General features: G+C 46.4%; 2 protein-coding genes across 2 annotated transcripts; both read left to right on the top strand.

Moving 5' to 3' along the window:
* Positions 1-7,211: 7,211 nt before the first annotated feature.
* On the top strand, positions 7,212-12,524 carry REEP4 (receptor accessory protein 4). The gene is made up of 8 exons (XM_043983914.1): positions 7,212-7,574; positions 8,541-8,613; positions 9,223-9,299; positions 9,398-9,518; positions 10,132-10,245; positions 10,772-10,904; positions 11,520-11,674; positions 11,780-12,524. The coding sequence occupies exons 1-8, from the start codon at positions 7,543-7,545 to the stop codon at positions 11,843-11,845; spliced, it is 771 nt and encodes a 256-aa protein (XP_043839849.1). The 5' UTR covers positions 7,212-7,542; the 3' UTR covers positions 11,846-12,524.
* Positions 12,525-20,881: 8,357 nt separating this feature from the next.
* Positions 20,882-40,258, top strand: HR (HR lysine demethylase and nuclear receptor corepressor). The gene is given in 29 exon segments (XM_043983915.1): positions 20,882-20,976; positions 22,803-22,851; positions 23,446-24,090; positions 24,447-25,242; positions 26,417-26,567; positions 26,801-26,991; positions 30,759-30,923; positions 31,199-31,288; positions 31,524-31,564; positions 31,566-31,595; positions 31,597-31,637; positions 31,975-32,041; positions 32,043-32,061; positions 32,383-32,537; positions 32,785-33,003; positions 33,236-33,311; positions 33,314-33,400; positions 34,198-34,267; positions 34,467-34,500; positions 34,503-34,599; positions 34,899-34,930; positions 34,932-35,019; positions 35,129-35,244; positions 38,627-38,687; positions 38,690-38,745; positions 38,747-38,791; positions 39,556-39,654; positions 39,656-39,685; positions 39,851-40,258. Coding segments are annotated over 28 exon segments (3,567 nt in total). The 5' UTR covers positions 20,882-20,976; positions 22,803-22,848; the 3' UTR covers positions 39,914-40,258.
* Positions 40,259-60,948: the final 20,690 nt, after the last annotated feature.

Below are 60,948 nucleotides of genomic sequence, written 5' to 3'. Positions count from 1 at the left end.
TGACAAGATAATTTGGGATCCTGACTGTCACCCAACCTGCTAGTTATCTCTCCTAGGTGTTATCTACAAGGTTGATAAATGTAGTCCTTGCCTTTGGGGCAGCTAGGTGGTCCACTAGATAGAGATAAGTATTCCTGAGTTCAAATTTGGCCTCAGATACTTACTAGCTGTGTGACCCTGGGCAAGTCATTTCACCCTGTTTGCCTCAGTTCCTCATCAGTTAATTGGGCTAGAGAAAAAATTACAAACCATTCCAGTAACTTTGCCAAGAAAACCTGAAATGAGGTCACAAAGAGTTGGACACAAATGAAAGAACTTAACAACAACAACAAAATTCTATGCCTTTATTTAAGGCATTAACTTTTTAAAAAAAGTTAAATAGCACATAGTCAAGCACAGATTCTCCTAGGCATCCTGCCAAGGAAAGTTCATGGTTAAGATGACATTGAGCTAACTTTACTTAAAAAAAACTCTTCTGGGGAGGCAATCGGAGTTAAGTGACTCGCCCAGGGTCACACAGCTACTAAGTATATAAGGCCAGAGTTGAACTCAGGTCCTCCCGACTCCAGGGCTGGTGCTTTATCTTTACTTCCCCTTGAACCAACTTGAATGACTACTCTTTGGACTTGGCTACTTAACCGGATCTAAATCTACCATATTGCTTCCTCTTGTGCACAAGAATAGTGTGAGAGACTTTATCAAATGTTTATCTAAAATCTTGGCAAACTATATCTATTTCATACCCACCTCAAAAAAAAGGGAAACAGTTTTTCTGGATTGACCTGAATGGAGCCAGGCTGTCTCTCCATCGTCTCCTTTTCTAAATGTTCCCTAGATATCCCTTTTACAAGCTATTCTAGAATTTTTCCAGAAACAGAAGAAGTCAGACTCTCTGGCCAATAGTTTGCAAGCTGAATTCTCTACTCTTTTTTTTAGAAAATTGGGACATTTGCCCTGCCCAGTCTTGCAGCATCTCCTTCATTGTTCACAGTCTTCACAAAGGTCATTGATGCTGGGTCAGCAATCACATCTGTTGGCTCATTCAGTACTTTGGAATGTAGTTCATCTGGGCCAGATGACTTGAACTCATCAAGGGCAAACAAGTGTGCTTATTATCTTCGTACTTATCTTGGGTTTCCACTCCCTATTTTGTCATTTTTGTACTGTTCCTTCCTAGGCAAAGCCTTTGGCACAGAACTGATGTTGCTGTTGTTCGGTTATTTTTCACTCGTGTCTGACTCTATGTGACCCCCTGTTGGGGTTTTCTTGGCAGAGATACTGGAGTGTTTTGCCATTTTCTTCTCCAGCTCATTTGACAGATGAAGAAACTGAGGCAAACATGGTGAAGTGACTTGCCCCGGGGTCATGCAGCTGGTGAGTGTCTAAGGCCAGATCTGAATTCAGGAAGATTAGTCTTCCTGACTCCAGGTCCAGCACTACATTTGTTGGGATGCTTAACTGTCCCTACAGAACCAATCTTACCCCCCTAAACCCATCCCTCCCTTTGATTTTCCTGTTTTCATGCAAGACACCATCTCAGAATTAACCTCAAGATTTCACTCTCCCTTCCCTTCTCCCTTAGCTAAGCAGTTGTTCAAGTCCTTTCAATTTTGTCTCCATAATACCTCTGTGCTCTTAAGTAACTTTGTGGAATGCTTGCTTAAGGCCCAGTTCTGGATCCTCTGTTTCTGGGTACCATTCAATTTAATTACAAAAAATTATTATTTGCCTAATATGTGCAAAGCGCTTTTCTGGGAACTGAAGATACAAAGAATGAAAAAGCCCCTCCCGGTAAGGAGATTACATTTAGCTAGGGGTCTACCACTTGTACACAGGGAAGTACAAGGTACAAGATAAAGAAGAGAGTATTGATTACCAGGGGAATAAAGAAAGGCCTTATTTAGGTTACCTGAGCTGTGTTTTAAAGGTATTCTGCTTCAGGAGAGGTGAGGAGAGAGTGCATTCCAGGCATGGGAGAGAAGCTTGTACAAAATCCCAGAGGAAGGACATGTTCTGTTGTGCCCAGGGAGCAGGAATTTTGGAAAAGAAGGTACAGGAAGGAAAGCAATATGAAATAAGGCTAGGATAGAAGGTGGGGTTCCAGGATTTAAATGGGAGACTAAGGATTATTTGATTATTTGTCATCCTAGAGACAACCCAGGAGCAACTAAAGGTTTTTGAGTAGGGAAGTGGCATGTTCAGATCTGTGTTTTAAAGAGATCAATTTGAGGGGAGAGCGGCAGGCAAAGGAGACCTTTTAGGAGGTAGAATAGACAAAATTTGGCAACTGATTGAATTTTTGAGAGGGTAGGAAGATGAGAAGAGCCAGGAATTAATAGGATGCTTGGAACCTGGGGTACTGGAAGGGTGGTAACTTCCTGAACAGAATAAGAGAAGCTTAGAGAAAAGAGATACGGGGGTGGGGGGGTGGGGGGGATAATGAGTTTCATTTTGGACATTCTGAGATTGAGATGTCCAACAAGCAGTTTCAGAAATTCAAGACTGGAGCTAAGGAGCAAGATGAGAACACCAAAGGAAGGGTGTGGAGAGAGAAAAATAAGAAGGCCTAGAACCAAGAGCTGGAGCCAGCTCAAATCTGCTCCAAAGAGTTGATTGTTAAATTTTCAATGTGCCTATTTACACCTTAAAAATCAACAAAAAATTCTACAAATCAAGACTTGAGGTTTTTTTTTGTTTTATAGACTTAAGAAAGTGGTGGAGAAAAATATTAATAATACATATTAAACTTAGAGATATGCCATGTGTACATTTTTTACATTTTGTTTTTAGGAGAGCCAGTTGTTAAACATTTATCAGCACACCACTACCTAGCACCAATCTTTCTTTCTTTCTTCTTCTTTTTTTTTTTTTTGTGAGACAATTGGAGTTAAATGGAGTCAAATGGGCTGAAGGAGAACCAAAAGAGTTTAGTACTATAGAATCTTGCAGGGGAGGAGAGTCTGTCAAAAGTGACAAAGACAAGTATGATAAGGTCCCATGCTCTTTTGGGAGATGCTTTGGCTCGGAATCTCCCTCCATACAATTTCTAGGCGCCAATTTCTCCAGTGAGGGATGCCCTGAAACCCTGAAGAGAATACCTGCAGTTTCATCCACTGATAAAGTTGCACAACAATATTTGCCTAGGAGGTTTAGTGTGAGATACCTCCTGAGGGCAGAGGTCCATTGACAAAGCTCCGAGGTATGAGTTAGGGAATGTCATGTTTGGGGGATTTCTCCAGTTCCCTAAGCTCTTGGGTAAACTCATGGGTGATAAAAAAGAGATGATTTCATCAGCATGTGTTAAAAAAGAAGACAGACTCACTACACTTCATTTCTCTGACCCTCACTTTCTTCATCTGTAAAACAGAGATAATAATACATCCCCTACCTACATCTGTGACTAGCATATGATCATGTGAGATCACAGAATCTCAGTCTTGAAAGGATCTCCTAGGCCACCTGGCCCAAACCCATAGCTAAATAAATAAATGTCCCCCTTACAACATCACCCCAAGGGGATACACCAGAAACCCCTAACCAAGGGAGAATGAATGTAAACATTCTTTAAAGTGCTATATAGATAGGAAGCGTTTTTTAAATTCAGGGCAGTTAGGTGACACAGTGAATAGGTCAAATCCAGCCTCTGACACTTACTAGCCGTGTGACCCTGGGCAAGTCACTCAGTTTCTTCATCTGTAAAACGGGCTGGAGAAGGAAATACTTCACCCCAAATGGGGTTATGAAATGTTGAACATGACTGAACAATGACAAAAACAATTCATTTTAAAAATCATTGCACAGGGGGCAGCTAGGTGGCGCAGTGGATAAAGCGCCGGCCCTTGATTCAGTAGTACCTGAGTTTAAATCCAACCTTGGACACTTGACACTTACTAGCTGTGTGACCCTGGGTAAGTCACTAAACCCCCCAATGCCCCACGGGGGGAAAAAAAAATCATTGCACAATGACCACCTACTCCCCTGCTGTCAAGCAAGACAAAAACCCATCTCCCTTCCCTTTCTTAGCGCTCCCCTGCACTCAGAGCACTGCCTTTTGTTTCATTTAGTCTCCTTCACTATTATCCTTTACATTCATTCTAGCCCTTTTTTTACCTGGAAGATTCTGTTAAAGAAAGTAAGAAGTAATAATGTGATTTGTTCTGGGGAAATACACAGCACCTTCGGATAACCCAGGAACTGGGGTTTATCTTTTTTCCCCCCTGATGTTTTGCTCAGAATAATGTTCTTAAATGCACAAAATAAGATGTGTAAGATTACAAAGGAAACCAGAGGTTCAGAAAATAAAGATCATCATTTTTTTTCCCCTATTCAAGTCTATGGACCCCGCCCAGGAATCTGTCCACAGTCTCCTGCACTGCACCCAAAGTCCTCAGGAAGAGTAATCTGGTCCTGGGCAATGGTCAGTTTCTCTTGTCATGTACACTGGCTCAACTGGGTAAGGGAGGGGTGGTCTTTGAGGAGGTTTTCTCTGGCAGGTTTCATGGCCAGTTCTCACACCCAGTGGTACCTATAAAATTGATGATGATAATTAATAATGGCATAATGTTTATCTTCTGTCCCGAGAAGCTTCCCTTTTCCCAAAAGCCTTTCACCAAGTGTTCCATTAGCTCCTCCATCCCCCAGGGGAGGTAGGTGGGAGTTAAATATTACTTTTAATAAATAATAATCACCCCTCCCTTTCCCTCAGGAGTCCTGTGTAGCCATGATGTCACTCATCCCTTCCTCCTTTTGTGGGAGAAGGGGGAAGATAGATGTTCTCTTCATTTTTCAGAGGGAGGCAATAAGAGAGAATTTAGACCAAGGCCTCAGAGTTAGTTATTCAACAAGCATTTATTAAGAGATTGTTATGCTCCAGGCACTTTTTTAGAGGTACAAATATGAAAGGGGAAAAAAAAAGATAGCCCCTTGACTTCAAGAAGCTTACAATCAATTTGTTGTGGTTGTGTCCCACTCTGTGTGACCCCATTTTGGGAGGGTTTTCTTCATTTCGGTTTCCTTCTCCAGCTTATTTTACAGATGAGGAAACTGAAGCAAATGGATTAAGTGACTTGCTCAGGGACACACTGCTAGTGTTAATGTCTGAGGCTGGATTTGAACTCCAGTCTTCCTGACTCCTGGGGGCAGCTGAGAGGAGGTAGTGAAAAGAGCACAGGGCCGGAAGTCAGGAAGACCTGAGGTCTTCTGTTTGGCTCAATCATGAAGAGTCGGACATGACTAAAATGACTGAACAACAACAAAACAATTTCCTGACTCCAGGCTCAGCACCCTGTCCACCATGCTACCTAGCTGCCCCTTACAATCTAATAGTGGAAGATGATTCATAAAAGAAAGCTAAAAAATGGGGGGATAGGGACAGCTAGGTGGTGCAGTGGATAGAGTACTGGCCCTGGATTCAGGAGGACCTGAGTTCAAATCCGGCCTCAGACATTTAACACTTACTAGCTGTGTGACCCTGGGCAAGTCACTTAACCCCAATTGCCTCACCAAAAAAAAAAATGGGGGGAGGGGTGTGTGATGGGGGAGAAGATGGGGGTGGCAAGCAAGAGAAAGTACCAGGCACCAGGGGTATGGTGGGAAAGTCAAAGAAGGAAGGGAGTGTAGCCAGTGAGAAATAAGAAGATATCTAAGGAACCAATCTATATCAGGTCCTCGGACCCTGGGGCATATTTTGGCAAAAGGTGTTTATTTGTTTTAGGTCAGCTCCTACTTTCCCTATCAAAGGACCTCTCTCGTCTGATCTCATCAGGCCTCATCCTCTACCCCAAAGGTATTTTGTGTTCTATTTGTGGCTGGGCAGGACTAAGAACTGTGAACCTGAGGCTGATGTGGGGAGAGGCCTAGAAATCCTGTAGAACGGAAGCGAAAGCAAATATTTGTTGTGTCTGCTGCCTGATGGAAGAATGGGCTGACCTTTAGAGTCAAGAAGACAAAGGTCCCCATCCTCTCATTCTGTCACAGATGACAAGTTACTAAACCTCTTCCAGCTCCTGGCCCCTCTCAGGGACAATACAGTACAAAAGAGTTGCATGTCTACAGTCACCCCCAAAGTTCCCCACACTAATGAAATCATAAGTGCAGACCCTCAGCCCCCCCTTCCCTCCCCAAAAGTGTAAGGATGGCATTTTGGTGGGTGCTGGGGATTCAGAGATGAAATAAGACACCAGGGCCTGCCTTCAAGGCAGCTAGGGGGTGCAGGGAACAGAATGCCGGCCCTGAAGTTGAGTTCAAATCCAACCTCAGACACTTACTGGCTGGGCAAGTCACTCAACCCAGTTTGCCTCAGTTTCCTTGTCTGTTAAAGTGAGATGGAGAAGGAAACAACAAACTGCTCCAGTTTCTTTACCAAGAAAATCCCAAATGGGGTCATGACTGAACAACAGCCAAGCCTGCCTTCAAGGAGTTTACAATTAGACACTGGCAGAATCCTGGTGCAGATTTTTTTGTGGGTCTGTCAGCCTCAAGTCTCTCTTCTATCCAGTTCATCCTCCACTAAGCTGCCAAAGCCATCTTCCGATGGCACAGGTGTGATCTGTCACTCCCTACACCTTATTACTTCCAGGATCAGATAGAAAATCTTCTGTTATAAATTTTTAAAAGTTGGGGGCAGCTAGGTGGCACAGTGCATAGAGCACCGGCCCTGGAGTCAGGAGGACCTGAGTTCAAATCCGACCTCAGACACTTAACACTGGCTGTGTGACCCTGGGCAAGTCACTTAACCCCAATTGCCTCACCAAAAGAAAAAAATTCAAAAAAAAAAGTTAAGCGTAAGAAGGAATACATTTCCATATGGCACAGCGGAAACAGGGTATCTGGCGTTTGGAGAACGTGGGTTCGAATTCTACAACTTCCCATGTAGGAGACTCCATTGTCCTGGGCTTCAATTTCCTCATTGGAAAAATGAGGCAGGCTGGATCAGAAGGCTTTTCGTATCCTTTCCACCTCTAGATCGGTGGTCGTAGGCTCGATAAGATTTCTCCCGGAGTGAAAATCCCACAGACCCTTTCCCCCACCCCCCTGCTCTCCCTAGCGGCCCTGTAGGTTCCCTACAGTCTGAGAGCCGGACCAGGCCACCGCCCCTTTAAGGCTTCGCTTCCTTGCCTCCGCTCAGTCTCGGCCTTCCGGGCTGCGGGACCCGCACTGCGCCTGCGCCAGCTCGGGCCTCGGGGATTGGACCGAAGTTAGGTCAGTGCAACTTTCAAGTCAGTTGCAAACTCCGCCTCGGGGCCCGACGGGGCGGCAGCAGCGGCCGGGCCGGGGCAGCTGCAGAGCGGTGAGGCGGCAAGAGCAGCACTGCGAGCGGCCGAGCCCGAGCACCCGCGTCTACGTCTCCTCTTTTCCTGCTCTGCCGGCCTTCTGCTCCCCAGCTGGCGAGGGGCAGCGTCCGGGCGTCCGCCACCCGGGGCACCGGAGCGCCCCTTCCCCACTCCAGCCACCCCCCCCCCCCGCCCAGCCCCCTCGGAGCCTCCTCCCTGCCTCGACTTCCCCTGAGCACCGCACCCCCTCCCAACCCCCGCAGCTGGCAGGATGGTGTCCTGGGTGATCTCCCGATTGGTGGTGTAAGTATTGGACGGGAGGGTGAGGAAGGGGCGGCCTGGGCCCTTGGACAGCCGGCCCCTGACACTTGTCCCCATAGCCTCCGGGCGTTGCTTCCCTCTACGTGTGCTGTGGAGCCAAGCCAGACCCCCCACCCCTCACCCCAGCAAAAAAACAAAACAAAACAAAAACAAAAACAAAATACCTAGATCCTGCTTGTGGGTTAGGGGACGGGAAGTAGGGGGCATTCCCTAGCTGATGGTGGTTGGTAGGGAGAGGGATTCATCATGGGTTGAGAATCTAGGTGCCTGCTTCCTGCCTGAATAAGCACGTGACTCACCCCCCAGGTTTCTAGGTAATTCAACCTATGGTTGTGGGAGCCTAGAGGACAAATAGTCTCCTTACACACACACATACATAACACACGTACGCAGGGCAACCCTCCAGGAAAGTGCCCATCGCCTTTTCCCAGGTCCTCTGTTTCTGCCCCTGGAGATCTGGGCCAAACTGGGTGCCCATGGGTGTTAGAAGGGACAGAGGGTTGGGAAAAAGAAAGTGCCCCGGGTTCTTCCAGGACTTTGCTAGTTTTGCTTCCCACCCTGCACCGTTCTCTCCACCCTCTCTGAGTGTGGCAGATTGTCTTGTGCCCTCACCCAGTGGGAGGCCACTGCAGGCCTGGGCAGGCTTGGGTAATGTTTGTAGGCAGTGGCATGGGGAGGGGGCCTTCAGGGCACTAACTCAGGCATCAGGAACACTGAATGTGCAAGTCAGAAACAAAGGTACTATCCATATGTGGGAGGGGGGAACAAGGGAGCAGAGGGTCTAAGCATAGATTGGGAGTTGAAAAGATGTCCTTTCAAACCCCAGCTCCTTGGGCACGTGATTTCCCTTCTGGGAGCTTCGGTTGTCTCCTCAGTAAAATAAAGGAGTTGGGCTATAGGAGCCTTTCTGAGCCTTTCCCTTGGGTTTGCTCCTTTCCCTTCATCCAGCCTGGTGTTTGGAATGCTGTACCCTGCCTACGCCTCCTATAAAGCTGTGAAGACTAAGAATATCCGGGAATATGTGAGTGTAGACCTCTTTGTGATGGGGGCAGTATGTATGCACAGCAGATGGCATAGCTAGTATAGAACAGCAGCCTGGTAGGGGGCTGTTTGGCCTATTTGTGGGAGTGTGACCATTATGGGAGAAGATTGAAGCAGGAACAGACTACCATAGTGGAAAGAATACTGAACTTGGGAGTCGGAACCCTGAGTTTGACTCTGTTTGTTACTTAACCAGCTGGCTGTGAGCAAGTTGCTTCATTTGGGCCCAACCTTGGTTTCCTTATCTGTGCAATGAAGGAAATAATTCTGGTACTACCCGTGACATATGGGATAACTTGTAGCCCCGTTTAACCACAACCGCATATAAATGTCAGCCACAATCACAAGTGGGTGGTAGGGGATGGCAAAGACAGCTGATGGGGTCCTCCAGAGGAAAGGTGCCCTGGATGATGTCCATGGAGTGGGAGGGAAGGAAGCAGCGCTGGTTCGAGTGAGGATGAGTCTCTGTTGAGGGAATGCCGCTGGACCAGCTTCTCTGTGGAATGCCTCTGCCAGACTGGGGCTAGTGGGGAAGGGATTAGGAGAGGCCTCGGCCTGACCCCGTGACCCTTGCCTTCACTCCAATCAGGTCCGATGGATGATGTACTGGATTGTTTTCGCCTTCTTTATGACAGTAGAGACCTTCACCGACATCTTCATTTCCTGGTATGGGGATGGTGGGTGGCTAGGGGCTAGGACCGGGCAGGGCTGCCTTCCTTCCCCCACCTCCTCATTCCCTTCCTGCCTTTGACCCTCTCTAACAGGTTCCCTTTCTATTATGAGATCAAGATGGCCTTTGTGGTGTGGCTCCTCTCCCCTTATACCAAGGGCGCCAGCCTGCTTTACAGGAAGTTTATCCATCCGGCCCTTTCCTACCGGGAGAAGGTAGGTAGGAGAGGAGACTGAATACTATGGGGAAAGCATTGACTGAGTGAGGCCTAACCTTAGTTCTCCCACTAACTTGATGTTTTGACTTTGGGGCATATCTGTGCCTCGATTTACTCATCTGTAAAATGGGAGCCACTATCTCTGTCCTTCCTACCTCCCAAGATTGTCGGTGAGGATCCAGTGAGTATAGGAGGGTGCCCAGCACCCCAGAACACATTGCTCTAGCTGGGAAGGGGGGGATCTTTCATAGGGAGCACAGAATATAAACTCCTTGAAGACAGCTCTGTATCATGTATCTGTAAACAGTCCTGAGGCCCCAGACGGCCCCTGAGGGCAGGAGGGAGGTGCTGTGGATTGGGAACTAGAGCTGGCTTCCCTTTTTCCTAGGGTCTCATACCAGGTATATTCATGTAAAGATACATACCTGAGGTTTTTTTTTTTTCTCCCAAAAATGTAAATTGCTCCCTGAAGAGAGAACTTGACTTGTTTTTGCCTTGGTATCACCAGTGTCTGGGACATGGCCTCTTGAATGAGTGCTTGTTGAATGAAGGCATGATGTGACTCCTGGACGCCTCTTCTTCCCTCACCCTTGACTTCCCTGTGTCTCTAGGAGATTGACTCGTACATTGTGCAGGCGAAAGAACGGAGCTATGAGACAGTGCTGACCTTTGGAAAGCGAGGTCTAAACATCGCTGCCACCGCCGCGGTGCAGGCGGCTGCCAAGGTGCCACCCCAGCTATTCACCCTTCACATGCTGGTCACTTGGTCTGGGTGCCAGGAGGTGCCCCACCTTCCTGACATGAAGGGAAAGGATTCTCGGGAAGACATTTTTGCGACCTGGAATACAGATCTGAGTTCTAGTTCTTAGCTTCACTCATTCATTAAGTCCCTGGGTCTCAGTTTCCTCACCTGTCACATGAGGACTTTGGATTAGAGATCCCCAAGGTCTTTGCCAGCTCTAAACCTGTGCTACTATAATTGTGGTATAATACTCTCAGGGCTCAGAAGATCCTGCTTTGCATCCTCTTTCTGCCAATAACTAGCTGCATGAATGTGGGCAAGTAAATATAGGTCTGAGACCAGTACTCCATGAATACCCCAGGCTCATTCCATGAGCAGCCTCCTCAGGAGCTCTGAACCTCTTCCTGACTCCTCCCATTATCCTCCGTGGCTCACTGTAGGCCCTCCCCATAGTGAGGAGCTTGTCCCCCTGCAGTGTCCCCAGTGACCATCTTCTCTTTTCCCTACAGAGTCAGGGTGCCCTCGCTGGTAGGCTTCGGAGCTTCTCCATGCAGGACCTGAGCTCCATCCCTGACAATTCTGCCCCCTATCAGGATCCCCTCTACCTGGAGAACCAGGAATTGCATCGGAGACCACCCATCAGTAAGAGGGGCAGGGGAAGTGGGGATTAGATGGACTGTGGTCAGGTAGGGGATGCCCGGAGCTGTGGCTGGGAGAACAAGACACTTCTAAATGGATAGAGATGCCCAAATGACTTCCAAGTGGATAGACTTGCTGAGTAGAGTCAGGAAAATGTAGGTTCAGATCCTGCTCTTGGCATTTAATAGATATGTGACCACAGGCAAGTCACTTAATTTCTGCAACCCTCTATCTCTTTATCTGTAAAATGTGAATACTACTACTACTTTAGAATGGTTCTCCCAGGATTATTCTGAGGCTTGGGTGAGGTATTAGATGTAAAATGCTTTGTAAACCTTCAAGCACTATAGGAATGTCAGCTGTTTCGAGTTACTCTTAGCCTGCTTTACTGACATGCCTTGAGAACAGGTCTTGCTGGGCCTGGGGAGAAATGATGGGGCTGAGGAGAATGATATTAGGGACCTATACCTAGGTTTGGGGAAGTCCTGGGAAATGCCTCTTATCTCAGAATCAGTGCCTTCTGCATCCTCAGTCAGTTGGCAAAATCTTGAGAAAAGAAAAAAAAACACAGCTGCTTATGGGAACCCTCTGTGTTCCTTCTCTCTCTACTTCTGCCAGGATACTGTCCTGGGGGCCTACAGGACAGTGACACTGAAGACGAGTGTTGGTCTGATTCCCAGACAAAGGCCCACACCCTTCCCCGTCCCAGGGAGAAGCCCTTGGTACGGAGTCAGAGCCTAAGAATTGGCAAGAGGAAGCCACTGGTGAGAGATGTAAGTGATGGCCAGTGCAGACCCACTGGGCTACACAGCTAAACTGCCTGAGGACACGGGTCTTTGAGGAGGACCTATTTCTCACCCTTCTCTCCCCCGCTACAGGGCACCTCACGCTCTCTGAAGGCTCGAACCCGGAAGAAGGCAGCCCCGTCCGACCTGGACAGCTAGTGCCAGACATTTCCCATTCTGCTCTACCTCCAGCGACCTGGACCCTTCTCCTCTAAAACCCCACTTTCTCTCAGTGTGGAGGGGAAGTGGGAGGAGAGGGGGTTAGGTCCGTGGACACTGGAAAAGGCAGCAACGCCCCCTTTCTTGTGATGGTTTTCATCTATTTCTGTCTCCTTGCCCCAATGCCCCCTCCCTCACTAACATTCTCTGCCCAGCAAAGTGCCTATGGACTGAGAGGGTCTTGGTCCTCTGACCTGCCAGCATGGACCCAGCCCTGACCAGCACCTCCTGGTTCTGGGGTGTGGGGGTGAGGCCAGGTGTTCTTAGATCAAGTTACTCAAGGTATCACCAGTTGGCATTGCCCAAGTTCTGTGTTTTTGACATGCCAAAGCAATCCCTCCTTCATGCCTTGACCTGAGGGTTATTTATTGCCCATCTTTTTCTTGGCATCGTTCTTCACCCCTAACCCTTAATGGTTAGGAGGTAGGGGGAGCCTCGATTCCCCTTCCCTAGCTCTTTTACCCTCCGTCCCAGGCCCAGCTTTGATCATTCCATCCCCTTCCCCATGTTACTTGACAAGCCTCTTCTGGGGTTCATATGTATGCGTATGTGTGTTTGTATTTGTGTATATGTGTGTTGGTGTATGGCCAAGTTTGTAATGGTTTTGATAAATAAATACATGGACTTTTCTCTGGTTTTGTCTTTTTTTCCCCCCAAAGCCTCAAGTTTGGCTTCTCCCCATCTTCCCGAGCAGCTCCTCTTTTTTTGTTTTTGTTTTTGTTTTTGTTTTTTTTGAGGGGCAATGAGGGTTAAGTGACTTGCCCCAGGGTCACACAGCTAGTGTCAAGCGTCTGAGGCTGAATTTGAACTCAGGTCCTCCTGAATCCAGGGCCAGTGCTTTATCCACTGCACCACCTAGCTGCCCCAGGTCCTCTTTTTAAAATGTTTATTTAAAAGATCTTGATTATCTCCCTCCTGGGCTTTCTCTATACTTTAAGATACTAGTGTTTTCATCTTTAAAAGGAACCCCAGGCCTGAGGAGGAAGGAAGAGACTGGCACTCGGTCTCACGCTCTTTCTTCTGGACTCTGGTGGAGAGCGGAGCTAGAAATGTGCTCTTCCTTTAATAGATAGGGATCTAGGCCTTTCTCTCTTTACCAAATTCTTATTCTCCTTAATAAACGCTTAAAATTCTAAAAAAAAAAAAAAAAGGAACCCCAAGCCTGTGGCGCCTACTTTTTCCAAGGGAGTAGAAAATATTGAAGGCCCAGCATGGCCTCATACTCAAGTTAAAAATCTTGCCCCTACTCAGAAGATGAAGAATTAGCTCAACCCAAAGAGCATTGCACTTTTCGAGAGAGGCCACAGGATGGCAGCCGCAGCAACCGATTTTCCAGGGCTTGGGCTGACTCGTGGCCACTCCCCCAAGACTGATGCCTGATGGGGAGATTTCAGTGCAGGGAAGCCGCCTGGGTAGTCTGGGGATTGGCTCTTGTTGCCGGTGCCCAGCTAGCACCGGATGGATGCTTTCTGAAAGGAGGAAGCGCCTTTTGTGGATGTCCCATCATTGGCAGTGATCCTCACTGTGCTCAGCCGGGACAAGGTCATCCTGGCCTTGGGCTGCCTCTGCTCCATTCTGTCCTGTTAGCTTATGGTGGGGAGGCCTCCTCAACCAATCAGATATCGACTGATAACTAGGCTGCTTCCTCTCTGCCTTCAGTTCTGACTAATCTGTCTGGACCAATTTTGTGCACTGCCCTTCAGTTCTCATTTCTAGCCTCTTTCTTGTCTGCTTAGCTCCAACCCCTAGTGGCCTTAGGCATAGCACTCCTTCCCTACCCAGTTTTATGGCCCTAGGCACAAGTAGGAGCTGGATGAGAAGTGTTGGTCAAAGGATCCCTAACTAAGGGAGGAATGAGTAGAGGGGAGAACTGGCTGAGTCCAGTTTAACACTCAGTTCAAAGATCAATTGTGTCTTGGTGATTTAGAGAGAACTAGACCAGGCTTGGGGTATGCTCTCCCTGGCTGACTGGGCATCGAGCAGGATCTTGGGGTGCTCCTAGCCCTGTCATTTTGGGGTGGGAAAGAATCAAGGACCTAGGGAGCTACCTCAGGGCCTCCCTGACTGCCCTCCTTTGACCTTCCTCGGAAACATGAAATTCTGACTTTTAAGGCTTGGCCCAGGGAGGGTAGCAATTCCAAGCAAAACTAATGCCTGCCCACTGCTCTCAGTAATTAATGCCTGGGAGTCACCCCCTCTTTTCACGGGCAAAAGTCCATGATTTTTTCTTTCTGCTTTGCCTCAAAGCGCAAAACTGGCACCAGTGCATAGACGGACATTACAGAAAGGCAAAGTTTGGCTCAATTTAAGGAAGAACTTACTAAATAGAGATGTCCCAAAGTGGACCGGCCTGGCTAGAGAAAGAGTTCCCCATCACTGGAGGTGTTCAATGGATGATTGGATAACCAATTGTCAGGTATATAGAGATTCCTATTCAGGAGCTGAATTAGAAGTCTTGAGGTCTCTTCCAGCTTTTAAAACTCTTACATTGTTAAGTATTCAGGTTTTGTCTACTATTAAAACAAAACAATACACATTTGGATGGACCCAACATTGCTCTGGAAAGACAGAAGGGGGCCTCGCTGTGGATTGGAGGACTTCCTGGAGGAAGTGAGAGCAATCTGGCCACCATCTATAAGACGGTGTGATACTGACGTCACCTGGACCTCTGTCTCTCTGTAAGAAGAAGGTAAGAACACCTTGTTCCTAACATTTAAGACCTGGCCTGAACTTCCCTCTCCAATTTCTCTCCACTATTCCCCTATGGAAACCATCCAGTCCTGCCTTCCTCCTTACTATGCTAGTTTCCCATCCCATCCAGCTATCCACTCAGGCCATTTCACCTTCTGATGAGCTGCTCCTCCACACTAGAGTTGAGACTTAACAACAGATTCCCAGGGAGCTCCATTCTTTGAAGCCCTGAACCTAGGACTCAACCCAGTGGATTGGTAACTGAGTGTATAGATACTAGCTCTTCTGCTCACTCTACCTACAGGCTGGCTTCAGACCTCTGCTTTTTTTTTCTTTTTCTTTTTCTTTCTTTCTTTTTTTTTTTGCGGGGAAAATGAGGGTTAAGTGACTTGCCCAGGGTCACACAGCTAGTAAGTGTCAAGTGCCTGAGGCTGGATTTGAACTCAGGTCCTCCTGAATCCAGGGCCAGGGCTTTATCCACTGTGCCACCTAGCTGCTCCCCCTCTGCTCATTCTTGACCTTCATCTCTCATCCAGCCATCTACCCAGGTCATCTCACCACTTGCCTACTGCCATGGGCATATCCCTAAGCTTTCTCTCCCTTCCCTGGTCACCACTCTTCTGGATGTCATATCTTCCTCTATTAGAATGTAAGTTCCTTGAGGGCAGGAAGTGTTGCTTTAAAAAAATATTTGTATTTCCTACGCTTGGCACCTGGCACATATATATGCTTCATTCATTCATTCTTGTTCCCTGAAGAAAAAAAAAAGGTTCAATTTCCTCTTCTTTGCCTTTACTAAAGCTTTCTTCTCCAAAGTTCTCCTTCCTTTCTCCCTGTGCCTGAATTCTGCAAGGACTAGCCCAAGACTTACCTTTTCAGATAGCCTTCCCTAACTACCCCAATCACCAGTGATCTATCTCTCCTTCCTCTGAAATCTAATGGTAATTACTTGTGGTACTACTAAACTTGGCACTAAACCTAAGAATTGACCCAATATAAGATATAAACATGTTGTTGTACTCTTCCCTCCACTAGATTTGAGGGCAGGGAACTTGTTCTCATCTTTTAGAGTGGCTGGGCAATTAGGTGGCACTAGGACTCCTCTCCCTGAGTTAAAATCTGGCCTCAGACACTTAAGAGCTGTTTGACCCTGAGCAAGTCACTTCACCCTGTTTGCCTCAGTTTCCTCATCTGTAAAATGAGCTAGAGAAGGAAATGGTGAACCACTCCAGTCTCTTTGCCAAAGAAAACCCCAAATGGGGTCATGAAGAGTTGGACACAACTAAAATGACTGAACAACAATGGTGTTGGGAACTTGGGTTATTCTCCCAGTCTCTACCACACCCCTATGGAACCAGAATAAAAGAAAAGACAAAATTTCCAAGCCTCAGAGCATCCTTTTAACTGTGGGTCAGATTGGACCTGATTTGGAGCATCTGCTACTTTTGATTTGGCTGTTCCTCTGAGGATGGAGGGCTTCTCTCTGTTTATATTCTAATCAGACCATTGGTTAAGCCTTAATCCTCTCTGTCTAGAGCTGATACCCTCTCCAGCTTGGTCCCAATGGGATGGGTTTGCCATGTTAAGATAATGAGTTTCTTGTCACTTCTTGAAGTATTTAAGTAGAAGTTGGGCACTTGTCAGGAGCATATTAGAGGGGATTTCTGGACTGGGAGGGAGTTTGGGCTAACTAAGCTCTGTGGTTTCTCAAAGACCTCGAAATCTAAGATTCTATCTCTATGTGAGGGACACAACCTTGATTTTATGTCCCTCCCCTTGCCGTATTCGGCCTGGCCTCTGGGCTGGGATTAAGAGGGTCATGCAGGATTTTCTGGGCAGACAAGTACACAAGGGAAACTCAACCTGTCCAAAGGACTCAAGGCCTTATGTAGGGCCACACTGTGTGCTCCCACATCCTTAAGTGACCACTCAGTCCAGCTCACAGAATGACAGGATTCTGGAGCTAGAAGAAAGCTCAGATGCCATCTAGTAGAATCCATACAGGAACATCTCAGCACTGTCCGCTGCAAGTGGTCACCTCACCTTTTGACAGAAAACATCTAGCAAAAGGGAAGTCACTCCTTCCTAAGACAGCACATTCCACCCGCTCTTGGATAGATCTTAATTGTTAGGAAGCTTTTCCTTAAAGCAAGCCTAGATCTGCCTCTCTGAAACTACCCCCCACCCCCACCCCCTCCACACACACACAACTGTTTTTTATTGTGTCCTCTGGGGCCAAGCAGGAACACGTCTAATCAGCCTTCTGCATTACGTCCCTTCCTTGGTCATGTCCATCCCTGACACAGGCTGGATCCCAGTGACCGTAGCTGGGCCTCTGGCTCCGTTTCAGTCCTCCCAAGAGCAGTCGTTCTTTCCTGCCCACCCCACGTACCTTCTTTTCTCAATCCACCCCTTCTGACCCGGAAGGCCACCTTACCTTCCTTCTCCCTTGGGCCCCTTTTACATCACTTCTTTTCTTCTATTTTGTCTCTTGCTCTTCTTCCTCTGGTTCTTCCTTTCTGATGTTTCTTCTCCTCTGTCTCTCCATCACTCCTTTCCCTACCCCTGACACCTCCTGCCAGCTTCCTATGTCGGTCTTTTTCTTCCATCTCAATCACTGCTTTCCCTTCTAAGTCTCAGTTTCCCCTCTCTCCCGCTCCCACTCCCCCCACCCCGCTGTCTCTCTCCTCCATGTGCACAGCACACACATGGCCCTGTTGCTGTATTTTTAGATGCCAGTTTCAGCAACGTAATTAGCCTCTTGTTTCAACACAGTCTTGGCCCTGGCCAGAGCCAGGTTGTCCTGGCTGGCACTGCCCCACCCTGGGTGGGGAGAGGGGGGGGAAGGAAAGGGGAGGAGATGATAATTCAGTCCCTTCCCCCTACTCAACCCCTAGGGTCAGAGCTTCCAACAGCTGACCACAAATGACAGGGCCCCAGAGTGCAGCCACAGAGATGCCCACTGCTAGGGGTGTGGTTGGTGAGAGGTGTGGGGGGAGAGACTGGTCCGGAGGTTCTTCTTTTGCTTGACTCAAGGAGAGTGCGGGTACTCAGTGTGGTTGGTTAGTACAGGGTGAAGCAGCCCTGAATTGAGGGCATCCTAGAGGCAGCTCCCTCTGCCTCAAGTCAACAGACATTTATGAAGTGATTTTCTATCTGAGGGTGGTTAGAGTTTTTGTTTAGGTGGAGAGAGGGGTGTGATTAGGAAGAGGAAGCAAAATCATGTTAGGGAGGTGGGTGAGTGGGAGAGAGAGGACAGTTGTCTGCCGCAGAGCTTTTCTTCAGCATTAAACTCATCATCCCACAAACCCCTCCCCTCCCTATGACCCATTTCTTCTTCCCCCCACCCCCCACCCAGGTCCTTAGGGGCTCCGATGGTATTAACCCCCAACACTCCCCACCACAGGGGAGGCAGCCAGCCTCAGCTATCTGTGGGATGGAGGGGCTGGGGAAGTAGGGCTAGGTGCCCAGACAGCCACATGTGTAGGAGGGGATGTCCTCGTTTGCCCTCCACCCGGCAGTCCCAGCTCTGACGTGGGTGCCCCCCCCCTTCCCTGCCCAGATTAGTGGCAGCTTGGCCTGGCTGTCCGGGGCTGCCCTCCCCCGGTCTGGGGGCTGCTCCAGTGGAGGGAGGCCTGGCTGGCCTGCCCAGGTAAGGGACTCTGGGGGAAGGGGAGAAGGTGGGTGGAGCTCCCAAGTGCCCGTATGTTTGTTTGTATTTGTGCTTGTCTGCGTGGGGGTTGGTTCAGGTCTGTGTCTGGGCACGCCTATGTTTTGGGTATTGGTAGGCTTGCTTTTGTATGTGTGTCCATTTGTGTATCACTTTTTCCTGCATGTATTTGCGGCCTTTGTGTGTATTCCCACAGTGCTGTTCCATTCTTGGGCCAAGAGGGGCCGACTGAAAGGCCTTGGGCTGTGGGGTTGGCCCAGCAGAGCCAGCCTGGAAGCCAGGATGCGGCTGGGGTGGGGCTGTGGAGGGGGCTCTCACGGCACCCCATCGACCCTGCGTCCCAGCTTCTCTGAGAGCCTTATGCTGGGAATGGTGTCCAAGAGCAGTCGGGGTAAAGATGAGTCATAGACCTTGGGGGAAAATACCTGGCCTGTCACCCGAGGGGGCCTGTCCTCACCCACAGACAGACTCGGAGAAGTGGGGCTTCCCAAGGGTCCTTAGTCTTCTAAGGCTTAAGCCATATGCCGTTTCCACTGGCATTCCTGCCAGCTGCTGGATGGGCCACAACAAGAGAAGAGAAACTACAATCCTGCCTGTACCACTGGCCAGAGAGTGCCACCCTCCTGCACTCCCTGAAGCTAATCTCGGGACACTGATGGGGGGGGGGCAGGGGGGGGCAGGAATACAGATTCTGTTCTCTCCCATCTTCCAGACAGGCCAGGCCCAAGCCAATCTGGAAGGAGAGGCTGTTACCCCCAACATGAAGGCTATAATACTGGATGAGAACCTATGTTAATATACCACAGGTTCTGAATGGTCCCAGCTCCCTCTGGAATTCTCTCAGCCCAATCCCCACTCGGCATCCCTTAACCCTCCACCTTTTTCCCTCATCTGCCTCTCACAAGTCCTTATTAGGTTGCCTTCTTTCTGACTTAGATCTCCACTGATGGTAGCACGTCTCAGGGGTCCGGAGGAGGAACCCTGCTCCCCTTCTTCCCCTTCCCTCCCACCGGAATCCTCCCATCTGATAACAGTAGCTAGCTTTGTGGGTCCTGACACTGTCTTGGTCTCAGACTAGATAGAGGGCGGCTTTCTCCAGATCCAGACTTAAGGGAGTAAGGGATGGGTGATGGGTTACCCAGGTGAAGGGAAACGCCTATAGAGCTCGAGTATGTGTGTGAATCTGTCTGGCTGTCTGTGAACCTGGTTGTGCTTCTTGAACCACCCCCACGGAGGAACCTTGATGCTTCCTTGGGTTGAATGGTACCTCACTTTCCCATTTCCTCTCCTACTCTTGGGTCCCTCCCTCTCAGCCACTCCCATCCACTGCTGTCCTGTATGAGACGAGAAGCCCTGGGAACACTAGGTAGGAGGCTAAAACCATAGGATACCACAGCTTGGAAAGGACCTCAGAGACCAGCTTCTCTAACTCCATCATTTTGCAAATGAGCAAACTGAGATTCAGGGAGAGACTATATGGTGCTTCAAGTAGTTAATAGAAAGGTCTGCTTAAGGGAGTGAGTGCTAGGGAGGAAGGGGGTGGGGGGTTAAGATGGAAAGGTATTCTTAGTCGCAAAGGGGGAAAAGGGGAAAGGGATAGGTGTGGGATAGACCCAATCCCCGCCATGACATAGAACAGATGTTTCACATCGTTGACCCCATGAGAACCTGACTGCTACTGCCAGCAATGACACTGCCCCTTCCTTTCATGCCCTACCCTTGGGGGGGGGAGCCCCACCCCACGAATCCTGCCCAGCCCCTCCCGCCCTTTGCTCCAGTTCCCCAGCTTGGCACCTACTAGCGGGGTGCTGCCCGCCTGCCAGGCTCCGGGCCGGCCCACGGGAGGGTGGGGCCGCTGGGAAGCTGGCACGTTGCCCTGGGGGAGCCTCTCTCAGCAGGCGCCCGGGTGCCGCTGATGTGGGGGGAAGGGGGGAAACAAAGGACTCATTCTCTGGGTGCGCAGCCGGTGGCATCGCAGGGGCGTTGGCGGAAGCCCCCGGGGGCCAGGAGGGGGCAGGCCTAGGCGGGGCTGAGGAATCACGGGCTCCTGTTCCCCGCAGGGTGCAGGAGGAGTAAACCCGCGGAGCAGCTTTTCGGCTCCCCAGTTGCGCGTCCGGCGATGGCGATAGGAGGTCCTGCTGCGCTCTCCGTGCCGCTCGGTCTACACTAGCCGCGCAGCGCTGCGCTCACTTGGTGCCACCTCCCAGGGCACCCCGATCGTCCCCCCCAACGACCCCTTCCCCTGGCCCCTTGGCCGCGGCCCCCCCCACTCTACCTTTTGCAATCCGGGGCGCCTTCTTCCCCCGGTACAGCTTACTCTCCCTTCGGGGAGCCCGTTCCCCACAGCCCAGCTTACTATCCCTCCGGGGGCGCCCGCTCCCCCCGGCCCAGCTCCCTCTATCCCCGGGGCACCCGCTCCCCAACCCCGGCCCGGCCCGGACCACCCAGAGGCGCAGCACGGAGTCTCCGCGGCCCATGGCGCAGCCCACAACCTCAGCCCAGAAGCTGGTGCGGCCCATCCGCGCAGTGTGCCGCATCCTGCAGATCCCGGAGTCTGACCCCTCTAACCTGCGGCCCTAGAGTGCCCCCGAGGCCCGGGGGAGAGAGGGGGTGAGAGGAGCCCGCAGGCCCCAGAGGTGGCTCATGGGGAGGGCGCGTCCGGCACTAGCCAGGACCCCCGCTGCCCTCGCGCCAGGCCCCAGCAGCACAGGTGAGTACTCCCAGCGGGACCGAGAAGAGAACACGAGCATCCGGGGCTCCGGGAGAGCACTGAACTCAGCCGGCAAATTGTCTTGGGCCCATGTGCCTCTATTTATGAAGTTGCTCAGGCGGCATTCCCACTTAAAATCGGCCCCCTAGAAAACCAGTGAGTCCCGTTTCTGAAGTTCCCACTCTCCTTACGCTTTCCTTTTTTCTTTCGGTGGCCCTGAGACCCCTAGACTAGACTGGTGCTGAATTCCCCAGCGAAATAGTGTCAGCCCTGCGTCACACTGTCTTGCTAGTCTCAGTGACACCTGTCACACCAGTCTTGGTACTTCCCTGCTCTGCTTGGGAGTTTCCCTCTTTTCCCTGTCCCTCGGTCTCTGGCTAAGGGGCTCTCTCCCTGTCTTTTCCTCTTCTAAGGGACGTTGTAACTCCCAGGAATTAGGAAGACCTCACCTAAGCCAGTAGGCATGCCTATTAATTCCCCTTCGATTTAGGGCCTCTCCACGCCGATGTCTCGGCTTTCGCCAGGAGTAAGGACTCACCTGAGCCCAGGGAGAGATTCCAGACCCCACCAGCTGTTCTGGGCTCCTTGGGGGAGCTAAACGGGATGATCTTAGAGGACCAGGAAGAGACAGAGTTTCTACCTGGCATGATGTGCCAGGAGAGATGCCAAAGTAATGCCCTCAGCCCATTCCTCCCTAGTTACTTCTTACCAAGATACACGTATTTAACCCCCCCACTTCCCCTTGGAGGCTAAGGTGGGACAATTGGAGCAGAGCTAAACCTCACTTTTCTCCTTTGTAAAATGAGGGGGTTGGAGGAGATAATCTCTGAGGTCCTTTGCAGCTTTAAATATGTGATGGTCATGACTTATAGGCTCAAGATTTCAAAGCTGGACAAGACCAAAGAATTTACATTACAAAGCATTTAGTTAAATTTCCTTAACCCAAAGAAAGAAATGGAAAGAAAGTCACCCACTTAATAAGATTCCAGAGCCAGCACCCAAATCTTTTGATTCCCAGTCTTAGAGTCTTCCACAAAGGGTTCCAGCCTTTCTTCTGGGTTCTTATTTTCTCTACTTTAACACGCTGATGGAGAGGAAGTCCTAAGGTTCCATTCCCTGATGATGTAGTGAAAAGAGCACTAAATTTGGGAAAGAGCTTCCGAGATGGGTCTGAATCCAGGCTTTGCTGCTCACTACCCATGTTCCCTTGGGCAAGCCATTTAAACCTCTCTGAAGCTCAGTGTACAACGAGATGGTTAGACTGGATGTTTTCTACTTTTCAACCTGTGCTTTTCTGTCCCTTCCCCCGTCCCCCCCTTCCCCAAGTGTGTGAGACTGAAGAGCTCTGCCCAATCCGATCCAATCCCAATTCAATCTAACAGGCATTTATTAAAAGTGTGGATTAGGTGTAAGATACTATGGTAGGTGATGGGGGTACAAAGATAAAGATGGAACTGTCCGCCATTTATCATTTAACAGCTAAGTACATAAATGGAGATCTGAGGAGGGAGAGATTGCTTATGACTAAGGGGGCCAGGAAAGGCTTCCCAAAGTGGGTAACACACAAGATGAGTCTTGAATAAACCTTAGGATTCTAAGAGAAGAAGGTGAGGAGGGAGTGAATTCCAGTGAAGGGGCACAGCCTGTTCAAAGTCATGGAGGCCGGAGATGGAATGCTGAGTTTGGGGAACAGCGAGTAGACCAGTTTGGCTGGAACAGAGAGTTCATGAAGGGGCGTAACGTGAAATAAGCCTGGAAAGGTAGGCTGGAACCAGACTGGGAATGGCTTTAAAGGCTAAGATGAAGAGTTTTCAATTTTATTCCAGAGGCAATAGGGAATCATTGGAGATCCTTGAGCACAGGGGGAATGACATGGTTAGTCTGATACATGATATGACTTTTTATGTATGATATTATATGTTAGTGTAAGGTATTTAGGTTTCTAGGCTATATTCCACCAATAATCAACCGCAGCTGCATACTAATAAATATGGACTAGGCAGTTGAATATAAAAAAAATTAAGCAGTTTTTCAATCAAGATAAAACAATCCATGTCATTAGTAAAATATGTTTCTGTTTATTGGTTTCCTAGTCAGATGAAACTGATGGTACAAGTATTTAAAGATGTTAAAAGATACAAAAACAATAATAAAAAGATCCTCTAACTCCACTCCCTCTATTCCTACTGAGGTTCCCTGGCTTTGGTGGAATATGGCAGGGAGTGGGGAGAGGGGTGGGGAGAAGTGGGAGTCGTAGTGTTGCTTCTTTAGAGTGGGGGCATCGATATGTTCAGGGTGGGAATCTTAGGGCAGTGTGTGGGCAGGCAGCTTGGTGCCCAGTTGTTGGCTTGTACTTGCCTTACCGGTTTGTGCTGCCCCTATGCCGCCAGGGTGGGGCTCTCTTTGTACCAGGCAGCAGGGATGCCCAGGCAATTCGCCTGAGCCTATGCTTTGTTGGTTTCACCACAGGGAACCCCTTTGTCAGAGCCCCATGAGGGCAGAGAAATCATGGAAAGCACACCTAGCTACCTGCAGGACGCCCTTACCTGGGAGAAGCCAGCGTCAGAGAATGGCATCAGACAGGAGCCAGGCACCTTGCCACGGGGTCCACACCATGGGCCACTGTGCTTGGGGGACCCTGCTCCCTTTTGGAGAGGAACCCTAAGCACCCCAGACTCTTGGTTTCCACATGGCTTGCCCCATGGCTCAAAGGACCCACTTCCATTCTTGGGGGGTGAGGGACCCCATCATGGTGAGGGAAAGGCTGGATGGTTGGGGGCCAAAGAGGGGCTGCGATGGAAGGAAGCAATGCTAGCTCACCAGCTCGCACTCTGTGGGCAGCCATGCCCACCCCGTCATAACCTCCTGCCCCCAGAGCAAAGTGGCAGCCACCCCAAGAATGACCCATTGGCTTTCCGGCCCTTACATTGCCCCTTCCTTCTGGAGACCAAGATCCTAGAGAGGACCCCTTTCTGGGTGCCCACCTGCCTGCCTCCTTACTTGGTGCCCAGCCATCCCCACGATCGGCCTTCTGACTGGCCCCTAGCTCCTTATCCTTGGGCATGCCTGGGGCCCCAGCCCAAGAGTCCTCCTGCTTTCAACTCAGGAAGCAAGGTAAGGACTTGAAAGTGTCGAGAACACCCAGAGGGAACTCAAACTGGGGAGGCTTAATGAAGGAAAGAAACAATTGATTCTCTTGGCTCAGTGAAAGCTCTTCTCCGGAAGAATGCCATTCAATTCAACAAGTGTTGATTGAGTGCCCTGACTTCCCATATAAGCACCAGATTAGAGGACAGAAAGGGATGGGTATATTAATTCCGACACCTGTCCCAGGACCCCAGGATCATTTTCAAGTTAACTGTCCTCCATAGGTCATTCCTTCATTTCCCCAGGTCCACTCACCCCCATTCCATCCCTCTCTATTGAGAGCCAAAGCCAGTGCCCAGCTTACCCCTTTCTTCTCCCTTTAGGGCTTTTATCACAAAGATCTAGGCATACCTCGCCTGACGAAAGAGATGTTGACCACTGCTGAACCTGGGTTGTTGGGCGTAGCCCCTGGTGGGCATCTTCAGAGAGCTGGGGAGATGGATCGGTCCCTACCCTACCAAAAGGATGGGGAGCCAGGGGCCAATGGGCACCAGAACCTTTGCCCACTTTTGGGGGGGTGCCCAGATATAATCAGCAACCGGACCCTCTGGCCTACTCACCCCACAGGCTTGGTTCATGCTCTTGGCAGTTCCTGGGTAGTACCTCGAAATGGGAACCTCAGAAACCCCCAACCAGGGCCATCCTCAGGGTCAGAGTGCCCTTCACCAGGGCAATCTGTCAGTCAAGTGGGCTGCTGTCCATCCCATCTACCTGCTGGAGATGGGAGTCATAGCCACTGTGGAAGGTGCCAGGGAGGCACAGAAAGTGGTACTAGTGGGACATCTGGGTCCACTGAAGAAGTCGGCAAGCATCCTGGGCCCGAGGCCTGCCCCCCAAGCCACCATACCAAGCTAAAGAAGACCTGGCTCACTCGGCATTCTGAACAATTTGGGTGTTCAGCTGGGTGCCCAGGGGAGGAGGTGGGCCCGACCACTCCGGTTGGGTCCCTCAAGAGGGAGGGAAGTCCTGAGGTGGGGGGAGCAGCTGGTGGCCCAGCCCCCAAGCGTCCAGCTGACTCCTTCCCAGGCAGCGAGGGGCAGGGGGCTGGGAGCTGGCAGGAAGCTTTGGAACGACCACCTGGGAGCAAGGCTGAGAAGACAGAACATGACGGCTGGAGAGGTGAGCAGATTGATGAGCTGGGCATGAATGGCAGCTGGAGCATCTGGGACTTGGGGAATCAGGGCAAGGGCTGGAGGGCGAGGCATGGGGTGGGGTTCTGGCCCTGTCCCACACTCAGCAGGTCCCTTTCCAGTTGATTACTACACCAATGTCTAGACTGTTTTTTCCGTCTGGATCCCACTGACTCTTTTGGGACTTTGCAGTGCCTCTCTTTGGGCACACTTCTGCCCACATCTGGATTCTCTTTTGTTTACCTGCCACATGACTGTGTTAAGACTGGTATCCTACCTCAACCCTAGCCCCATGCTTTGCCATGGCATACCAACCCTTAGCAAAACAGGGGGGCAGAACCACTCTGATGAGCCTCTGCTGACCCACACTGCCTGAGCCAGGAACTGTTCCTTCTTTCGCCCAGTTGGATCATGGACCCCAAGCTGGGACTCTCTGTGCTTTTGACTAATCAGGCCAATATGCCATTTCCCGGATCTCTGATGTCTCTTAGCCACTGGAACCTCAGTTGGTGTTCTCCAGCTTCATCTGGGGGCAGGATGGGGCGGGAAATCGATATTTTGGAGGGAATCCTCTTCATCTGTTTTCCTGGATTGTTAGATCTCAGTGAGTCAGGTGGAACTATTTTGCCTTTTGGATTTATATGATGGGCCTGCCCCAGCTCCTTCACCATCTGGATTGCTGTGCCTGGGATTGGACTCCTCTGGGCCTCTCAGATCCCCAAGCCTAGGCTGATTCTATTTTGATGGTGTCACCTTGTGGGACTTCTCACAACTATGGCCTGAGTTGGAGCTGTCCTATCATCTTACCCTACTGGTTCACTACCAACTGCCTTGGGACTCTCACATCACTCTGGCGATGGTATCGCCACGCCCACAATTGAAACAATCCAACTTCTTCACTGGCTGGATCACTACACTTTCGCTGGGATGATCACCATTACCCCAGTCCTGGACCCCAACCCCCAAAACACCAGCCCTCCTCCCCTGTTCCCTGTTTACGGTCACTCGAGCCTTTCTGGGACCCACTTCAGCCTGCTTTGAGAATCATTGCTCCCAGAACCCTGGGCTAGGGAGAAGAGCGACTGGGAAAGGGAAGGTGTGTTGGTAGCGTTCTTTCAAGTAGATCAAAAGAGAATCCTGACAGGATACATTCTCCCCCTCAGGATTCCTGGGCAGCAGGCCTGGCCTTGATGAACTTGAACTCCAGAGTGTACCTTGCACAGCGCTCCCAGCAGGAGTGACCCGTTGCCAGAGCTGTGCCCTTGGGGAAAGTGAAGAGAAAGGGATGGCTTGTCACTTTCTGAACGTGCGAAGGTGAGTCTTTGCCAAGTGCCCCCACCCCGAATTTCCCCCCCCCAGCGCGCGCGCGCGCGCGCGCGCGCACACACACACACACACACACACACACACACACACACACACACATTTTTTCTAGTAATACTTCTGTCTTCTGGGAATCCCCTTCTTCCAGCCTCTGGGCACCCAATTCAATTCTTCAAAGACTCTTCCCTGCTGATCCCTCTTCTTTGCTTCTCCTTGCTCTCCAGGTTACCTTCAAGTGGAAAAAGGACTGAAGAACGTGAAGCTGGCCATTCCGAGGAGGCCAGAGGCCTCAGGCCCAATCCAGATGACAAACTGAGTGTGCATCTCGCCAAATATCTGCTGAATAGCCTGGGAGACAGATTCTGTAGGCTACTGAGGAGGGAGCGGGAAGCCCTTGCCTGGGCTTTGGAGGAAGGTAAGCACGAGTTACAGTCTCTGGAACCATTGGAAGACTAGGAATCAGCAGTCAAGCAACAGGCAGATTGCTTATTATGTACCATAACAAACAAAGGGGAAACAGTTACCTTGTATCTATTCTTGTATGTACTCTTTACTTGTATTTTATATACACAGTGCCTGTTTCTGTACGTGTCTCTATTAGAATATAAGTTCCTTGAGGGCACTTTTCCACACTTTTTTCTTTGTATCCTCAGGCTTAGTACATACTAGGTACTTCATAAATGCTTGGTGCTTATTGAATGATGAACACATCTAAGCATATACTTAATATGTAGTTAACATTTACGTATATTTATTTTGTGCCAGTCACTATACTAAGTGCTTTACAGCTATCTCATTTGATCCTCACAACAACCCTGGGATGTAGGGGCTATTGTTATCCCCATTTTACAGATGAGGAAACTGAGGCAAACAAAGGTAAAGTATCTTGCTCAGGGTCACTTAACTAGTAAGAGTCTAAGGCTGGATTTGAATTCTGGTCTTGCTGATTCCAGGCCCATTGCTCTATCCACTGTAGCCCTTAGCCACCCAAGTGAATACCATGTTGTTAGGGGAGGAAAGGTACTGGGAAGCTTGGAAGATCAGGAAAAGCTTTATGTAGATGATATTTGAGTTGAATGTTGAATAGAGGCCTCACAGGATCTTGATTGACCTCTGTCTATTAATTCTTGACCCCTACCCCTATATAATTTGTCTACTTATATTTCATACTAGTCACACAACCAGTCAGCAACTTATGTGAAAAAGATGTGGGGATTTCAGTGAATCTCTAGGAGCTCAGTATGATTCAGCAATGTGATCGTGGCAGCCAAAGCATTTGTCACAATCCTAAACAGCCCTAAGAGGTACCCAGAGTCCAGAACAAGAAAGGTCACAGTCCTACTGTACCTGACCCCATTCAGAACACATCTAGCATATCATATTCACTTCTGGGCCCTGTATTTTGGGAAGAACACTGAGAGCAAATACAGAAAAGGTGGCCAAGGTTGATGAGAGCATGTCCTACAAGGACTGGTTGAGGGAACTGGGGGGTGTTGAGCCTGGAAAAGAAAATACTTTGGAAAGACATGATAATTATCTTCAATTATTTGAAGGGCTCTATAGAAAAGGGATTACATTTATTCTGTTTACCTCAAGGGGTGAGAACTAGGATCAGTAGGTAGAAGTGACAGTGAGGCAGATTTGAGTACAATAGAAGGAATAATTTCCCATTAATAATCAGCTATCTCAAATATTGAATGGGTACTTCAGGAGATAGTAATTTTCACTTTGCTGGAAGCCTTCAAGTAGAGCCTGAATGTGTGGAGTGGCTTCATCCACTGGGCAGAATGACCAGCTTTATTTTACAATAACACTGCTAATGTGTGCAAACCAGGTTCTCCAATAAAGATGTGAACCTCCCTCCCCCCACTTCCACTTATCACTCACTTGTAACATTCATAACATTGCTCCTATTGAGCCCCACAATGTTGTTTTCCATGTTTTGGGGAAACTAACAAGAGGCAGCTAGATGGCTCAGTGGGCCTGGAGTCAGGAAGACTAGCTCTGTGACCCTGGGAAAATCACTTAACCTCTGTTTACCTTAATCCACTGGAGAAGGAAATGGCAAACCACTCCAGTATCTTTTGCCAAGAAAGGTGTGATATAGGCCCAGGGGGCGGGGGGGGGGGGGTGTCACAAAGAGTCAGATATGACTGAACAACAACAATTAATGAGAAGCCATGTGGAGGCGTGATTGATAAGAGAGTTGGCCTCAGAATCAGGACAAACATTGGCTGATTGATCCTGGACACACAAATCACTTACCCTCTAAATGCCCTAATAAACTCTCCAAAACTACAATTGGGGCAGTAGCTCAGCTGCGTTAGTAAAGGGAGTTTGCTTACTGGGAGTTCCCTATAGTAATGAAATCAGAGATCTAAACAGGATGACCCTAAATGGGATCGACCTGTATTCCTTGTAGCCTTTTCAGGATCCTTAGTGCAGAACTGAACTCATAACTGATACTCAATTAATACTTACAGGGGCCAGCTGGGTGGTACAGTGGATAAAGGCACCAGCCCTAGATTCAGGAGGGCCTGAGTTCAAATCCAGCCTCAGACACTTGACACTTATTAGCTGTGTGACCCCGGGCAAGTCACTTAACCCTTATTGCCCCCCCCAAACAAACAAACAAATACTTACAGAAGAAGTGGAGGGGAAAGAGAGAAGGAGTAAACATACAAAGGACAGAACAAAGAGATATTGGAGTGGGAAGGGAAGGGAAGAGAATAAAGATTTATATAGTGACTACTACGTGCCTAGCCTGTGCCAAGTGCTTTATACATATTATCTCATTTGGTCTTCACAACAACCCTGGAAGGTGGGTGCTATCATTAGCCCCATTTTACAGTTGAGGAAACTGAGGCAAACAGAGGTTAAAGTAACTTTCCCAGGGCCACAAGTTAGTCCAAGGTGGGAATTGAGGTCAGTTCTTCCTGACTCTATGCCCAGCAGTGCTCCACCAGCTGTTGAGCTGCTTTGGGATAAATATCAAAGATTGGCCCTAGAGTCTGTGGGAAATGATTAGAAATTGGTTGGTGGACATAAACTTTTGGGGCTGTTGAGCTGCCTTTTCTTGTAATTGTGGCTAGATGCTATTTATTGGTGAGTATCAGTTGGTACCAGGTAGGTGGCACAGTGGATAGAGCACTGGTCCTAGAGTCAGGAGAACCTGAGTTCAAATCTGTCCTCAGGCACTTACTAGCTGTGTAACCCTGGGCAGGTCCCTTAACCCTGTTTGCCTCAGTTCATCATGTTTAAAATGAGCTGGAGGAAGGAAATGGAAAATGGGGTTTGCCAAGAAAACCCCAAATGGGATGATGGAGAGTCAGACATAACTGAAACAACTCAACAAGAGCAATCAGTTGGAGAGGACAGTTAGGCAAGGCAGTCCCAGCATAGTGGAAAGAATACTGAATTTGGAATCTTTTGACCCAGATCGAGTCTTGACTTAATTATCTGTGACCTTGAGGCACTAAATCTCTATGAGCTTCATTTCCCTCATCTGTAAAATAGAGTGGCAGAGGATGAGATAATATTATGCATTTGCCTGCTTCACAGGACTATCCCAAGGATCAAATGAGAGAATATGTATTAAATGTTTATTAGACTTTAACATCATATGTAAATGACACCTTTGTGAGGCACAGCAAGGGGGGGTCTCTTTGTGTGGATTAGAGAGGCCCCTTTAACCGTGTTTATAATTATTGATCAACAAAGATTGATTAAGCACCTACTGTGTGCTAGGCACTGGAGTTACAAGACAAAGATGGAATAGTCTCTGCCCTAGAAGAATTTCCATTCTGGTGGGAGAATCTACGTGTACAAAGACAAGCAAAAACAGAATAAACACAAGATAAATCTGAGATGTTTTGAGGAGGGAGGAAGCCAGCAGCTGGGGGGATGGGGGATGGGGAGATGCTTCAAGGAGAAGGCACAGCCTGAAGGAAAGATGCTCTTTCCCTCTAATCCCTTAGAGTTATAATAAGGGCTTTAGAAATGGAAAGTGATCTGATCACCATCCCCCCCACACACACACACTCCTCCACCAGGTTTATGGTTCATGGGGAAGGGTGAAATTAGGACCAGAACCCCCTTACTCCTATATCCCTGACACCCTTGAAGCTAAGTTCTTTGGCCAGCTGCTAAGCTATTTGGTTTTTATGCCTGTTTTCTCTGCAGTGGGGGAACCCACTCCTGCCCCTGTCCCATGGGAGGACCCAAATGCCCCAAGATCCTGTAGCCGCTGCCACCGTGGACTCTTCAACACCCACTGGGGCTGCCCTCACTGCTGCTCCAGGCTCTGTTTGGCCTGTGGTTGTGTTGGGAGGGCCAGGGACACCACAGGTACGGAGTGAATGCTCGTATGGGAGTCCAGAAGGAGGAGGAATGGGAAGACAGAGTGTGGGTCAAGTTGAGCTCCTTCCTCAGCCATAGTCTCCATTTAACACTGTCTGAGGTAGCTATAGACAGACAAACAACCCCAACAAGGGAATGAGTCTCTGACTAAGCCCAGTTAAACTTTACCCTCAGCACATCCTTACTTTCCAAGAGCTGACCTTTATGACCTTTATTCTTTTTTGCTCCTTTGACCTCTAACCTCTCGATTCCCAATTCCACAGGCCCTCAGGAGCAGCCCCCGGAGGGGTGTGCACACAGCACTGGGCATAATGCTCATTCTCTTATGCTGATCCAGTTTGTCTCCAGCCAAGGTGAGCCAACTGGGGCACAGAGTACTTATGGCAGGAACCAGAGAGACCCCAGCTATGTAGCAGGAGGAAGTCTCCTTTCCTTCTGCCTCCTGAATCTCTCCCTGACTCTGGCACCTCCTGCTTTTCAAGTCTGGGCTGGAGGAATAGGGAAGGGAGTAGTTCCCTTGCTAGTCTAAATGTCTTCCTTCTTCCCAGTCCTAAGAGGTGACTTCCCTCCCTTCTCTCACTCCCTCAGCCCTGGCTGAACTGAGCACCAAGATGCACCAAGTCCGGGCCTAAGTTTGACATCCGAGGGCACTGCCCTTGCCCAAGCTGATGCTCGAGTGTGGGCTCCTGGGGATAGAGGACAAAGGTAAGAGCTGAGAAGAGGTGGAAGGGGGAGAGCCCCGAGGGACCTTGGGGTGGAGGTGGGGCCAGCCTGTCTCTGAGTTGCCCAAACATTTCAAACAAGTTTTCTTGGTACCTAACACCATGTTGTATGAGTCCCCCTAAAGGTGCCACCACTTATACTTGGTGATGGTGATAAGAGCTGGGTGAAAATGGGCTTTTTGTCCTGTGTTCCAAGCTGGGTGTGGGGGCACTGTGTGAAGGCAGGAAGGATTCATGAAAGCAGATTTCCCTCCCTGATCACTCATTGCTTACTTCTAAAGTTTGGGTTGGATTGGGGGTGGGTGGGGGTGGATTTGACAGAAGGAGCCAATGAGAAAACTCCTCCAGCCCCCACAACCCTCTTGCAAAGGTGATGCACACAGAAACCAAGGAAATCAAAGAAGGTGAGCCCCCCTTGCTTCAACTCTAGAGTTGCTGGTGAGAACTCTAGATGGGGGATAGGCACGGGGGAGAGGGGGAGAGAGGGGAGGACTTTCCCCTAACCTGGAGCCTCCAGAGGTGGGAGGTCTGTGTGGACCATGTAGAGATAGAAGAGGGGGTACAAGTGTGATTGAGCCACTTTGGGGTGAACATAATGAGGTGCTTAGGGAGTGGGTGGAGTGAATTTATAGGGAGGGGAAATAGTGTATTTGTGTATGTGTGTGCTTGCAGACTGGTGTGACATTCTTGTGGGGGGCCCTAAGTCCTAGTCTTTATTTCTACAGAGGCACAGATTCCACTTGAAACTCGGGAGAAGCCCGAGAGCCGGGGATCCCTGCTTCCCTCTGTGTACCTTCTTGCCTCCACGGCTGTCAAACTCTGCCTGGGCCACGAGCGCATCCACATGGCCTTCGCCCCTGTGACCCCAGCCCTGCCCAATGTGAGTGCCTTGGGGGAGGTCTCAGGCCCTGGGGGACCATTGGGCTAGTCAGCTGTGGACTCAGTCAGGTCTGTCTCGACTCACTTGATTGTAGTCTCCATGTTGATGGAAACATCTAATCTAACGTTAGTCAGCACTGAGCATGGGGCTTTGTACTGAGTTAGTGCCTAATTAGTTATTAGCATTCCTTCAAGGCATAAGAAGTTAGTGTGAGGAAATGTGTTGACCCCCATCCCATGTCCTGCAGGATGACCGCATCACCAACATCCTGGACAGCATCATTGCCCAGGTGGTGGAGAGGAAGATTCAGGAGAAGGCATTGGGGCCAGGGCTGCGGAAGGGACTCGGCCTGCCCAGCTCTCCTACTCCACGTGGGCTGCCATCTCGAGGGGCCCTGCTGTGGCTTCAGGAACCCCAACCCCGCCACAACTTCCACCTCTTCCAGGAGCACTGGAGACAGGGCCAGGTGAGTGCTTATTCCTGGCTACTGCCACCCAACTCCCCCAAGTTCCTCTTATCCTAAGCACTGCTGAGCTCTTTATAGACAAGGGGGACCTTGTTTCAAATCTGTCCTTCTCCTTAGTCCCATACGAGTAAGTTATGTATAGCCTCCTTTCCCAAGTCCAGGCTATGACTCCTTCTTGGATGCATTCTCCTTTCCTGATCTCTCTCTCTCTCCCTAATTCTCCCCATTACAGCCTGTGCTGGTGTCTGGACTACAGAGAACACTGCAGAGCAGCCTTTGGGAACCAGAAGCCCTTGGGGCGCTGGGGGGAAGGTGCAGGCCCTGAGCCTCCTTGGGCCGCCTCGGCCTACAGACGTGGGCAGCACAGCTTTCTGGAAGGGTTTCTCCCGGCCAGAGGGTGAGTATCCCTGTACTGCCCAAAGGGAGCAGGGGCGGAAGGGAGACACAGCCCTGGAAATGGGGATAAGGAGTCAGATGGGCAATATGATAGAGTGGAGAGATCTCTGGGTTTGTTGGAATCCTGTCTGTGACACTTTCCTGTTGTGTGGCTTTGGTGGTCATATAACTTCTCTGAACCTTTGAATACTCCTGTGCCAAATGGGATGTCTATGGACAAAATTACACCAAATCTGTCAGGTTTCTCTGATCATAGAAGCTTAAGAATGGCTGGGCCTGATGAATACTTGGATGGGAAACCACCAGGGAATATCAGGTGTTGTAGATTTAAGAGAGAAGCAACTTGCTAGAGTGGATGGAGAGCTGGCCTCAGAATCAAGACCTGTCCTACCTCTGACATAGACTGGCTGTGTGACCCTGGGCAAGTCATTTAACTTCTCTGGGTCATAGGCAACTCTCTCTAAGACTCTGAGTTGTAGAATAGCTTCTGGTCTTCATTGAAAGAAGAAATTTCCTCTTAGGGTTGTTGTGAGGAAGATGTTTCATTAACATAAAGCATGATATAATGTGAACTCTTATCAGTGATGATGGGAATAGGAAAAAAGATAGACCTAGGGATATGGTTGGATTTTTTGAAGCTAAGACAGAGGAGGGGGAGGGAAAGGTAGGGAGAGAAGGGTGGAATGGAGGAGAACGAGAAGAAAGAGAGAGACTAGAAATCATGCTGTTCCCCCTCTAAAAAATTCTTTAGACTGAGTCCCACATAGCTAGGTTAATAGCCTCTTTCTCTTCCTTTAGCTCGTCCGAAGCTAGACAGTGGGTCCCTCCTTCTTCTGCATAGAAACCTCGGCGAGCCAGAGGCTAGCAGGTTCGTATCGCTAGAGGAGTCAGTTTTGTTTCTCCTCCACCCTCTCCTGGACTGGCCCTTGACTGCCCTTTTCTCCTCCTGGCCTCTCCTGCCTCTCCTTCACTCTCAGACTTGTCTTTCTGGGAGCCTGTCTCTTAGTGTAGAGTACTTAGGATAAACATTGTGGGTGTAACGAGTCCCCTCCTCTCCTGTTCTGCAGATCAGAGAACCTGACTGCCAGCCTGCCACTCCCCAGAATATTGTTACCAGCCATGGGAAACTCAACCTGGCTTCCTACCTCCCTCCCATCCCTACCCTCTGCCGGCTGGAGCCACAACTCTGTGCCTCTTATGGTGAGTCTCTGGGCTCCCTCTGCCTACAGTCTCACTTGGCCACAGCCCCTTTCTTTGTGCCCTCCCAGGACCATCTGCAACCGTGTCCCTAAACCTTAGTCGTGGGCCCTGTTGGGAACCCGTGCCTGGGTTCTGGCAGACTCAGTGCTTCTAGTTTTCATACTCATGCCTCCTCTGTGCCCAGCTGCCCATGCCCATCACAGTTAAAGGTCTAACTCCAGCCCCATTTCCCTGGGTCAGGTGCTACAGCCTGGAATTGCCTTGTGCTCTTAACCTTCGCCCACCCCTCCCCATGCCAGGTGTGAGCCCACAGCACGGGCACCTGGGGACCCAAGAATCTGTGTGTGGAGGTAACAGACCTCATCAGTGTCCTGGTCCATGCAGAAGCGCCAGTACCCACTTGGCACCGAGCACAGAAAGGTATATTTCCATGGCTGGAGTTGAGTGGACTGAGGTGGTGGGAGGAAGCAGAGGTGAAGGGTGGGCTCAGCTCCACCCCCAACCCCAACAGCCTTTTCTCTCCTCTTAGAACTCCTGACATGCCTGGAAGGTGAGGGGCTGTGGTCCCCAGGTAGCCAGGTGGGCGCTGTGTGGCATGTGTTTCGGGCACAGGACGCCCAGCGCATTTGTCGCTTTCTCCAGATGGTGAGGAAGGTGGGATAGGAGCTGAGCAGCCCCTTCCTACTTCACCCCACTCCAATAAATCTCTCCTTCTGGGTCTCCTTCCAAACTTCTAAAATCTCTTTTCTAGCCTTACCATCCACAAATATAAGGCACACATTCAAACAATCGGTGCATCAACAAGCATCCATTAAAAGAAGTTTCTTCTACTAGGTACTGTCCTAGGTGCTGGAAATACAGAGACAGAAATGAAACAGCCCCTACCCTCAAGGGAGCTGACAGTCTATTAGGAAAGATAACATGTACACATACACAAAATAAATGCAGGGTGATGGGGGGGTGTCAGGAAAAGTTTATATATAAGGAGAGCTTAAACTAGCTTTTGAAATGAATCCAGGGATTCTTGGAGGCGGAAATGACAATAGAATGCATTCTAGACGTGAGACAACCCCAGTGCAAAAGGCGCAGAGATAGGAGATGGGATGGAATGTGTGAGCAACAGCAAGAAAGCTAATATGTCTGAATCATAGAATGGTTTAAAAGCTGAGGAAGGTTTAATAAGACCAGAAAGGTAGTTTGAGGCATGGATGTAGAGGGCTTTAAATGCCAATCACTAAACAACACAGTACACCCACCAAGCAACAGGAGATGATACGAGGTGGTGTATAAGTTGGTCCTGTGTCATGCATGCAGTGTGATCAGCATTTGGAGAAAGAGGGTCACAGAGGGGCAGAGAATTCAGCAAAGATTTGGGAAGGGGCACTCCCCAGTTTCCTCTAAGGATCTACTTTTGAATTTTTATTTTGTCTCTAGCATGTGCTAAGGAAGCAAGGCTGACAGTTAAGATGGGGGAGCTTTCTCTGGAGCTTATGATGGCTTTTGAATGGGGGGGGGTTCCTGCCTTGGGATCGAAGGTGAGGTGAATGTGGGTATTGTGGTACCGCCTCACTAATTGGGGATTGGCTTCCTGGAGGACCTGGTCTTGAGATGCTTCCGAGAAAAGGTGATTATGGAAAACAGCTTGGAAGGAAATTACAAGGTCAGTGTCAGTAGTTGAATGGATGTAGAGGAAGGTCTAGAAGAGAGCCAAGGTAGCAAAGAGGTGCTTGGGGGAATGAGAAAGCAGTAGAGCCTGCTTTAGTGCTCAACAAATGTTTGACTCTCCTGGGAAAAAGTCTTGGTCCAAAGTCATTCATCACAAACTTCAGAGCATACTCCACATACACATATGTATGCACACGCACGCGCGCACACACACCACACACACACACACACACACACACACACACACACTTTCTGGGGTATTAATCCCTCCAAGGATACTAATCTGGTCAGAGTAGGGCTTTCTGTGATCTAAGACAACTCTGGCCAGCCCAGGTTTGCATTACTAGGGAGGCAGAATTCCTAGACCTCTGTAAAGGCGGGACTCGAGCACAAACTCTGGTGTAGACCTGAATCTTTGAAACTTCTGTACTGTATTAATTTCCCCTGATGACTGTAGGGATTGTGTGGCACATTCAGGCCCATTGAAGACCCCACCCACTATGGGCACTTGCTAGGCTAGGAACAGATCCTGGAGGAATGGAGAGGAAAGGGGAGAGGTTGCAGAGAATGGGGTGTTGGTTGGAGAGGAGGCCTTTGCCTAGCTTTTGAGCTGCCTAAAAGGTCAGCCTCTGATAGGAAATCTACAGGGAATGAGAGAATTTAAAGATAAGAATGATAAGAATAAAAAATCACCTTATATTAGGATCATAGCTAAAGATTTGGGAAGAACCCCCAGAAGCCATTTAATCTAACACTCATTTTGCAAATGAGGAAAACTTGGGCCCAGACAGGTTGTATCTGCCCCAATGTCATATAGGCAGTAAATGATAGAGTCAGGATTTGAAATCAGGTTCTCTGACTCAGCACTCCTGCAAGTCCTCAAAGAGCTTTACATGTAGCCTTTCATTTGAACGTCCATTACAACCCTCTGGAGTAGGTAATACAGGAATTATTATCTTAATTTTACAGGAGAGGAAACTGAGGCATAGCGAGGTAAGTGACTTGCTCATGGTCACACAGTTTTTTAAGTGTCAGAGGTGGGATTTTAAACTTCTTGACTCCTCGTCCAGAATCCTATCTATTATTCTCAGCTGCCTCTCAACGAAGGTATGAATCTTTTACAGTTGCAGGAAAGAAAACCTTTCATTGGAGGATTCCAATTAGTTTACTATAGGAAAGCCATACAATTCAACTCAGCCAATCAATTGACAAGCATTTATTAAGCCCCTAATATGGGTCAGGCCCCAGAGATATGACAAAAATGGGCTCGACCCAGCATTTATGGCACTTGGGTTCTATTGACTGACATCAGCAAGTATATTTATTACAGGAATTTGTCTTATGCCAGAGTCAATGGGGGGAGAAAAGAAAGTTGTAGGATATAGTCCTTGTCCTCCAAGGAATACGTCATCCCAGAATCCCAGAGGTGTAAGGGACCTCAGAGGCCACATACCTGGACCAAAGTTCCATCTCTGATACCCCCTAGCAAGTGGTTATGCAGCTCTGTCTTGAGGATCTCCAGGGTCGGGGGCCTCACTACTTTTGAAGGCAACCCAATCAAATTGGAGTGGCAGGACCCACAGATAGAGAGAAGTCAAATAAAAACACAGCGCAGCAAATATTTCCTAACCATGGGATGCCGTAAGAGCTCAGAGGAGAAGGGAGGATCCCTGTGGATTCTGATGGGTTTGGAAGAGATGGGGAAATTGTGCACAGGCAGAGAGGAAGGTGGAGAATTAGAGAGCTGGGTGGTGCACTGGATAGGGTACTTGACCTTAGACACTTACTAGCTGCGTGACCCCGGGCAAGTCACTTACTTACCTGTTGCCTGTCTCAGTTTTTCCCATCTGTAACCCAGGGTGATTGTAAAGATTGAGTCCGTGAATATATGGAAAGTGCTTTATAAATGCTATTTTAGGAGGGCTTTACAGTCATTTGCCATGAGAGAATAAGGGATTTAAACTGAGTACATTACCTATTGTTACCCTCCCTCCTTTCTCCTCAGTCCCATTCTCTCACATTTGGGGCCTGCCAACTGGGCAACCCTCAGTTCCTCATATCGCTACTTCTTGCCTTTCTTTGCCTCCCTAGCAGTCTCAGACTTAGGTATTCTTCATGCTGTGGCTATATTGTTTGTCCCTATCTCCTGTTTCTTCCCAATCTCAGACCCCTTATTATTACTTAAGTGCCGAAGTCTGCCAAGGGATCCAGCCTTGGGTAAAACCCATTTAGGGCATCCTCCTAGTGGCCCCAGCCTTTGTTAGTGGGAGGCAGGGGAGGAGGCAATACACCCATACGAGCTCCTGATTCTCTGAGATGGCCCTCAGCTCTAACTATAGGAGCCTCCGACTTTCTTTGCTAGGTGTGCCCTGCTGGAGCCGGCACCCTGGATCCAGGGTCCCCTGGCAGCTGTTACCTGGACACTGCCTGCGTCGACGCCTTGGGAGGAGTGGGGTGGTGAGCGGCTGGACCCTTCTGCAGGGCCCCTGGCGAGGCTGTGCTGGTGCCCGCAGGGGCCCCTCACCAGGTCTGGGCAGGCGGGGGTGGGAGATTGGCCTTCTTAGGATAACAATTAATCCCTGATTTTTGCCTGAACTCGACATTTTTTCATGTGCTTTCACATCCAATATCTCATTTTCTCCTAAGGACCAGCTTTAGGAAGTAAGCAGACCGATCATAGTATTCCTATTTTAGAGCTTAGGAAACAGGGGGCCAAGATTGCCTTTAAGCAGCTGGCTCAGGAGTATGGCAAGTGATGAGGACAAGACCACACTGTGTAACCCTTCCAGTGCTAGATAGTGTCAGAACGAGGTGGGCCGTACAAATGGGAGGTAGTATGGCTCCTTAGGGAAAGTGGTGTGCATAAGTAATCGAGTGGCCAGAACATGGGATTTGGAGTTGTGATTTATAAGTAGCAATGTTTTCAGCCTAGTCCCACAATAATTTCTATAACTCAGAGTCAAGGGGATCTGGGCTCAAATCCTGCATCTGCTAATTACTACCTTGGGGACGAGCTCTGTTCACTTCAGGTCCTTCATTTGTGAAACAGACGATGTATTTAAAGAGTCTTCCACGATCAGCTCAGTGCCCTGTCTACTGCACACCTCACTTGGTGTACTAGCTGTCCATAATGTGCCCCTTGCAGTGCTCAAACCTGTAACATGGTCCTTATCCCTTAAAAGGAAAGTCCAGAGATGGGAGGGGGAATCAAACCCAGAACGTGAGGACCAAAGGGCTTAGCACTTTTGTGTCCTCTCTTTCTCCTTCATATGTCTCTCCTCCCTGGCGCAGGTGCAGGGCCTGGTGAACTCAGTCAGCGTTACTCAGTATTTCCTGTCTCCTGAGACCATTGGACTCTCCATCCAGCTCTGCCACCAGGCACCCAACCTGCCCCCCTGACGCCCGCCAGGTTTATAGCCAGGTGAGGGCCCCAATTAGAGTACCACACAGTGCTCTCTAGTGTTGGGGAATAGCTGACCGTGGGAAAGGTGACATCTTGGGGGTGAGGGTTAAAGGGGGATTCCTGGGTGGAGGAGGCCATGTGTAGCAGCGTTTGATACATCCTCCTCTTTTCTGTCTTTCGTAGATGGACTGGGCCATATTTCAAGCGGTGAAGGAGGCTGTGGGAATCTTGCACAATTCTAAATAGGGGAAACCCAGTCATTCGGTGGGGGAGGGTAAGCGCAGATAGGACAAGGCAAACACCAGCATGCCAACTGGGTGTTTGTCCTAGCAACTCACCCCTGGGCATCAAGTGGGGAGATGCTAAAAATGCGCGGAACCAACCCCATGGGCACCCCTCTGGTCACAAGTAGGCTGTGATCTCCCAAGGCGCCATGCCTTGAACCTCTTACAACTGGTACACAGAGTACTTGCCAATGTTTGTGTACGCTCTGATGCACTCCTGCTCATCCACCTAAGGCTGGCACTGAATGAGGGCGCTGGCTCTTCTGATAGATGTTCTCCCTTCCCCCTCTAGTACACACTCTCAAATGCCCACCATGGGATCCCCTGAACAAGAAAACAGTCCTTTCAGGGCACCTGGGTGAACTTGGAAATCAGTCCTGACTTAAACTCCACCACTGCCTTCTGCCCTCAGCACTCCACCCTCGCCCCAAATCTCTTCCCCCGCTCCTCCTTCCCTTGCTGAATTCCTTGGGGAAAATCCTTCCTCACCATCACCTTTGCCAAACAGGCACTATGGAGGCAAACAGGAATCGTTCTGGATTCCATTTGCCTTAGAGAGGGGCTAAGAGGGCAGGGGATTAGATGGAGGTGAGGGATACTCCAGAGCTTGCAGGGTCTGCTGGCAGGACCACGGTCTGGGTGGCACTGCCCCTCTCTTCCTTGTGAGTTTGAGTACCCATTAAAGTTTGTGTTGTTTTGTGAATACTTTCTGTGTGGTTGGCATTGCACACAACATCCACATACCCTGGAGGAGGAGGGAGGGAAAGATTGGATTCCTTCCTTATGTTGGTGAAAGGGAAAAAGTCTATGGAGATCTTGGGATGGCTCTCTACCTCCAAATACCTCCATGGCCCTATTCCCAATGATTGCTGTGACCAGGTCCCTCACCTGGATGCCTTATGCTCAAGACAACGAACTAGAAGATGGAGCCTTCATTGTTGATGCCAGCATCAAGGACTCGGATGGGGTGACCCTGGGGAAACCAGAGCAGTAGGTCAATCAATCAATCAGCAAATATTTATTAGGCACCTACTATATACCAGGCACTGTGTCAGGCCCTGAGGACACAAAGGCAAAAGTAAGAGCATTTTTACCTTCAGGGAGGTGGGGAGGGGTGAAGGAACCAGAGAACACAGAAGCTCCCTGTCTGATCTCCTCAGCTCCCATAGGTGCAATTTATAGTATCGATGCAAATAAGTCCCAGAGGTGCTTTGGACATGGTGAACCAAATGTCCCATAGGTATCTCAAATCCACCCTGTCCAAGAGGGAGCATGCTATCCCCACCCCCAATTCTACTTCTCTACCAAACTTTCTACTGTTCAGGGTACTTCCATCCTTCTAGTCACCCGGGTTTGGAACCTTGGTCTCATCTTCTACTCCTCAGTCTCACCCACAGGCAGTGGATAAATCTTGGACTTTCTATCTCTATGATATCTCTTGTTTGTGATCCCTGCTGTACTCACATACCCCAGTCCAGGCTTCCATCAACTCTTGCCTGGATTATTGCATAAACTCCCTAATTGATCTCCCTGCCTCAAACTGCTTGGTCACACCTCCTTCCCACCTCAATAAACTCCAGTGGCTCCCTATTGCCTCTAGGATCAAGTAAAAAATGCTTGGCATTTAAAGCCCTTCACAACCCAGCCCCTTTCATCTTTCCAGTTTAGTCTTCTTATACTCTCTCCTTCGTACTGTATAGGTTAGCCATTCTGGCCTATTTGCTGCTCTTCATGCATGAGCCCTGCCCCCCAATTTCTTATCTCCATGCCTTTGTATTATTGTCTATTCTCCATGCCTAGAATCTTCTTCCTCTTCACCTCCACCTCTCAGAATCTTTGGCTTCCTTTCTTTCTTCCCCTGGCTGTTAGGAATTTCCCCTTACAAAATTCCTTTGGATCCACTTTCTATATAGGGTTTTTGTTTTGCATGTACCCATATATATTCACATTGTCTTCTCCATTAGAATGTAAACTTCTTGAGGGCAGAGACTATTTTTGCTTCTTTTTTATGCCCACAGCACTTAGCCTAGTAACTAGTACATGGTAAATACTCATTGATTAACTGATCTCTCTCATGCTCTGTTCATTCCTGGAGGCCATTGGTCAGCTCTTCAGACCAGCCAGGCCCTGCCTATTTGCTGCCTCCTTGAACTCAGTAATGAGCTGGGACAGGGGAAGTGGAAGAGGCTGTATGTTCTTGACCTACATGGGCACCAGTCTTGATCTGTTCTTCCATGGACATCTCTCCTTCTACATACAATGTGTTTGTCTATGAATTCCCTTTGTCTCTCTTCTCCATCATGTCTCATCGCCATCCAGATACACCTTTGTCGTCTCCCCAGGCCATTTCTGTAGTTATTCTTCTTTATCCCTGGGATGGTATTTAGAGATACCTGCCTGGATGAGGGGAATTGCTTATTCATTTCAAAAAGGATATTCCTGTTTCCAGGACAGTTTAACTAGACTTCCTCCTGCTGTTTCTTGAAATACCCTCTTCTTTATACTTGATTAGAACCCAAGACAAACTCTCACCCATTACCATCTGATTTACTGCTTTATATTTGATATAGATGTCTAGTGTTTTAAGACCGGAATTCACAAACCTCTTATCCAGTGGAGAGACCCACATGGGGAGAGCTGTAGTGGATCTCAGAGTTCAAGCTCCCCCTTTTACAGATGAGGAAACTAAGACCTAGAGAGATTAGGTGACTTTGGTCACATAGGTTAAAAAGTATGAGAGACAGAATTTGAACCCAGTCCCCCATTTCCAAAACCATTGCTCTCCCCACTGCCTCCAAACATGGAGACCTTCCTTTGTATTCAAAGACAATGTCATACCTGTAATGGAGAGCAGTGGGAAAGTTTCCCAGTGCCATTCAGCTTTTCTACCTGGCACATTCCCAGGCATATTCATTAATTTAAAAAATTAGTTCACTCTATTTCAATTCATTTCAGTGAATTTTTTTCAATTAATATTTCAATTAATGGGGCAGCTAGGTGGTATAATGGAGAGAGTGCCAGACCTGTAGTCGGGAATACATCTTCCTGAGTCTAAATATGGGCTAAGACACATAACTAGCTATGTGACCCTGGGAAAGTCACTTCACTGTATTTGCCTCAGTTCCTCATCTTTAAAATGAGCTTAAGGAGGAAATGGCAAACCATTCCAGTATCTTTGTCAAGAAAATTCCAAATGGGGTCACAAGGAGTTAGACACAACTGAAAAGACCCAACAACAATAACAACAACATTTCAATTAATAAGTGCATTTTTCCCTCTCTCCCACTCCTTCCTCCAAATGAAAGGAAAAAGGAAACCCTTGTAAAAATATGAATAATCAAGTAAAACAAATTCCTGCATTGACCTTGTCCAAAAAATTGATTGTCTCATTTTGCATCTTTAATCTATCACCTCTGTGTGAGGAGGTGGCTAGCATAGTTCACATTGGTCCTTTGGAATAATTTTTGGTCATTGCATTGATCTCTCATTCTTAAATCTCCATTAAATCTTTCCAATTTATTAGTTTTTATAATATTATTATACACATCATTTTCCTGGTTCTGCTTATTACACTCTGCAGCATCAGTTCATAGAAGTCTTCCCAGGTTTCTCTGAAATAATTTTTTCATCATTTCTAAGGCACGATAATATTCCATTACATTCATATAGCATAATTTGCTTAGCCATTCTCTAGTGGATGAACACTCCCTCAGTTTCCAGTTCTTTGCCACCATAGGAAGAGCTGCTATAAATATTTGTATACATATAGGTCCTTTTCTTCTTTTTTTTGATCTCTAGGCCTAAGAGTGGTCTCTCTAGGCCAAAAGGTATACACAATTTAGTGACTTCAGGGGCATAGCTCCAAAATGCTTTCCAAAATTACTGGTCACAGTTCACAGTTCCATCAACATTGCATTAATGTGCCTATTTTTCTGTAGTCCCTTCAGCAATTGTCATTTTCACACACACACACACACACACACACACACACACATACACACACACACACACACAAATTGTCATTTTCCTTTTTTGGGGGTAATTTTTGCCAATTGGAAGAGTTTAAGGTAGTCATATTCAATTCAACACACTTTTAGTTTTGGGGTTTTTTTGTTTTTTTTTTAGTGAGGCAATTGGGGTTAAGTGACTTGCCCAGGGTCACACAGCTAGTCAGTGTTAAGTGTCTGAGGCCGGATTTGAACTCAGGTACTCCTGACTCCAGGGCCGGTGCTCTATCCACTGCGCCACCTAGCCGCCCCTCAACACACTTTTATAAAGTACCTACTGTGGAAGTAGAAAATAGAATGTTGAGTTTAGAGAATGACTAGGAGTCCAGTTTGGCTGGAACACAGAGTTTGTGAAGGGGATTCATGTGAAATAAGGTTAGAAATGTAAATGGGGACCAGATTGTAGAGAACCCTAAATACCAGGATAAAGAATTTCTATCTTATCCTGAAAGCAATGGAAAGTTTTTGGGCAGAGGTATGATGTGGTCAGCCTCATGTTATAATAAGGCTACTTGGCAGTTGTTTGGAGGCTGGGCTGTAGAATGAAGGTAGTAGAGATGGGTTTGTTCTTCGTTTTTTAAGTAGACTGATGACATCACGGGTGATATCTTGGCAAGTGTGGATTGAGTTAAAGTGAAGCAGAGTCACACAAAGTCACCAGCCTCACTCTCCCTTCCTCAGTTGTCAAAGTTCAGTGGCAGGACAAAAATCAGGAGGACTGGAGATGGCTCAGGATTCAGTGGTTCACCTTGGTGTCTTTGATTTCTGACCATGCTCTAAGTGCTCCACAGTGTTTGCTTCTTCTGCTTTCATTGCCTTTGGAACAAACTGCTCTCACTTGTACATTCCATTGGGGAATGTCTTCACATGCTTGGGGTAGAAATCCTCCTAACTCACCGACAGGTTTGAGGTCTGTCAGTCACCTTCGACCTGGCTTGTCCCATCTGCCAAGACCCTTTGCTAGGGTGTGGCTGCTGCACATGCTACAGCTCCTTGGAGCCATAGGTGAGAGTTAGATGAAAGGGGACACCAAAGGTGTATGAACAGCACTAAAAAGGACTCAGCAGTCCTCACACCAGGGGTGCTAGTCCTCCTGAACACCCCTGAAAGTTATTATAGTCCATGTGAGAGGTGTTGAGGACCTGGACTAAGGTTGTGACTATGTGAGTTGAAAGAAAGGGGATGGATGGGAAAAATGTTGTGAAGGGTGAGTCAACAGGACTTGGTCAATAATTGAATAGGGAGGCTGAGAGAGAGGGAAGAGTCTGGATAGGATGATTCCTAAGTTGGACCTGGGTGACTAGAAAGGTGGCGGTACCCTGAACAGAAATAAGAAAGTTTGGAGGAGTGGATTGGAGACGTTAGGAGTAATGAGCTCCATTTTGGACTTGTTAAGTATAAGATGCTTATAATATATCCAGGTAGACATATCCAGCAAGTCTCTGATCAATACAGTGATCAACCATAATTTCAGAGGACCAACAATGAAGCATGCTACTTTCCTCCTGACAAAGGTGATGGCCTTGAGATGTAAAACGAGATGTAAATATTTGACATGGCCAATGCAGGAATTTGTTTTGCTTAGTTGTATACTTGATACATGGGCTTTGATTTTCTTTTTTTCTTTAAATTGGGGGATATGGAAGGGGGAAATTTTTTTTCATTGATTAAAAAATTTAAAGGGGGAGAAAAAGACAGGTTCAGAAAGTAATTGGCAACATGTGACTGGCATTGAGTAAAGAAATTAGGCCTAGACACATGACTCTAACCTATCTTTTCAGGCTAATTAGATGTTATTCTCCCTTATACACTCTGTATTCTAGCTAAAATGGATGATTTGCCATTCTCCATATACAGCATTTTATCACCCTCCTTTTTGCTTCTTTACCAGTGATCACTTCATACCTTGAATATCCTTCCTCACCTCTGACTCTTGAAATCGCTGACTTCCTTCAACATGCAGGTCAGGTGCTGACTTCTCCAAGAGGTGCTTCCCAATCCCCAATCAGAATCAAAGAAGCTCAGAGGGGAGAGGGACCTCAAAGGTCATCCAGCCCAAGTTATCTCTGAACAAGAGTCCTTTTTGCCACATCTTTGACAAGTGGTAATTCAGCCTCTGTTTGAAGGTGTCTGATGGGAGGAAACTCATCACCTCTTGAGAGAGAGACCATGCCATTTAGGGACATTTCTAGTTGTTATTAAGCTTCCCCTTGTATTGAGCTGAAATCTGCCTCCCTATAACTAACATTGATTGCTCCTAATTCTAGTCTATAGAGCCAAGAAAAAAAACAATCTAATCTTTCTTCCACAAGATAGCCTCTTAAGGGTTTGAAGACAACAATCCTACCCTACCCCATTCCCGCCCCCAGTCTATTCGGAACTAAACATTCTGAGCAACTTCATCTTTGCCAATGGTATGGTTTGGATGTGCTCAAGCTTCTCAATGTCTTTTCTAAAACATGGCACCCAATATTGAACATTGAAACAACAACAACCATGGTGATCATGATGCAGTGGGTTGATATTGTGTTGGACTTGGAATGGGGAAGACCTGGGTTCAAATCTCACTGCTGGCACTTGTTACCTGTGTGATGGGAGCAAGCCATTTAACATCTCAGTGTCTCAGGTATACCCCCTCCCCCCAGGACTTGTCTAAATAAGTCATAGACCAGTTGAGATTTGCCTTTAGTAGACAGAGTTCCCCACATTGAAGAAATCATAGATCCTTTGAACAGTTGCATTATAATAACAAAAACAACAACCACAACCACCACCACCACCACAATAATAATAATTTCACATTCACAGTGCAAGGCACTAGGGATACAAAGACAAAACAAAAACCTGTTCTTCCCCTCAAAGAGTTTATATGCTCTGGGGAACATACAGAACTTTGAAATTCTTCTCTTCAACCACAACATCCACTGGAGTTCAGGACTCACTTTAAACAAGTTCTTCAACCTTATTGTGACTTGGGTCCCTTGGCCCACTCTCCCTATTCTTACAGCCCATTTTCCTCACTCTGGCTTCACTTGCCTTCATACCACCCTCCCTGACCCCTTTGGTTGAATCACTAGACAGTAAGGTCCTTGAAGGACAGAATCGTGGCATTTCTCAGCTTTCTATTCTCCTGGTCTAACACAGTGCCTTGCACTAATAGGCAATTAATGATGTCTGTTGAATTGAATCCAAATAAGGGGAGCCACTTGAATTCATTTCTCTTGTTACTACCCTTGAATGCCTAGTTTTCTGACCTTCCAAAAGTCCTTCCTGACCTGTGAATGAGTAATCCCTACCACCTGGTTTCTCTTCTCTTGCTTCAGGGCTGGTGCGCCTGGATAGAGACATCACAAAATCAAGCTGACTTCATCCATTACAAATTCATGTTACATAACCTTGGCTGGGTCTTCCAAGCTGCTTGACAAACTTTCGACTCTGTCCTTATCAACTCCCTATCTTATCCCTCCTTGGCATATGTTTCAAACCATTCTTATCTCCCCTCCCACCTCTCAACCCCAAGCTAAGAGCGACAGACTTACCCTACTCCTTCCTGGAAGCGTTTGAGGCTATCTGGTGAGAGCTTCTTTAGGCTGCCTTTTTCTAGTCCTCAAAACTGACTCATCGTCCACTTGTCTCTGGTTTCAGAAAAGGCAATGTTCCTCCTAATTAAGGCCAATCCCTCTTTATAATCCCATTCCTTCTTCCTCTGGGACTTTGTTGGAGAAGTCATTCCCTCTCTCTCATACATCTCTAGTCTTCTTATCAATGGGTTCAAGCCTTTTCTGGGAAAGTCTGATGCCTCCACTTCTTCACCATCTGCTTTCTCCTCAACCCTTTGCAATCTGGTAACTGGACCCTCACGCTGCCCCTCCCCCACCTCTGAAACTTTTCAACCTTACCAATGACCTCCTAAAGGCCAAATTCAGTTGTCTTTTTTCCCCTTCAGTACTCATGCTCTGTGACTTCTATTATGAGACAGGTGGTACAGTGATTAAAATGCTGGATTTGGAGTCAGGAAGAGTTCAGATCCTGCCTTGGACCTTTACCAGATATGTGACCCTAGGTGAGTCACCCCAACTCTCTCAGCTTCAGTTATCCCTATCTGTAAAATGGAGATAATAATGGCATCTACCTCAGAGGATTGTTGTGAAGATCAAATGAGATGACTACATGGAAAGTGCTTTGCAAGCCTTAAAATTCTTTACAGATGCTAGTTGTATTCAGTATTCAATACAGCTGGCCACTGCCTCCTGCTGGATACTCTTTAAGACTGACTTTAGAAGTATAATCTCTTGGTTAGCTTTCTTTTTCCTTTTTTTTTTTTAAGTAAATTTTAATGCTATCGGTTGTTTTTATTTCACTTAGATTTCTTCCTATATTTCTCTCTCTCCCCACTCCCAGAGAGTCATCTCATATAACAATTTTGGGGGTGGGCAGGGCAATGAGGGTTAAGTGACTTGCACGGGGTCACATAGCTAGTAAGTGTCAAGTGTCTGAAGTTGGATTTGAAATCAGGTCCTCCTGAATCCAGGGCTGGTGCTTTATCCACTGTGCAACCTAGCTGCCCCCACAAATATCTTTTAAAGAAAAAATAAAGAGAAGGAAAAAATCAGCAAAACCAATCAATATATTTAAGAAATTTGATGAATCTGTATGACATTTCACACTCATAGATTCCCCCACCCACTCAGAAATGAATGGAGAGGAGATGTCTTCTACCTCTTCTTTAGGGCCATTTCGCAGCATTCATTTTTGAGGGTTTTGAAGTGATTTATTCTTTCCATCTCCATTGTTGCCATTATGTATATTGTTTTCCTGGCCCTGCCTTCTTTACTTTTCACTAGTTCGTGTAAGTCTTTCCATGATTTCCATATTCATCCTTTTTGTCTTTTCTTATAGTACAGTAATACCTCCTATTTTTTCTAACTCTTGCTCTTTTTCCTTTGCTGGACCCATCTCTTCTGCTCCACAACGTGGGTCTTTCCCAGGGGGTTGTTCTCTATCCTCTACTCTCTTGCCAGTCTTTATCAATTCCAGTGGCTTTAGTCATTGCTCCTATGCATACAATTCCCATATCTATAACTCTAGTCCCGCCCTCTTTCTGATCTCTCCACCTGTTACAGAATATTTCTTTCTGGATGTTCTTTAGCCACTTTAAAGTCAACAATCCCAAATTGAGTTATTAATATTTCCCCCAAATTTGCTCATCTTTCTGATTTGACTGTTTCTGTCTGTAGCATCAACATTCACCTTTTCCCCCATGTTTGAAAGTGAGATGTAGAGAAACATGGCAGATATGGGCAATATCTGTTTAGAGGACAAGCACATTCGCAAAACATTACAGAGAAGGTTGGTAAGCTACATGATCAGTATCACCTCACTAGGAAGCAAAAAGGAATTGTGGGGAAAACAAGGGTGCAAAAAAACCCTTGGAATGAAACCCAAATGAGCAAGTTCTTCCTCCTAAGAACATTTGTATGTAAAACAGAATGGAGGGGGTGGAATAGACAATAAATAGGCACAAAATGAAATATATTTTTCAGCCAAAACCATTTGAAAATATATTTGACTGGAAGATGTTGAGAATAAAAGTGAGTGTTTTTTAAAACTTTGCTCAATGTGTGTGTGTGGAGGGGGTTAGTGGGAGGGATAGATGAGTAAAAATATTTGTTGCTTGAAAAATAAAAATAAACAAAATTGTTTTAAAGAACTACATATATTGGGGCAGCTGGGTGGCACAGTGGATAAAGCACCAGCCCTGGATTCAGGAAGACCTGAGTTCAAATCCAGCCTCAGACACTTGACACTTACCAGCTGTGTGACCCTGGACAAATCACTTAACCCCCATTGCCCTGAAAAAAAAGTAATTAAAAATTTAAAACTACATATACTCAACTTTGGGAGGAGGTTAGTTCCACTATGTTTATTATTTATTGATTTGAGAAAGTGGGGCAGCTAGGAGGCATAGTAGATAGAGCATTGGCTCTGGAGTCAAGAGGACCTGAGTTCAAAGCCAGCCTCAGACACTTATTAGCTGTGTGAACTGAGCATGTCACTTAACCCTGATTGCCTCCACAAAAAGCCAAAGCATTTGATTTGGTAGCACCTGATATAATAGAAAATACCCTGTATCTCAGAGTCTGAACAAGGCTTCAAATCCACATTCTACTTGTGTGACTTTAATCAAATCATTTACAGCCTCTCTGAGCATCAAGTTTCTTCATCTGTAAAGTAAGGGGAAGGAGAGCTAGATAATCTCTAAAGTTATTTGCAGCTCTGAGTATTATCTAGAGCAAAACCCAAGTTTTAAAGTTTTTCCTCCAACAAGGCATTTTCCATGGATATGTTAAGTTTATCCAAGATTCCTCAATAGATTCTTTGTTCAATGATGCTCTTGTCAACAATGCCAATCAACACCTAAAGCAGAAAGATCTATGTTTGCTAAATGATTTTGCATAGAGGATGTACAACTTAGTGCCCAAATAAAAGATGTTCTTCATATGATTCTGTTTGTGGATTAATTATTCAGTAAAAGTCATTAATAACTTAGTAAATGGAAGCTGAGACAACAAATATGAAATAGAGGCAGTTTCTGCCCCCTGAGAAGTTTGCTTTCTGTTAATGACATTGTGCTGATTGTATCAAGTCCCAGAACATGATAGGGTTTCCTAAATAAGATGACTGGCCATCCAAAAGAAATGGATAATATAGGGGGGGAAATCAAGTTTGATGAACATGTGATTATCAAAGAAGGGGGAATGATTAAGGAAATTCCTGATCAATTTGATGAACTCCTCAACCAGATGAACTCACAGGATGAGGGTCTTTGTTTGGAGATGTTTGAGGGTTACCTTCCCATCTAGGTGACCCTATCCACTGATACCCTACATAGAGGATGAAGACAGCTCCTATGTCTGGGGCTCCTAAGACAACTGTCAAATTGGGACTCGGGAATATACATGTGAATATACATGTTTACAGATTCCCTGTTCTATAAAGATGCTCTCTCTGTCTGTCTTCTTACATGGATTTATTCAGAAAACAGACCAGCATGCTACAAAGCACCTTAGATTCCTGGAGGGTGAGGGTGCATAGCGTCCATGTGCAATTTCTTCCTCTCCCCTCTCCCACCCTCAGGAGCAGTAGATGGGACTTGCGGCAGTGAAGGTGGACATGAGTTTGCATTCTGACTGAGAGGGTAATTCAGGAGCAGTGTTTATGAACCCCAATTCCCATGTAGAGGAGGTGGGTTTTGAACTTCTCAGGTAGTGTGATACCAGACTCGATCCTTCTAGGCAGAGAAGGGAGTTCTCCTGGGCAGCACCAGCTTTAGAAGCTGCTTTGTGGTCAGAACCATTTTAGAGAACCACAAAGCTCAAGCGTTCAAGGATTAGACCTAGAGAGAGGAAGGATCTAATGCAGTGTGTTTCTTGGGAAAAGAAGATGATTGTCTCCATGGGTCCTGTGTTGCATGCTACTTGGAGCCTGAAGCCTGTGAGTAACTTGGGCTTCCAGACTCAGTGGGAAGGGGGAGCTGTTTCAGCAGCTCCTCCAGCCTGTGGCCACCCCAAGTAAGTTTACTTTCTAAAGGAAGGCTAAGCACTAGCTTCTTTTGACCCGATATGGGGTCATGTAACTGAATGTGAGGATGGGAAAAAATTTGGCAACAGTAAAAGGTTATGTATGCCTATTTTATATACCTATATACCCGGGGTCGCATAAAAATTTCTCTGGCTAAAAGGGGTTGAGAGTGGGAAAAGTTTAAGAAGCCCTGATCTAAACCACAATGTAATACTGGGAGTTTTGGGAGAACTATGTAGGACTCTCTAGGAAAGAGGAACTTGACAGAATGTTAGAGGTACTCCTGTAGCAACCCCAAGTTTAGTTCTGTTTTAAGGGAAAATGATAAGCTACTTTTCTGTTTCTGAGTCTGTTTGTAGGCCCCTGGGAATCCTTTGCTATTCAATGATTATACTGGGAGACTTTCCTGGAATGACTGCAGGTGAGACAAGAAAGAGGTCTAAAACACATTTGCCAGATACCTTTCTGGGTTTAGCCCCAGGATTCAATATTCTCACAGATTATAGAGGATTATCAATGAATTATTACCAGTACATTAAGTAAATTCCATCTGGTGGGTTTATGGAAGGATATGGACAAGAAGACTATAGGTTTAGCAAGACTGGATCAATCAGTTAATCAATAAACATGCATTGTGTCTACTATGTGCCAGGCACAAGGCTGCGCGATTATGCCATGTGAATACTATTGTTTGTCTGTTGTCTCCCCCATTAGATTATGAATTCCTTGAGAGCAGTGTTTGTCTTTCGCTTTTCTTTGCATTCCCTTGTGTCTGGTACACAGTAGGGGCATACAAAAATGGGCCTAGTGGATAAAGTACCGGCCCTGGATTCAGGAGGACCTGAGTTCAAATCCGACCTCAGACACTTGACACTTACTAGCTGTATGACCCTGGGTAAGTCATTTAACCCTCATTACCCTGCAAAAAAAATGGGCCTAAGACAGAGCCCTAGGGAACACCCATCATTGTTGAGTATGACCTGGATAAAGGAGTCTGAGAAGGAGCCAGCAGATAGATAAGAGAAAAGCTATGAGAGAGGAGTACCACAGAAAACGTATAGAGAAGAGAGTAACAAGGGGAAGCTGATGGACAGGGCCAAAGGCTGCAGAGAGGTTGAGGAGAATGAGGACTGAGAAGAGGCCATTGGACATGACAATTGAGAAATCACGTGAGGTGGGGAGGCAAGAGTCAAGGTGGCCAAGTAACAGGAAGGACTTGGCTCTTCCCTCAACACCTCCTCCAAAATGACATAGAAAACATACCAGATCAAATTCTGATTTAGAAATAAAAACGTCTGGGGGCAGCTAGGTGGCGCAGTGGATAAAGCACCGGCCCTGGATTCAGGAGTACCTGAGTTCAAATCCGGCCTCGGACACTTGACACTTACTAGCTGTGTGAACCTGGGCAAGTCACTTAACCCCCCCATTGCCCCGCAAAAAAAAAAAAAAGAAAGAAAGAAAGAAAGAAAGAAAGAAAGAAAGAAAGAAAGAAAGAAAGAAAGAAAGAAAGAAAGAAAGAAAGAAAGAAAGAAAGAAGGAAGGAAGGAAGGAAGGAAGGAAGGAAGGAAGGAAGGAAAGAAAGAAAGAAAGAAAGAAAGAAAGAAAGAAAGAAAGAAAGAAAGAAAGAAAGAAAGAAAGAAAGAAAGAAAGAAAGAAAGAAAGAAAGAAAAAGAAAGAAAAACATCTTAGGGAGTCATTTTCCTAACCCAGGTCAGCTTAGGGAGACAGATTTCTGGACACTGGGGACACAGACTGGCCAGGGATGTAGTTTGTGCAGAGCATTCATTAGTGCTCAGGGACTGAAAGAGGCTGGAAACTGAGCATTTGGGGCAGGAAGCATTGAAGCTTCAAGAAGGTCTAGGGATCCCTGAACTAACACAGGAAACAGAAATGGATGCCATCTGGCAGCTCTGGCACTCACTACCCAGTTCTAGGTCAGAAATCCAGAATGGACTGATACTACCCTGGTCCCAGCTACTGGGGCAAGAACTCACTATTTGACAAAAATTATTGGGAAAACTGGTAAGTCTGGCAAAAAGTCTATTTACACACACACACACACACACATAATGTATGTATATATATGCACACATACACACATCCATGCATATATATAATCTCTCCTACTGTATACACAGATAAGTTCCACATGGGTACATGATTTAAACACAAAGAGTGATTTCATAAACAAATTGGAGGAACATGAAAGAAATGATCAGTCGGATCTATGGATAGGGGATGAATTCATGAGAAGTTTACTGAAGGAAAAATAGACGATTTTGATTATATAAAATTTAAAAGTATCTTGCACAAGCAAAGTCAATGCAGCTAAAATGAGAAAAGAATAGAAAATGGGGGAAGAATCTTTGCAACATATTTCTCTGAAAGTCTCATTTCTAAGCTATATAAGGGAACTGATTCAAATTTGTAAGAATTAGAGCTATTTCTCAATTAATAAATAGTCAATAGGCAGTTTTCGGAGGAAGAAACCCACACTATCAATAGTGAGATGAAAAAATTTTCTAAATCACCAGTAATCAGAGACATTCCAATTAAAACAACCTTAAGATTCTACCTTATGCCCATCAGATTGGCTTACCAAAAATAGGAAAATGACAAATGTTGGAGGGATTATGGGAAAACAAGCAACATTAATGTACTATTGGTAGAGCTGTGAATCAGGTCTAGCCATTCTGCTAAGCTATTTAGCAATATACTCTAAAAACTATTAAATTGTATGCCTCCTTTGACCCACTGACACCACTACCAGGTTTAAAGTTCTTCAAAATCAGAGAGAGAAGAAAAGGGCCAATATGTACAAAAATATTTGTAGTACTCTTTTCAAGGTGGCAAAGAATTGGAAACTGAGAAGGTGCCCATCCACTGGGGAATGGCTGGACAAATTCTGTTTCATGAATGTGATGGAATATGCTTGTTCTGTAAGAAATGATGAAAGGGATGGTTTCAGAGACACTTGGGAAGATTTGTAGAAATTGATGGAAAGGAAAGGGAAAAGAACCGGGAGAACAATTCATACAATGGCAACAACATAGTAAAGACAGACAACCAGGAAAGACTTAGGAACACTGATCCATGTAATAACCAACCACAATTTCAGAAGATACATAAAGAAACATGTTGCCCACTTCCAGATACAGAGGTGTTGAAACTAGAGCACAGATTGAGGCATATACATATACATATATATGAATACATATATACATACATACATAGAGATATATTTGGACCTGGCTAATGAGGGAATTTTTTTTTTTTTGCTTGGGACTTTCTTTCGCCTCTTTTTGTATTCTCAAAGCTTAGCATGTGCTTGACACATTGCACATTAATAAATGCTTATTAATTGACTTTACATGTTTATAATAAGTTTTCTTTTTCTTGCTTTCTCCATGAAGGAAGGAGAGATAGAAGGGAGAGAATTAAGAGATAAAAATAAAATAAAATTGATTTTTTTTTTGGTGGGGCAACGGAGATTAAGTGACTTGCCCAGGGTCACACAGCTAGTAAGTGTCAAGTGTCCGAGGCCGGATTTGAACTCAGGTCCTCCTGAATCCAGGGCCAGTGCTCTGTCCACTGTGCCACCTAGCTGCCCCCTAAAACTGATTTTTAAAAGAGAGATCATTGGGGTGGGTTGCAGTCTATATTATTGAAGGAAATATCCACACTAATGAGATTGCAGAGCCACAGGAGTATTGATTTATTAAGAAATACTCTTGGATGAGCAGCCTATTGAACAAATTCTTCAGTACATTTTTATCTTGCACAAACACTTCAGCTGGACAATAACTTGGGCCCAGAATTGAATAGGAGGAAGAGATGGGCTGGGTTGTATTTGGAAAATTGTTATGTATCTTCATTAATCTCAAATGCCTCCCTGCTGTAAAAGTCTTTTTAAAGATATCAGTGACCTTGCTGTATCCTGAGTCTGTTGTCCAAAATGATAGCTTCATGTCATCTGCAAACTGGATTTAGGGTTAGATAACCTCATCTGAAGTTCTGCCTCAACTACTTATTACCAGTGTGGCCTTGAAAAAAGTCATTTGTGACATTTTGTGTGTTTCATTTTCTTACGAAATTGATTCTGTATGGCGACCCCTCAGGTGATAAATGGTCAGAGGATAGGAACAGTTTTTAAAGTAAGAAATCTGAACTATAAATAACTATATGAAAAATGCTCCAAAACCCTAATAATTAGAGAAATGCAAATGAAAACAACTTGGAGGTTCTATCTCACACCTATCAGACTGGCAATGTTGACCCCCCAAAAAAAAGAAAGAAAGAAAAATGACAATTTTTGGAGGGACTGCAGGAAAACAAGCACAATGATGCTTTGTTGTTGGAGCTGTCAATAGGTCCAGCCATTCTGGAAAGCAATTTGGAACTGTTCCCAAAACATTATTAAACTGTGCATATCCTTTGACCTAAATACAGCTGGTCTATACCCCAAATAGATCAAAGAAAGAGAAAAAGAACTTATGTATGTGGAAATATTTATAGCAACTCTTTTTGTAGTAACAAAGAACTGAAAACTAAGGGAGCCCTTGTAAGTTAGAGAATGGCTGAACAAATCATGCTATATTAATGCAATGGAACATCATTGCACTATTTAAAAATTATGGTATCACAGAAAACTAAGAAGACTTGTATCAACTCATGACTAGAAAAACAATTCACACAATAACAACAATGTAAAGACAAATTTTTATGTAAGTAAATGACCATAGTAATCTAGTGTTTGATAAACCTAAAGATCCAAGCTTTTGGAGTAAGAACTCAACATTTGACAAAAATTGCTGGGAAAATTAGAAAAGAGTTTAGCAGAAAATAGGCGTAGACCAACATCTCACACTGTATACAAAGATAATGTGAAAAGGGATAAATAATTTAGACATAAAAGGGGATATAATAAGTAAATTAGGGAGAGCAGGGGGAAATGTACCTGCCAGATCTATGGATAAGAGAAAAATATATGTCCAAACAAGAAATATAGGGGATTATAGAAAGTTTTAAAAAAAAATATATATATATATATATTTTTTAATGAGGCAATTGGGGTTAAGTGACTTGCCCAGGGTCACACAGCTAGTAAGTGTTAAGTGTCTAAGGCCAGATCTGAACTCAGATACTCCTGACTCCAGGGCCGGTGCTCTATCCACTGCGCCACTTAGCTGCCCTAGATATTTTTGATTATATGAAATTAAAAAAACTTTTGCACAAACAAAATCAATGCAAACAAAATTAAAAGGAAAACAGGAAAAGCGGGTGTAGGGGGGAATTTTTGCAGCAAGTTTCTCTGGGAAAGGCCTCATTTCTCAAACAAATAGGGAACCAAGCCAAATTTATAAAAATAAGAACCATTCTCCAGATGATAAATGGTCAAAGGATATGAACAAACAGTTTTCAGGAGAAGAAATCAAAGAAATCAAGAAGAAATCAATTGTCACATTAAAAAAGCTCTAAATCGGGGCAGCTAGGTGGTGCAGTAGATAGAGCACCAGCCCTGGATTCAGGAGGAACTGAGTCAAATCCAGCCTCAGACACTACACTTACTAGCTGTGTGACCCTGGGCAAGTCACTTAACCCCAATTGCCTCATCAAAAAAATAAAAACAAAAAGAAAAAGGCTCTAAATCACTACTGATTAGAGAAATGCAAATTAGATAACTCTGAGATATCATCTCACATCTATCAGATTGGCTAATATGAGAGAAAAGGAAAATGACAAATGCTGAAAGGGATGTGGAAAAATTGGGACACTAATGTTATTGGTGGAGTTGTGAACTAGTCCAACCATTCTGGAGAACAATTTGGAACTACATTGAAAGGGCTATAAAACTGTGCATGTCCTTTGAACCAGCAATATCACTAGTAGGTGTCTATCCAAAAGAGATCAAAGAAAAGGAAAAAAGAGCTATTTGTACAAAAGTATTTTAGTAGTTTTTTTGTGGTGGCAAAGAATTGGATGTTAAGGCGACGCCTGTCAATTGGGGAATGACTGAACAAGTTGTGATATATGATTGGGTTGGAATATTATTCTACTATAAGAAATCATGAGCAGGATGATTTCAGAAAAACCTCAGAAGACATATGAACTGATGCAAAGTGAAATGAGCAGAACCAGGAGAACACTGATAACAGCATCACTGTAACACTTATCAACTACAAAAGACTTAGCTACTCTGATCAAGACAATGATCCAAAAGAATTCCAAAAGACCCAAGATTAAAAATGCTATCTACCTCCAGAGAGAGAACTGATGAATTCTGAATGCAGATTGAAGCATGCTTCTTCTTACTTTATGATTTAAAATGTTGTTTGAGTTTTCTTTTGCAACATGGCTAATATGGAAATATGTTTTGAATGACCTCACGTGTATAATCAAAATCAAATTGCTTGATCAAGGAATGGGGAGGAGTGGGAGGAAGAGAGAATTTGGAACTCAAAATTTTTTTAAATGATTGTTAAACATTTTTTACACATAATTGGGAAATATTTAATTAAATAAATAAAAATAATTTTTAAAATTCAGCAAAACCAAGACAACATAACAACAGTATTTGACAATACATGCACAATACATCCATAGTCCTCCACCTCTGCAAATAAGGGAGGGAGTTACATTTCTCTCAACTCTTTCCTAGGCCAGTTTCGGTCATCATAATTACACAATGATCAGTTTGGTGGTGGTTTTTTTTTTTAATCTTTCCATGGACGTTGTTCTAGTCAATAGATATTATTTTCTTGGCTCTGTGTACTTTACTCTGCATCAGTTTATATACCTAGGACAAGAGGTCATGGCAGCCTATTTTTGGAATAATTTCAATAGAATGCAGCCCCTCCCCCCCAAATCAAGCTGTAATTTGCCATGATTGTAGACTAGATGGGGAAATAATCCAAATAAAGCAATTCAAAGCTGCTTTTCCAGAAGCTGAAATTCACTGGACCAAGAATGAAAAAGAAAGATGGACTCAAGGATGGAGGTTTTCTTATGCCCCAAAGAAACTAATCCTTGCACCATTAGCCTTCTCTATGTCCCTTCCAACTTAACTGGCCCCAGGCACAGTGAAAATCAAAAATGCTTAATGTTTTGCAGTGCTGGACAGGAGAACCCAAGCGACAATTATATGGTCCTCATTTATGACCTACACTTACAGCATCAACTCTTGGAGTCTGTGCAGGGGCTTGGCCTTTGTATAATGAGTGAGGGTCTACTCTTATATGGTCTAAAGGCATGCAGGTGGTGAGGAGGATAGATCTCTGGGCCTGGAGCTACTGGATTGAAGGCTCAAGTTCAGATTTCACAATAGTCGTGTGACTGTGGGCAACTTCTGTCTGTCTCAACTCTCAAATGGGGATAATGACAGTACTTACAAAGATCAAATAAGATAATATTTGTAAAGCACTTAGCATAGTACCTGACACATAGTAGGTGTTTAATAAATGCTTAGTGTGCTATAGGTGTGTGTTGGAGATAGGTAAAACTGGGGGCTTACTGTATGCTCAGGAAGGAAGGAAACAAGCTTTCATGAAATGCCTACTTTGTGCCAGACAATGTGCTAAATACTTTACAAATATCTCATTTTACAGATGTGGAAACTAAATCAGTCAGAGGTTAAGTGACTTGCCTGTGGTCACACATCTAGATAGTGTTGAGGCCGGGATTTTAACTCTGGTCTTCCTAACTCCACAGGCCCTGCATTCTCTCTCTCTCTCTCTTTTTTTTTTAAGTGAGGCAATTGGGGTTAAGTGACTTGCCCAGGGTCACACAGCTAGTAAGTGTTAAGTCTCTGAGGTCGGATCTGAACTCAGGTCTTTCTGACTCCAGGGTCGTTGCTCTATCCACTGTGCCACCTAGCTGCCCCAGGCCCTGCATTCTCTATCCACTGGTCTACCTAGCTACTTCTCAGTACTTAGTACTTATCATATTCATTCTATTGGTCCAATGTTTATATAACATTCAAATATTCAATTTGATCAACAAGGAAATTCCTCCCAGATACTTCCCTTTGTTTTCCCCAACTTCTACCTTTCTCATTCTTGTCCCCTTGCCTCTACTTGTTCAGCTAGTGCCTCCCCCTAGGATTTCACCCATCTGAATTGTCCTAATAAAAATATTCTGTGTCTAGGGTAATGTCTAAAAGGACCAATCTTGGTCCTCTAGGATAACTATAAAAACTCAGTTTCACAGTGGCCTGGTTAAGCTGTTCATTTTAAAATCACTGACCTGTGTGGTAATGTCTGGTCTTGAAATCCTGACCCATTCAAAGCTGACAGCATCTATGGAGAGAGGCCAGCTGGAGTCAAGGGAGCTTCGCAGGGGTCTTTAACCTTTCTGGTGTCATGGACCCCTTTGAAGGCTATCAGAGTAATGTTTTTAATGCATAAAGTGAACTTAGGTAAACAAAGAAAACCAATTATATTGAAATACAGTTACCAAAATATATTTTTAAAAAATAAGTTCACAACCCTAGGTTAAGAACCCCTGTTGTATGGGAGGGAACTTTCTGCTGAGGGCAGCTAGGTGGCACAGTGGATAAAGCACCAGCCCTGGTTTCAGGAGGACCTGAGTTCAAATTCGGCCTCAAACACTTGACATTTACTAGCTGTATGACCCTGGGCAAGTCACTTAACCCTCACTGCCCACCAAAAAAACACACAAAACAAAACAAAACAAACAAACAAACAAACAAAATAATACATCAGCTATGATGGGGGAATGGTCATCTTACACTGACACATGAGCGGAGTCCTTGGCTATTCTTGTGCTCTAGTAGCCCATCTTTGTGGTTCTAATTGTTTTTCAAGGTTACATGGTCAATATACTTTTCATTCGACTCTAGGCCCATGGACATATTGCTTTTTGAATCCCTAATAAATCCCTTTCAGAATCCAACATGTGTCACAGAATCTTAGAGCTAAAAGGGACCTCAGAAGCCATCCAGTCCAACCCATGCCCGAACAAGAAACTTCCTCCACAAAAAATCTAGTTTTAGCTTTTAGCAAGCTGCTGGTTTACTTGGATGTGGGCCACTGGTAGTGAGAAATAGGTATTATTATATTGGGAGTAGGGAGGTGTAATAAGAAAACATAAGAAATTTGTTTATTTGGAAATTTGATTTATTTAAACTCCAAGATGTATTTGGGCAATGAGAGATGTTTTTTTCATTCAACAAGCTTTTATTAAGCACCTACTATATGCCAGGTACTTTGCTAGACACATGGGACAGAAGGACCTAAAACAGTCACTATCTTGAAGGAAATGACATTGTAGTAGGAAGAAATAACATACAGGGTATCTCAAAAGTTTTATTGTATTCTTAAGTTTATTATACCCAGTATATACCAATAAATAAATCATAATAGCTAATAATAATAAAGGCTAGCATTTACAG

Source organism: Dromiciops gliroides, chromosome 2, assembly GCF_019393635.1.
Source record: "Dromiciops gliroides isolate mDroGli1 chromosome 2, mDroGli1.pri, whole genome shotgun sequence".
Lineage (NCBI taxonomy): Eukaryota > Metazoa > Chordata > Mammalia > Microbiotheria > Microbiotheriidae > Dromiciops > Dromiciops gliroides.
The sequence above is the reverse complement of the archived record's forward strand: the minus strand, read 5'-3'. Positions and strand labels throughout refer to the sequence as shown.

Excerpts from the sequence above, each read along its gene's own strand:
- REEP4 (XM_043983914.1), top strand. The coding sequence starts at position 7,543 with ATGGTGTCCTGGGTGATCTCCCGATTGGTGGT. Across the intron at positions 9,519-10,131 it reads CCCTTTCCTACCGGGAGAAG|GAGATTGACTCGTACATTGT; the intron begins GTAGGTAGGAGA and ends CTGTGTCTCTAG. Across the intron at positions 11,675-11,779 it reads GGAAGCCACTGGTGAGAGAT|GGCACCTCACGCTCTCTGAA; the intron begins GTAAGTGATGGC and ends CCCCCGCTACAG.